Source organism: Cucurbita pepo, chromosome LG02 (genome assembly GCF_002806865.2).
Source record: "Cucurbita pepo subsp. pepo cultivar mu-cu-16 chromosome LG02, ASM280686v2, whole genome shotgun sequence".
NCBI lineage: Eukaryota > Viridiplantae > Streptophyta > Magnoliopsida > Cucurbitales > Cucurbitaceae > Cucurbita > Cucurbita pepo.
The window spans coordinates 9,724,132-9,779,357 of NC_036639.1; the positions used below are offsets into that span (position 1 = coordinate 9,724,132).

At 36.5% G+C, this 55,226-nt stretch overlaps 10 protein-coding genes and 1 non-coding gene across 13 annotated transcripts; 6 read left to right on the forward strand and 5 right to left on the reverse strand.

Moving 5' to 3' along the window:
• Positions 1-425: 425 nt before the first annotated feature.
• LOC111788394 lies at positions 426-4,093 on the forward strand. 3 transcript variants are annotated; one of them, XM_023668726.1, is made up of 9 exons: positions 426-583; positions 1,161-1,211; positions 1,384-1,679; positions 2,289-2,360; positions 2,879-2,946; positions 3,034-3,190; positions 3,284-3,364; positions 3,447-3,536; positions 3,666-4,093. In XM_023668726.1, the coding sequence occupies exons 3-9, from the start codon at positions 1,407-1,409 to the stop codon at positions 3,786-3,788; spliced, it is 864 nt and encodes a 287-aa protein (XP_023524494.1). In that variant the 5' UTR covers positions 426-583; positions 1,161-1,211; positions 1,384-1,406; the 3' UTR covers positions 3,789-4,093. The 3 variants fall into 3 exon arrangements, with proteins under 3 accessions (XP_023524494.1, XP_023524496.1, XP_023524495.1); XM_023668728.1 differs by having other exon boundaries at positions 433-583; positions 1,165-1,211; XM_023668727.1 differs by having other exon boundaries at positions 433-559.
• Positions 4,094-5,989: 1,896 nt separating this feature from the next.
• LOC111788393 (probable arabinosyltransferase ARAD1) lies at positions 5,990-9,176 on the reverse strand. The gene is made up of 3 exons (XM_023668725.1): positions 8,982-9,176; positions 7,635-8,826; positions 5,990-6,709 (listed from the first exon to the last, which is right to left on the reverse strand). Exons 2-3 carry the CDS (start codon positions 8,622-8,624, stop codon positions 6,188-6,190), a joined length of 1,512 nt encoding a protein of 503 aa, XP_023524493.1. The 5' UTR covers positions 8,625-8,826; positions 8,982-9,176; the 3' UTR covers positions 5,990-6,187.
• Positions 9,177-14,551: 5,375 nt separating this feature from the next.
• On the forward strand, positions 14,552-15,045 carry LOC111789302 (mini zinc finger protein 1). Its single transcript, XM_023670024.1, has one exon. The coding sequence runs from the start codon at positions 14,721-14,723 to the stop codon at positions 15,015-15,017; it is 297 nt and encodes a 98-aa protein (XP_023525792.1). The 5' UTR covers positions 14,552-14,720; the 3' UTR covers positions 15,018-15,045.
• Positions 15,046-18,549: 3,504 nt separating this feature from the next.
• LOC111787755 (myb-related protein 306-like) lies at positions 18,550-19,791 on the reverse strand. The gene is made up of 3 exons (XM_023667801.1): positions 19,573-19,791; positions 19,329-19,458; positions 18,550-19,251 (listed from the first exon to the last, which is right to left on the reverse strand). Exons 1-3 carry the CDS (start codon positions 19,706-19,708, stop codon positions 18,690-18,692), a joined length of 828 nt encoding a protein of 275 aa, XP_023523569.1. The 5' UTR covers positions 19,709-19,791; the 3' UTR covers positions 18,550-18,689.
• Positions 19,792-26,170: 6,379 nt separating this feature from the next.
• LOC111788968 lies at positions 26,171-29,973 on the reverse strand. Its single transcript, XM_023669570.1, has 4 exons — positions 29,620-29,973; positions 28,976-29,291; positions 28,061-28,220; positions 26,171-26,823 (listed from the first exon to the last, which is right to left on the reverse strand). The coding sequence occupies exons 1-4, from the start codon at positions 29,797-29,799 to the stop codon at positions 26,355-26,357; spliced, it is 1,125 nt and encodes a 374-aa protein (XP_023525338.1). The 5' UTR covers positions 29,800-29,973; the 3' UTR covers positions 26,171-26,354.
• Positions 29,974-30,857: 884 nt separating this feature from the next.
• Positions 30,858-30,938, reverse strand: TRNAL-CAG. The gene has a single exon. It is a non-coding gene; the product is annotated as a tRNA-Leu (tRNA).
• Positions 30,939-34,086: 3,148 nt separating this feature from the next.
• Positions 34,087-35,650, forward strand: LOC111785290 (protein PHYTOCHROME KINASE SUBSTRATE 1-like). Its single transcript, XM_023665700.1, has one exon. It carries the CDS (start codon positions 34,224-34,226, stop codon positions 35,436-35,438), a length of 1,215 nt encoding a protein of 404 aa, XP_023521468.1. The 5' UTR covers positions 34,087-34,223; the 3' UTR covers positions 35,439-35,650.
• A 3,648-nt stretch (positions 35,651-39,298) lies between these two features.
• LOC111789244 (NAP1-related protein 2-like) lies at positions 39,299-43,659 on the forward strand. Its single transcript, XM_023669956.1, has 10 exons — positions 39,299-39,547; positions 40,175-40,297; positions 40,394-40,444; positions 40,619-40,690; positions 40,858-40,971; positions 41,057-41,118; positions 42,442-42,499; positions 42,745-42,801; positions 42,917-42,961; positions 43,221-43,659. Exons 1-10 carry the CDS (start codon positions 39,407-39,409, stop codon positions 43,302-43,304), a joined length of 807 nt encoding a protein of 268 aa, XP_023525724.1. The 5' UTR covers positions 39,299-39,406; the 3' UTR covers positions 43,305-43,659.
• A 990-nt stretch (positions 43,660-44,649) lies between these two features.
• Positions 44,650-46,029, forward strand: LOC111788748 (flavonol synthase/flavanone 3-hydroxylase-like). The gene is made up of 3 exons (XM_023669223.1): positions 44,650-45,050; positions 45,152-45,473; positions 45,561-46,029. Exons 1-3 carry the CDS (start codon positions 44,695-44,697, stop codon positions 45,825-45,827), a joined length of 945 nt encoding a protein of 314 aa, XP_023524991.1. The 5' UTR covers positions 44,650-44,694; the 3' UTR covers positions 45,828-46,029.
• A 2,610-nt stretch (positions 46,030-48,639) lies between these two features.
• On the forward strand, positions 48,640-49,749 carry LOC111787602 (HVA22-like protein a). Its single transcript, XM_023667617.1, has 5 exons — positions 48,640-48,774; positions 48,853-48,879; positions 48,964-49,086; positions 49,173-49,410; positions 49,490-49,749. Exons 1-5 carry the CDS (start codon positions 48,713-48,715, stop codon positions 49,550-49,552), a joined length of 513 nt encoding a protein of 170 aa, XP_023523385.1. The 5' UTR covers positions 48,640-48,712; the 3' UTR covers positions 49,553-49,749.
• Positions 49,750-49,771: 22 nt separating this feature from the next.
• Positions 49,772-52,734, reverse strand: LOC111787601 (microtubule-associated protein RP/EB family member 1B-like). The gene is made up of 8 exons (XM_023667616.1): positions 52,261-52,734; positions 51,118-51,186; positions 50,935-51,021; positions 50,733-50,839; positions 50,517-50,650; positions 50,358-50,431; positions 50,160-50,273; positions 49,772-50,083 (listed from the first exon to the last, which is right to left on the reverse strand). The coding sequence occupies exons 1-8, from the start codon at positions 52,366-52,368 to the stop codon at positions 49,958-49,960; spliced, it is 819 nt and encodes a 272-aa protein (XP_023523384.1). The 5' UTR covers positions 52,369-52,734; the 3' UTR covers positions 49,772-49,957.
• Positions 52,735-55,226: the final 2,492 nt, after the last annotated feature.

Consider the following 55,226-nt stretch of genomic DNA (forward strand, 5'->3'; position numbering starts at 1 on the left):
AATGGGATCATAATTTATCTAAAATATATCTAACTCAATTAATATTCTAAAATAATATTAATTTAAAAAAGAAAAAAAAAAGGAAGATATTTATTATTTTTAGTGGTAATTCACATAACAAAAATTAAGACGTTTATAATGATTGTTTATTATTAATTAATCAAATTTATTTAAGAATTAATATTTTGGGACCATAGGAATGTGGGCCCGGGGTATCTAGAAAAATCTGTACCAATAACGTTGATTCTTTGCCGTCAGTCACTATTAACTGAGGGACTCCCTTTTACCCAACTGATCCAACGTTAACTTTGGACGAACGTTACCGAACCTAGCCTCGGAGTTTAGCTTCGGAGTATTCGAGCCTCGGAGTTTAGCTTCGGGTATTCGAGCCTCGAACTTGAAAATTTTCTTAAATTACAAAAAAGGAGAAGACCGAGTCCGGTCCGAGACTGACAAACGCAAAAGTTCGCTCTTCACAAGCCTAGTAAACAGCCGGGTAGTGTCTCCGAGCACAGGCCTTTGGGTTGGAGATAAGGCGCCGAAATTTTCTACAATCTGTGTAATCTTGAAACGTGTTTTCAAGGCATTTTTTCATTTAGATCTTCTTATTCGACTTCCATTGTTGTTTTATTCATGATTTTGCATTTTAGTTTTGTGGATTTTGATGATCATCGTGTTTTAGGGCTTTCTGTGGAATTGCATGTTGTCGAGTGTGTTTTTCTTCAATAATTTGGTTGATTGGGGGAATTTTTTGTTGGTGGTGTTGTTTTTCTTTTGGGGGTTCGGTGAATTAGAGTTGAAAATTGTAAGTTTGATCTTTTGTGTCTTTTTTTCCCTTTCATTATGATGTTTTTTGTATGGTGGAGTGAGCGAAAGTTCTGGGATCTCTTTCTACTTTTTCTACTCACATTTTAGCTGCGATCATCTTGCAGCAGAAAGGTGCTGATTTGTAGTTGGATTGTTTTTGAAGCAAGGATTTCTACCTTTTGTTTTTGGTTGGGGAATATATTAGTATTTGAAAATCTAGTTCAAAAAGTTGTTGATCAGAAAATGTAATATTTTGTTTGTGGTGGGAGGACTTGATTTTAAGAATGTGGCTTGCCTTTTATGATGCAATTACTTGGAGTTTGAAATTTTCTTGCTGTTCTTCTTTTTTGTAGCCAGGGTTTTGCATAATTGAGGGAAATTGAACACAAGAGAGACGTTTAAAGGTATGTATTCTAGTTCTTTGTATCCAAATTCAATCTATTGTTATGGAGGTTATGGTGAAATTTCCTTTGGTTTATTTGTTTTAGAGAATCATTTCATTTTTCAAACTCCTGTGCTTTGTTTTTTCTATTTGAGACGTGAAATAAGGGCGATCTTTGTGATTTGTCGAAGCAGGAGGCTTTTGTTTTTGCACAAGAATGGGTGATCACATGGTTTTGTGTGTGGACCGTCTCATTACGCCTGAAAGTTTGCAGTCGCTGCAAGGAACTACTGCTCCAGGATCTTCTTTGGAATCTTCATCTTCTCAAAATGCAGAGCCATCTGTCTGTGCTATTGCTGTTGAAGATGTGGATGAACATGAAGGGTCTGAAGAAGACCCCCTTATTCAGACTGTTGAATGTCGAATATGTCAAGAAGAGGATAGTATTAAGAATTTGGAGATTCCTTGTGCTTGCAGTGGCAGCTTGAAGGTACTGTTTATTAACTTCGATTGCAATGGTCCTTGTAGTTCAACGAAAGTGGCTTTCTAGTCTATAGGCACCAAAGAAGAGTATGTTTTGCTAATGTAGCATATGTCGGTGTCTCGTAGATTTATGGCCATACTCATTATGAAGTTATGAATCCTTAGGTGGTTGGCTTTGCTCGTTTGACTTATAGGGGCATGGAGAGAAGTTAATTATGATTGTCTTTATTGGTTCTGAGCACCATTTTGAGTTTTACCTGTCTTGAATTGTGGGAAGAGAGAGCATGATAAAATGAGAACTCATTTTTTATTCATAAATGTTCTCTGTATTTTCGCATTAGTTGGCTTTAGTCAAAATCATGGGATAACGTAAAGCCGTGGCAATGTATTACGAGTTCTCAGTTGGGAGTTGTAATGGAAAGAAACCAGTTTTAATGGTTGCGGTAGTTCTCAACGTTTCGAGCCAGACCTTTGAGTTGCGTTTGTTCTGTCCGTTGTTTGGTCAAGCTCTGTGCCACGACGCCTTGGGAGAAATTTGATTTTTATTATCATTATTACTGATATAACTTGTTCTGTTTTAGATGCTCTTCTGATTCTATTCATTTTCCTATTCCAGTATGCTCACAGGAAATGTGTCCAGCGATGGTGCAATGAAAAGGGCGATATAACTTGTGAAATCTGTCATCAGGTAAATTGTACCATCACCATTAGAAAATCTCGAAGAATACCTATTGTTGTCATCAATTTGAAGGGGGATTCTTCTGGCTGATTAGTTTCAACCAGTCACATCAAAAAGTTGATTTAAAGAAATGGTCTTTTTATTGGATGAGCGACGAATGGCTCTATCTTTGAATTTGGTGTGGGGTTGGTATTAACTAGTGAACATGACAGGCTCATGAAAAACGATGCAGACGGTGGTTGGGTTGTTGTTTCTTAATACATTAGGAGATATTATTATGATTTTGTAATCTCTGACATTTTTTCACAATAAAAACTTGTCGTAGAATGCTTCGGGAGACATTAATGATGGTTAAGCTATAACTCGTTTGAATAGAAAAAAACTTCACCCTCATTTACTCAAGGGAAGCGTGTTTACTGTTAAGACTAAATCACTTTTGATTCTCAAGTTTTTCTCTTAGTACTGTAAATTTTTTTCTTTGAAGGTCAAATCAATATGTTGATATTTTATAATTCACATGCTTTCAGAATTATCAGCCTGGTTATACCTTGCCCACACCACCGCCTCGCATGGAAGATGCCACCATTGATATCAGGTAAGTTTTGGTTCACCTAGTTTAACACATAGTTTTTGCTTCTTGAATTTAAACTCTGATTTTCTGTACCTCAAATGTGTTTTGCAGTGAAGGTTGGGCAGTTTCTGAAACTGCTTTAGATTTGCATGATCCACGGCTTTTGGCAATGGCAGCAGCAGAACGCCACTTTCTTGAGGCAGAATATGATGAATATGCAGATGCGAGCGCAAATGGAACAGCATTTTGCCGTTCGGCTGCTCTGATTGTGAGACTGATGACTCTTACCCTTGAACAAATTCCCCATATTAAACACTGTTTTCACACCATAATGTTGATTATCACTGTTGCTACTTTACAGTTATTGGCTCTTTTACTGTTGAGGCACGCTCTATACCTTACAAATGGTGATGGTGAAGATGATGCTTATACTTTCTTCTCGGTAAGTAAGACATTCATTTTTTTTCCCTTCAAGATTATTATGTTATGTACTTGTCACTGTTAACTTTCATGTACATTGACAGCTTTTATTACTCCGAGCTGCTGGGTTTCTTCTTCCTTGCTACATTATGGCATGGGCCATCAGCATACTACAGCGTCGAAGACAAAGACAGGTATGTCTCGAAAGTATGATTCTATGCTTCCCATTTGCATAAACTTAAGCAATCTTCTGTATTTTCGTGATTGAAACGTTTCTGAAAAATGTGAATTGATTGTCGTATGATGTTTTACTTCTCGTACAGGAAGCTGCAGCACTTGCAGCAACTGAAGTTGCATTTATGCTGCAGGCAGCACAAGGTCAGAGCCTTCAGTTTACTCTCGCACCAGGGCCTGTAGTTACTCCTCATCAAGAGCCACTCCAATAATGATGTTGCTTCATGCAGTGAGTGCAGAGAGGAATTATATATATTAACTTCAAGCTAAATTTGTTCCACTGTATTTCACCTTGGTTTTTTTTCCCTAAAAAATCAGTAAACTGTGTCATTCTTACTATATGCCGCTTAGAGCTCTCTCTAAGCTTCTTCTTCGTTCTCATTTAAACCTGGTGCCTCTTGCATTCTGTCATCTTCAATATCTGAGTTGTGTCTGTATATAATTCTGGATATCAATGAATCAGTGATGGCTACTCCACAGATTTGAGTTGTTTTATTCAAAATGTTCTGCTGTATAACTAATAATGTATGATTACTCTAGTCGGAATGCCCCTTTCATTAGAATCTTTGTGACTTTACAATAGATGGCCAAGTAATCTTTTATTCTATCTTAGTTGTAAGGGTAATCTTGTTGTATGAGAGACCATTTAAATATATTCAATATGATGAAAGAGCAGGCTTTTCCTAGTTATAATGCTATAAAATATGTAGTGGGGTGCACTTTAGCAAACTTGGATGATCTTTAATTAAAGGACCCTATTCTGAGGCAGTTTTAAGCAAGCAAAGTAGAGTGTGGGAGATGAAGGAATACGTAAGCTAAGCTTGTGGAGGGATGGTGGTTCAAAGATGGTCGGTCCTCATAGGTTCTAAAAGGGCAAAACTAAAGGAGTTAGGTCTCAGTCTTGAGGGTTGGGGCAAACAAAAGAGAAGAGACCACTGATAAAAGCATAAAAGAGCTTCATTGAAGCATATAATGAGAACCCAAGACTGATTCTCAAGACCAAATTTTATTGCAGGAAAAATATGCTTGCTTTTTTCTCTCTACTAGAAGCTCTCTGGTTTTTTATTTGCTTTATTGCTCTGTGTTCATCTATTCAGACTGGATCTAACTCTTGCAGTCCAAAAAGAGATATTTTACAAAGGTAAAGGGGCTTAGTGTCCTATTATTCTCACACGATTATATGAATGTTTACTACATAGACTGAACCGTAAAAGCATTTATCATGTGTTAGAATAATGTTCTGAAACTTGATCATTCAGTTTGGCATTTATTGTCTGGTGACATGGAACGACAGCTAACTGAGGCCAGTCTTGGTATGGTAAAAAAGGGCCTTCCCAGAATTGGAACAATAAGAAAGATCCGTATTCCCTTCCTTCTTTACCCTTTTAAATTCAAACCTGTCAAAGTTCTAAAACAGCTTCATATTGCTTCTTTTGCAGGCTTATGATAAGATGAATCTTAAGATTTCCCTACATGTTCTGGGCCCCAATTATGTCTTTTGCTTTTTGGTCATCCTATCCCATAAAAGGATGGAACTCTTGGCTTCTTACAACAATGAGCCATCATAAACTTTGGCTCTGCATATATCACAGACACATCCTTCTCCTCCTCCTCATCCCTTCCCTTCCTCACTGAATACATATACTTTCATCCCTCCTCTGGCTTCAACTATAAATGGGGGTTTTGATTCATAGGGTGGCCAAGCTACTTCTATGTATTGGGATTTTGGCTCTTCAGTCACAAGGAACCAATGGGCTGACAAACATTGTTTTAGCACTCAGATGGGACAAACTAAACATACCTATTTTCAACAGCTTCAAGCTTGTGAAGGATGATTGGCGGGGAACACTGGCTTTCGCACCTGCACCTTCGATGGGTTTCGATCCTACACGATTGAATAAAAGAAGGATTCGAAGAGGATCTGATCCCATTCACAATAAATGTTGAGATGAGAAGAAATGAAGAAGATACAAAAACGTTTCATGTTCGTTTGTTTTCCAAGAAAAATAGAGTGGTGGGAAGCCCTGTTGATGAAAAGATGGAAGTCCCAGACAGTTCATCAAAGATTGTTCGTAGGTTCCTTATAGATAGGAAGATTGCATCTATTTTGGGTACAAACTCAAGCTCTAACAAAACAAACAGCTTTATTTGGATGTAAAACAAAGAAAGAAAAAGGGCTTCTACTGTCATACATACATTAGGTGGCGCCCCATGCAACAGGTATCTATTCAGCAACAGTTTGGTTGTATTTATCTTTTCTGTTGACGATTTCATATGATTTAACAACTATTAGTCAAGTTCTATGCATGAATATTGGTTTCATTTCTTCAGCTTTAACAATTTGGTAACTTCTTCTGGTGTTTTTAAAAGAAAAACCTCTGCTAATGCATGCTGTCAAAAACTGAGAACAAGGTTGAAGATGATACGGTCCAAGGCTGCAATGAACTATAAAGGTGAACGAATAGACGAGTAAAGATTTCTAGACAGCCTAAAATCTCAAAACTACTCTGTTTTGAGTTAAGAGTTTCATTATCATTAACACAGCAACATGGAGAATGAATGATAGATCTCAGTGACTACAAAACTTCCTATTTATATATTGAATTCAATATCAATTGCTCTTTAGGAAAAGTTGAGATCTACGGTACCTGTTCTTCTTATCCCGATTAAATTTTATCTTCGACACCTTACGTGACACCGCTTGCCAAATCATATCGACAGCATCACCAGTCTGAGAAGGATACTGATATTCAAATTCATGCACAATTTCTATTATTCTCATCCACATCTCTGTCCACTTTTCTCGTTTAATTCCACGAAGAAGTTTCAGTAGATAACCCTCCCTTATAGAATCGACTGCTCGAACGAAGACACAAAATTCGGTGTAGTCCAGGACATCCTCATAAGGCAGCTCAATATCATCGCTGATAATAACAGGTACACAATGACTTGCAATAGAATCAAAAAGTCGATTGGATGATGGGGTATCTCCTGCAATGTTGAGGCAGAACTTCGATGAGGCCATTCCTTGGCCTGCCTTGTTGATCCCATTCGCCTTAACACTTCCAAAAGTAAAATGAACGTCTTCCTCATCTTTCAGAAGGTAATATAGTTCTTGGCGAACTACTCCTCCCTGAAAATGAATTCAAACATAAAATTAGAATAACTTTAATCAACTTCAAACCTTACCAAATAATTCTAAGAACACATGGTCACTAAAAGCAGAGAAAATGCAATTTGATGTTTATTGGTACATGAACTATGAAACAATGAAGTTCTTTACATAATTTTCTCTAACAAAGGATATAACAGGAGTGATCATTCCATTATATCAGCCAACTAGGCCTTATCAAGAACGATTTTCATCCATGTCTCTTGCAAAGAAGAATTCGACAAGATTTTTCCAGAACCCCAGTTCAGACTACCCGACTGATATAATCTAGAATCTACTCTCCACCTGTACTTACTTAGTAGTAGGCGAATAGTGACCCTATTTGTATGCGTACACAGGGCACGTTCCAAGATCTCTCACACTGAGAACCTAAGACATGGTTGATTGATAGTAAGTTGAAAGAATAAATGGATCGATCATAGGTTGGTTGAATGAATACACAGGGCGAATGGATCATAGACAGGTTTCGTCCCCTTTCGGGAACACCTTCTTACTAGTACGGTAAAACCCTAATGCAAATAGACCGAAAAAAGAACCGTTCTTTATATATCAACAGTTGGCAACATGTTACTGTGCAATGCTTGGAAGCAACTCTAGTTCATGGCCTTGCTCAAACCATTTTATACATATCAAGTTCATACATCGACCAAAAAGGAAGTTCTACAACATGCCTTCTCCATCAGTTCGAACTCTTTGTAATAGCAAAATGAGATTATTTACGAGTCGATCATATACAAATTGTATCCTATGCATTTCCCATCAACCAACAAAGGGATTTAGGCAGTGACATGAAACAGCAACACATCATAATTTAGGCATAAGGTAGCTTGAACGCCAAAAAAATAAGACACATCAGTAAGTTTTTGGATGTGACAGAAAGACTTACATCCTTCCTGTATATAGCTCCTTGAAAATACACCAAAGTTGGACGCTCATCAAATGTGGGAGAATTGTTAGGTGGAACCGTCTTCACCACATGTCTGTAAGGGGCAATGATATCCTTTTCAATATTTGCAACTGCAGCTGGGTACCTTCCAAAATCTGCAAGCACAAACATGGCCGAGTGGAGTTTCTTTCTCGAATCCAACATGCTATTCGGATGGTGAGCAATTATGAGATGATCCTTTCCACCCACTCGCCTCCACTCCTTCCGCCCAAACAAAAAATGCATCAACTTATGCTGTAATATCTTGTTCACATTAATCTTATCCCTCCCATGCAGCTTAGAATGTTGATTGTAACTCAAGGATGAGAAAAAGGGCACAAAAATCACATCTGCTTGACTTGGACGCTTCACCCTAACTGCTGTGCAAGTATGTTTAATATTTGGGACATTCGAAGATAAAAGATCAAGTGTAAGCCAGTATTCCATACTGTGCTGAAGATTCAGCCCACCAGGGTATGATGGGATTTGAGTTCTATTAGAGACATCAGGCCAAATTTGACCCTTCTCTCCCTTCCATCCCAACAATCCAAAGTGAAATAAAGGTGGAAGATCATACATGTATACTCTCAAACGAGCCTTTGCAGGATCACAGGCTAAATCTGTGTGAGTTTCTACAGAATCTTCATCCTTGCTGTTGCTAGGAAGCGGCCAATCAACACCCCTAGCTCTAATGGCTTCTTCGGGTTCCTCTGGTGGGGGTGGTACAGCTCGTGGAGGACGTTCCATTGGTACAATTGGTTCAATCTCTACATTGGGTTTTATGTGATTTGAAGTATGATTATTAACAACAATGAGCTTGAGCACTGAAGTGGGGAAGAAGGAATTGTAGTTGGATTGAAGGGTGAACACAGAAGAAAGGATTAGAAGAAACACAGAAACTGTTATCAAGTACAAAAATAACCTAGTCGCTAGCATGCGTTTCTCCGACATTGCTGAAGACAAGTCCGTAGAATTCAGAGAATCATAAAAAACACAAATCCGCCATTGCAATTCTCAAAACAAGCTATAAATTGAATACCGGAACATCGAAACAGAGGAGGTTTGATTCAGAAGCTTTGAATCAAGTCTCGAGGATTACGAAGATTGACGGAACCCCAGTTTCGCATCTAATCCAGAATTTCTCAGGAACCCACTAAAACAAATCCAATACCCAAAACTCAAGAACGAAACGGGCCAGCATTCCTCATTTTGCAATAGACATTGAAATGGGTATAATAAAGTGAGAAGAACCCAGAAGATTCAAGTTCCGGAGTTGGGAAGGAAGAAATAGATGAATGGAAAGCTTACAAATCGGAGTATGTTGGATTGAAGGCGATTGATTCTCCTCCATGAAAAAGCATCTGGGTTGTGAGGCATTAATGATGAAGGATGAATTGGAAGAAGGAGGGTGATGAATTTCTACGGCGAATTATAGAACAAACAGGTTTGAAATAAAAGAATCCCACTTTATACGGTTTGACCAGTTATTTTTCAATATTTTCTGGTTGCTTTTAAGTGGAAAACAAATCGCCTCTCTATTTATTGTGTGGTTGTTAATTAATCCCTAATTAATACCTAATTAATGCTCATGCCACCTTAACTAAGAACAATTTTCATACTCTCAATAAATAATCAATTAATTAATTAAAATTATGTAATTAAATATTAAACTTATAAATAAATAAATAAATAAATATGGTAAGGGAGTAGTTGGATAAAGCTTTTGTTGTGGCCTTTTTATTTTATTATCAATTTTAAAAAATAAATAAATAAATATGTCACGACAAAAACTCTCCCAACCTTCTCCTCTCTAGTGTTGATTTCATGCGCATAAACATGAAATGCATGACTTGCTTTGCTCTTATTAAGCATCTTAATTTTTTTTAATGATTCTTTTTTTTTTTTAAATAAAAAGCACCTTTTCATTTATCGATTTTGATCCATATTGATCTTAAAATCTATTGAATATAGGTTTAATTTGAAAAAATTGAAAAGAAATAACCAATTTAGGGATATTTTTTCGCGAGAAATGAGCTAAATAACATAAGTTCGTCACAAACTAAAGGTTCTAAACAAGTTGTAACTCGTTATATATGCCAAACATGTCAATCATGTGATTAGAAACGTGGTTACATTGATTGAGCGTTAGTAGCTTGTCTTAGTTATGGATGAATATGTTCGTAGGAGTAGAACACAAGCAGGATTCATAATTACTATGTAATATGTATTGAAAGTACCTTGTTCGTGATGACACGATGTAGGAACCATTAGTCCAACAAACGAACTCTAACAATGATCAAACCTCACATACAATTGTAGTTGGATTGCCAATAGGTTGGGAGGGCATGTCGCCATTAGTCTACTAAACTCCATGGAACCCCTGATCAATGCACTGAGTGTTAAGTTATAGACACGAGTATTCATGATCGTTAGACTAACCTATTTCAAACCGCTAGTATTAAAAGAAATCAGATTTACATCTAAAAAGTATCAAAGAGACTGAAAAATGAAGTAAGGTATCTTTTTGCATGTTGTAAAGGCGTTAAATATATATTCTGATTCCAAAATGAATTTATTTTATAATAATTTATTGGTAAAGAAAAAGTGGAAATGCCACGTGGGAAAATATAAGTTGAATAAAAAAGGAATATTGTTAATTAAATGGTCCTTTTTGTAGGTTACAAAATGCCTCGATTTTTACACTTTTTTTTNTTTTTTTTTTTTTTTTTTTTTTTTTTTTTTTTTTTTTTTTTTTTTAAATATATTAATCAATTTTTTGCATTTTTATAAAACTTATAATTGAGTAACTTAAATAGGACTTAAACTAGGTAAGCCAGCTGGGCCAATTTGGGCCTAAAGTCTTGTTTTTAAGAAAGCCCATTAGGCCCAAGTGAGAATATAGACAGGATAATTGCGGTTGGTTCAATAATTTTGTCTGTTTTAGACAATAATGCCACATTTTCCTTCTCAAATCATGCTTTACGCACGCTTTCTTTCACTAATTGGTACAACAAACCTTTGTTCAGCCTCAAAAAAAACATGTTTCAAAAGATGCATCCACAAAAACCACTCGAGAAAAGTTGTGCTAACACCATATAACTAATATCATTAGAAGTTAGTGCCCGTAAAGACATCTTACATCTAAATTGGTAAGAGTCGTAGGTATGTACGACGGCTCGAGTACTACGGGCATTAAATGGAACTGATGGGGTTCCCAAATTGAGCATACAATACTAGATGGGCTACCCTTAACACATATTGAAGTAAAGAAAGAGAGAGAAGAAGAGAAAGGGTAAAGAATGTTGTGTGTAATTTTGTCGTGTTTGATGGATGGGGGTGAGCAATTGAGGGGCCTAAAAGGAAAGAGAATAAGGCAGTGAGTGGGGGCAGTCCAATGAGTATGATTAGTGGGTGGTTGCTTTGTCCTCTCAAATGTCCACCCATTTTCAGCCCACAAATATGAGCCCATCATTATTCTCTTTTACCAAACCCGACCAAACCAAGCCATTACTTCGGGATTCAAACCATAGATTCTCCTTCGATTCATGTCATTTTATGCCCAAACTCGGGCCTCCTCCATCTATTTAATAGGGACCCCTTTGCAACCTCTCCCAATCAAGACAAGGAATACTAGTGGAATAAATTGAGAGAAAAGAGATATGTCCATTTAATCCACCGGCTGGGACATAAGAGGATTCACCGGGACAAGGTGAACAATCCCTATTTAAACGAAAAATGTGTTAGGATCGCACAACAACGCACACACTCCATATAAATGAACCCAAAGAATCGAATAGAGAAAATACAAGGAGAATATTGGCTAAAAGATTTGTATTGATGACTTCAAGTACGTACAGAATACACATAATACTAGAAAATACTAGCTTCCAAAGATTTAAACCTACGACATATGATCTAACAAATATATATTTATTAAATCTTTACGATATATATCTCTATCCGATCTTTATGAAATATCTTCCAAATACATCTTCCGACAGATCTAGGCATGAGGCTCCATATCCCATATCCCAACAATCTCCCACTTGAGACTAATCCAGTCAATCACAACAAAATGAAAAGGGGAGTGTAGAGAGATTTCTCCATACTAGTTAAATGGGGATGAAGATCAGATTCTCCATCCCCTTCCGGTTAGGAAATCCAATCCTCAGGAATCTTTACTTGGATTCTCAACAAATAAATGAAGAAATTCATGAAAATAGAGATTGAAATAGGAGGTGGGGTGGAAACCAAGAAGGCTTCTCGTCTCCGCTCCACCGAGTGGACATCTCTAGCCTTACCTACTAAGGTATGACATAAAAAGAATAGTGGTTGAAAGTTGAAAGAATGAGGTGGATCACTATATAGATTGGAATATCCATTTAATTGAACAAAGTTGGAGGGTTTTATTAAAGGAATGTTGTTATGTTACCACAAACTGGGGGCCGTGTTTTATGTGAAAGAATGAAATGGCAGTGTTGGAGAAAAACTTCCCTTTTTGCTGCAAATCAAGTGTTCTTCTTTTTCTTTCTAAAAGGCAAATGAATGAATAAAAGGGCAACAAAGCAAAGCAAGCCACGGACATTGCAGCCTGCACCCACACTCCAAATTAGAAACACTCCAAATTAGAAACTTGTGAATGTTTCACAATTGATCGTAATCGCCGTGACCAGATCACAGGAGATGTAGAAAAGCGTCGAATTCGTGTACAAAAAATATAACGCCTTAATGATGCAAATTAGATTAATTAGAATTTTGCGTTGAGAAAGGGTTTGATTGAGAAGCATGTGAAATTGTCCCACTTCACTTTAAAAAAGGGTATCAAATAAGCACATATTGCCGCCCATTGAAAAAAAAAACAAAGCCTGACTTTGGATACATACGGCTCCATGGTGGAGAGTGGGGGGATTAAAGAGACGTATTCATAGTTGATTTGAACAAACCCACTTCTTTCACTATCAAATCCATATATTTACACCTTCATTTTCCCACACACAAACCCACAAATAAAATAAACTTAACAATTTTCAATTATCTACGCTTGTACGTCCAAACCTACCATGAACACCCAATCATTCTTATCATTTCATACACTCTTTTAAGGTTTAGCTTTGAATACATATATGAAGAACACACCAACCAAACCCACAATTTTCTTTTTTTTTTTTTTGTTGCTATTTTAAGCTCATAAATGATTGTAGCGAATTGGCCACACTTTGTTTGATCGAATGAGTGTAAGTGTTTGATTTGATGCAAAATTCAGGGCCAGGGTAGAAAGTTGGGGGAATCATTTTGAGCTGCCAAGAACTGTTGGAAATGGGCCATACACACACACACACCAAAAAATGGCTACTTTCCAAGAATGAATCAAACCCAAGTCTTGATTTGCACGTGGCTACGAACCACGGTGTTGGGGGTTCAAATCCCGCCTCGCCCACAACCGGCCAAAAAGGGAAGGACTTTTCCTTCTGGGGGTAGGAAAATCATAATCGGGATAGCGGACCCAAAGCTATAGAACTTGGGTGTGGATCTTTTGTCGAATGGAATGACCTTATCTTTTTATTTTTTCTTTTTCGTTAATGGGTTCGAAGAATAATGTTCTGATACCATGTCAAGAATGAGAAACAAAGGAGAGATTGGAAGTCCAATCTTGTCGTTCACAACATTTAAATAGAATACAAACTAGGACCATAAAATAATGTAATGGGTGTACTTCACACACGAGGAATTGCAATTATTTTGTTGAAATGTCTTCCACAAAACGGAATATATGAATATATATATATATATAATGATTTTTTAAATATTTATAATATCCAAAGACAGAGACCCCAAAAACAGGTAGCAGCATGGAGTAGGAGTAGTTTATAACAAAATAAAAATGGGGGCTTTGTTGATATACTTTTTTAAAAAGAATTATTAATTTGAAAGCAGGATAATGTGGAAGTTGTTCTCTGTGTTTTTGGTGGGTATTGGTGGACAAGATGAATTTGAGTGTCAATCTTTGTCTTCCAACATTTCTTCTTAGATTCTTTTCTTTTCCGCATGCAAATATACTCTCACGTTCTTTAAAACGGGATAAGATCATGCGTATATAGGTAAATGATAAAACTTTACCACAAATACGTATTTTTAATCGTTAACGGAACGATATTATCATACTATTGTAAAGGTAAAACAAAGAAGAAAAGAACCGAACAATTGTTCTCTTCTCCGTTCATCTTACCAACGCATAAGAATTTTAAGACTAACTCTTTTAAAATTATTGATGGTAAGAAACTTGGGGAGAGAAACATATTAATATCACGATCACTTCACACATTGAAAGAGTAAAAGTTGCTCTTGTGAAATCTCATATCGGTGGGAGATGGGAACGAAACATTTCTTACAAGGGTGTGGAAACCTCTCCCTAGCAGACGCATCTTAAAACCGTGAGGCTAACGGTGATACGTCATGGGTCAAAGCAGACATTACATTTGACTGTTACAAGTGGTATCAGAGCCAGACAACGAACAGTGTACAAGCGAGGACGCTGGGGTTCCAAGGAGAGAGGATTGTGAGATCCCACGTCGATTGGAGAGAGGAACAAAACATTCCTTGTAAGAGTATGGAAACCTCTCCTTAGTAGACGCGTTTTAAAACTGTGAGGCTGATGACGATACGCAACAAGTCAAAGTAGACAATATTTATTAGCAGTGACTGTTTGTACGTGCTTCTCTCCCGATCATGATATCGGGATGCATATAGGAACTATTAAGCATCCATTATTTGTAGGTTAGAAACATATTCTCTCCTATTGGTTTGGCACTACTATTTAGCAAAGCCCTATAAATAAGAGCTCTCTAGCATGGCTAGGGTTTAGGATTAGTACTCATAGGGCACCAAAAATGGAGAGATAAAGGGCATAATTGTAGTGAGTCAAAAGGAATCTGGATTCTTCCTCTCCCACTTTCTTTTATAGATTTGAATGAGTGAAACCCATTTCATCTCTTCATCTCACAAGCCTAGGGTTCCTTGTATTGTTGTTCTTCAAAACCCCTCATCACCATGATGAAGAAACGCCAAGTGATTGTGAAAAGAACAGATGGATCATCAAATAGGAACAGCAGCAGCAGCACATCATCATCAGCTGTGAGAAGCTTGGTTAGATATGGAGAGTGCCAAAAGAATCATGCTGCCAATATTGGTGGATATGCTGTTGATGGGTGCACAGAATTTCTTGCAAATGGTGAAGAAGGCTCTAATGGAGCTCTTACTTGTGCTGCTTGTGGCTGCCACAGGAACTTCCATAGAAGAGAAGTTGAAACTGAAGTGGTTTGTGAATACTTTCCTCCAAATGCTTGAAAACTTCCAAAATTATATAATATAACAACACCCTTTTCATTATTCATATTCATATATATTGATGTCACTAAGAATGATTGTTGTTTGAAACATAAGAGATTTGTAATTAAATTGTGTATTGATTTGCTTTTCTTCTTCTTCTTCTCCATTTTCTTGTTTTTCTATCGTATCCCACGTTGGTTGGGGAGAAGAACGAAACACCCTTTTTATAGACACGAGGCGTTGTGCCAGTAAGGACGCTAGGCCTCGAAGGGGGTAGATTTGGTAGGGTCCCACGTAAGAATGAGTGCGAATGAGGATGCTGGGCCCTAAAAATGAGTGGATTATAATATCCCACATTGATTGGGGAGGAGAACGAAACACCCCTTGTAATGGTGTGGAAACTTAAAAAGACAATATCGGGTAGCGGTGGACTTAGGCCGTTACATTTTCCTTTTCGTGTCTGTAAAGTCTCTTCCTCGAATAGAAGTGACTATTGGTGATTCAAAAGAACAGACAAAAGGAAAAGTAAAACACTGCAGCTGAGTGGTGTATTGTCAAGAACAAATTTCTTGACCCTTTCCCCTTGTTATTTTGATTCTGTTTGTTCATTGGGAAAATGGGTATCATATTTAGAGGATTTTCAGAGATGAGTATCAATAATTTCAAATGAGTATCAATAATTTCAAACTTGATTCATCTTGGTTAACTACTTAATCAACACAAAACCCCATTTAGTGATGTGTAAATTAGCTAAAAATTGATAGCCGGGGCCAGCATAGATCAAACCATGACCTCATATAAATAGAAGTTACCTTATCTTTGAAGCAATCATTAGTGAAAAGAAATATTATTATATCACTCCCACAAGGAGGCCCCACAGATATCCAATCACATCACACAGCTTTGAAATACAATAGCCATGAATTCTTTAGTAGAAGCTGACCTAATTTTGAAGAACCCTATTTAGATCTCTCCCTATAGCTGTGGTGCTGTGGGTTAGTTTGTTGTTTATGATAATGTTGGCATTTTTTTAATACCATACATGTGGAGCTTTTGCTTTCTTTCTTGGCTGCCAATGGTGAATAATTGGTTAACAACATTCATCCTTTGATTTGAAGGCCTTGGAGTACAATTCATTTTTTAATGTTTTTTTTTTTTTTTGGATGATTTGGATGATTAGATATTGAAGTGAGTGATTTAATCGACAAAAACAAGCCTAGATTAGCCATATATTCTTATTTCATTTAACTAAATCATATGATTAATCAATTCTGTCAATTCATAAGAACAAATTTTGAAACCAAAGATTCAAACGTTTGCATGTGCATTGCTTGCTGTATTCAACCATTTTTAGATTTTACTCAAACCCTCAAATTCATTGAACTTTGGTATCCACATATCAACTTCATTGTGATTTGATATCCAAACCCTTTACTGTTGTTTGTCATTACCAATGATATGAAATGAATTTGATAAGAATGTGTCGAGTTTCTCTGATTCTTCTTCGAATTAGTAATTAGTATCAAAGTTGTTATAAATTGAAGGAACGAATCTATAAGTGTGTATAAAACTATATGAACGTGTATATAACTGAGTTAGCTAAGAACGAAAATGGATTTGTAGCGTAGTTTTTGTTTGTTTGGAGGGTTAGAAAAGAAAAGGAATGGGTAGCAAAGTTATAATGAGTATAAGCTAAAAATGACAAAGTTGAGCTGGGTGTTGTGGTGGGGTTTGGGACAGACAGACAGTGACTTGAAAAGGCTATTCCTCTCAATTTTTAACATTGTACACATCCATCTCTGTCTGTCTTTGTCCTTTTTTTTTTTCTTTCTTTTTTTTCATGTCTTCATCCATTCATTTCCATACATGCTTCAACTTCACATACGTTTGGTTAATGAAAACTACAAAATCCATAAATCTTATCTTCCATTGGATAAACGTCCGATGATGATGAACGTTTAGGACAAATTTCTATTATGTCTCTAAACTTTTAAAAATTTTGTCGTTTTAAAGTGTAGATTTCTATTATCCAATGAATGTTTGGTTCTAAATGTGTTGGACAAGGGATAACTTTCAATTATGCCCTTAAATTTTAGGGTAGGTTTCGTTTCAAAATAACAACTTTATTAGGTTATTTGTTAATTGAAGGTAAAAATATGATGCAACAAATAACGGTAGAAATAGTTCTCTTTCTTATTCTTAAGCAAGTTTTCGGGAGGGCTTGACTTAATTGATCTATGATTTATGTTTCGTCTTTTGTTTCGAGAATATATTGATCAATTTCGATTCTTTATTTTTACATCGTTTGTTTTCCGATCGAGACATATGGATCCATGGGTTTATATGTCTATATAGATCCTGTTCATGGATTAACGAAAATGTGCAAAAGCTCTATTTGCCTCGACTATCCTATGAGTCTCTTTCTTTTTACTGCATTGTCACTCCCTTTGGCAGCATCCACTAATTCGAAAGGCATATTTCAACTCTAACGTTTTCGGGGATGCTCCTAATAACCAACAAATGGCAAGTGCCTTTCCTTGTGTTGATCCTATTTTAATGGGAATTTGATGAGTTGATATGCTTACACGTCTTGCTTTTATTGCTATATCGAGAGTTATGTGGTATATCAAGTAGAATAATATTGAAAATCTCACAAATATTAAATATATAATTAAAAATATAAAGGTAGATAATAAATAAAATAATTAATTAGAAAATAGGTAAGAGTGGAGAGTGTGGGCCAAGTGAGACTAATTGTTGGCAATGTGAAGCCCAATTCAATGTGCTTAATGGGCCGAATATAGTCCAATATTACAAAGTATATAATTAAATTAAATGGATGGTTAATTGACCAAAATACCCTTGAAAATATTTACAAAATCCTAACCCAAAGCTTACTTAGTTTTGTTACTTAATTACTTCTAAATAATAATCCAAAGGAGTGATTTTAGATTTTGTAATATTTTTAATGATAGTTTTTGCTAATATAATAATGGTTAAGGTGAAATCTTCGTTTTCCAACCATATATACTTAAATCAGTTGAACTAGACTAAGATCGATGAATTGAGCTAATGGAACGGTGTGGTGTAAAGACAATGGTCCCAATTTCCCACCCGTTCAAACTATCGAGTTGTGTTCATATGGTCCACAAGAACAAACTAGACAAACATTAAAAGTTTTAATTTGTAAGACTTTTCATTTTAAAAAAGGTCGGTAAAAGGTGGATAAACTTATAATCATACGAAGAAAAAAAAAAAAAGTTAAGCTAATCTAAATTCGCTGTTACACTGGTCAGTATGCCAACGAGAACGTTGGGCCCTCAACGAGGGTAGATTATGAGATCTCACATTAGGGAGGAAAACGAAACATTTATTATAAGAGTGTAAAAATTTCTCCTTAATAGAAGTGTTTTAAAATTATGAGGCTGAAAGTGATACGTAACGGACTAAAGCAGACAATCTATGTTAACAATATTATGCCGACGTAATTAAAGTGAATCCCGATCTTACTTTAACATACAAAACTTATGGTGATGTATGAGATCAGGGAGAAATTATAACATATGATTTTTATTTCCATATATATATATATAGATGCATAGATATAGTATAGAGCATGTAATTTCATGTTAATTTACACTTTTGTTCTTACCTCCCACAAGGATATTTATTGTAAAAAGTGTTTGTTCATCATGTTTCAGCTTCTAATGACACACTAATTATATGATCAGCATGAACATGAGCCAAAGCTCCATCATCAAACAGCCACTTCTCCAGGAAACTTAGAGGAGGAACTTGATTTGTTGTAGAGGTTGAAGGAGAATTGCTATTGTCATTGAAATTAAACAAGGAATCATCCAAATTCACCTCCGGTGAGTTGTTGTAATTCATTCCACTTTGTGATCCTTCACTTTGTGTGGAAGATTTTGGTGATTTCTTCATCCAATTCTCAAGCAATTTGGCTATATTTTCAGCACTTGATGCATAAGTTGCAGTTGATTGTTGGGGTTTTGATGCTTCCATGGTTTCATATGAGCTTGGTTTGTGTAAGGAAAGTGCTTCACAAAGGGCTCTTTTGGCTGTGTGTATGTCTGTTTGAAGCCTTCTTTCCCACTGCCCTTTTGAGATTCTAGTTTGGGCACCATCTGACCCTGAGTGCATCTTTTTCAGCTTCTTTTTCAAGTGCGTGTTCCAATAATTTTTTATGTCGTTGTCTGTTCTTTGCGGAAGGTACGACGCTATGGCTGCCCATCTACACAACACCGACAAAATCGTCGTGATTTTAATTTCAATGACGGAGGGAAGATTCGAAACGTTTATAGTGATTACCTGTTACCCAAAAGAGCTTGGAGATGAACAATCATTTTCTCTTCGTGATCAGTGAAGTTTCCTCGCTTGATTCCGGGTCGGAGGTAATTGGTCCATCTTAGCCTACAGCTCTTACTGCATCTTAGCAAACCTGAGAACATAATTGCAATAAGGAAATGGGTAGGTGAGAAAATTAACACCGGGAATTAAATGCAAAAACCCAACTCAAAAAATCAAAACTTTAGGCTAAAAAGAAGGGATTGACCAGTATTTGTTGGAACCCATCGCCAATTGCTAGGCCCATGTTCTTGAATGTAAGAAACCAAGATGATATCTTCCTCAGGCGTCCATGGCCCTTTTTTCACGCCCACTTTGTCACAACATGGATGCCTTCCCATCATTGATGAACTTGATCTTCGTGTTCGTGTTCGTGTTCGTGTTCGTGTTCTTGGGCTCTAGCTCATAATAGAAATGGAATGCAAGGGAAGGTTTACAAAGCAAATTCAGGGTTGTGTATATGTAGAGGTTTATATATATTGAAAAAGAGAGAGAAATAGAGGCAAAAAGAGTCAAACGTACAGCAATCAGCATTTAATCTTTGATACAAAAAGTCAACTCTCTCACACTTACAAGGCTGGATTGCATTGAATGTGGGTATTGTAATGTAGATTTGTGTCACTTCTCAACAAAGAAAATCGAGTTTGTCTCAACCACATTAGGTAGAACGTACCAATTTTGATTTTTGATTTTCATTTTTTTTGGTGTAACGTTCATGAGTATCGTCCATGCTCCTCGAGTCTTCCCTCCTTTGGCAAATGTTGAGGCAATTTCATACAAGGTTAATAGGGCTTGGAGATCTAAGGGGTTGGTCCCTAACTCGAACTCCTTGCTCATGGAAGTTTTGGTCGAAGTCATCTTCATCTAGGGTTTGATTCTTCAATGCTTTGAATTCCTCGAGTTGGTTCTCCCATGGTTGGAAAACTCACCATTACTTGNTCGAAGCTGAGGTGAATTCTTCTTAATGGCAAACTCACCATTACTTGAGAAGTATTCTCCCTTAGACACAATTTATNTTGGAAAACTCACCATTACTTGAGAAGTATTCTCCCTTAGACACAATTTATTTTGCTTGAGATTGTTTGGGTTGTAACACCGCTCATCGACAAAGCGATTCACAGGAGTTACTATTGACGTCAATAATAAATTCCGACAACCAATCATAAATTTCAAAATATTTCCATAAACACCAAGTAAAACATTTAAAACCATTATCATTTAAAACTTAAACAACCAACGTAAGTTTTAAACAGCGAAAACATAAATACACAAAACAGATCTAGATATGGATTCCCTGTAGTCTCTAACCTGCCCGTTTTGCCATCGGTTTATCTACATCATCTAAATCTAGAAAGAAAAGTTAAAATAATTGAGGACAAATTCCGATCTGGGCTTCTCTCAAAANCTGCTCATCGACAAAGCGATTCACAGGAGTTACTATTGACGTCAATAATAAATTCCGATAACCAATCATAAATTTCAAAATATTTCCATAAACACCAAGTAAAACATTTAAAACCATTCTCATTTAAAACTTAAACAACCAACGTAAGTTTTAAACGGCGAAAACATAAATACACAAAATGGATCTAGATATGGATTCTCTGTAGTCTCTAACCTGCCGGTTTTGCCCTCGGTTTATGTGCATCATCTAAATCTAGAAAGAAAAGTAAAAATAATTGAGGACAAATTCCGATCTGGGCTTCTCTCAAAATTCATTAAATTGTAGGTGTGCCAAGACTACGCCCTCACGAACTCGACCTAGACCTAAGACTAGGCAAGCTTTCAAGTCTTTTGACCGATCGAGTAGCCTATTTACTAAAAGAAAAAAAATGATTAAAGATGGAAAAGTCCAAAAAGAAAGATTGTTTNGGCTAGGCAAGCTTTCAAGTCTTTTGATGGATCGAGTAGCCTATTTACTAAAAGAAACAAAATGATTAAAGATGGAAAAGTCCAAAAAGAAAGATTGTTTAGTTCCAACATCTTTAGATCGTTATGAAACGTGGGGACGGGAGAGTAATACTGATTTGGACTTCATTCGTTACAACGTGTAGCTGCCTTAAGCCACTCCTCCTCATACAACAAATCCAAATCAATGGAAATCGATATATCTCCATAACAAAAATGGTTCCAACATTCAAGATTTTGATCCACCTTTTAAAACTTCAATCCAATTTCCTAAAGTTTTAATTTAATAATTTTACTTCAGCGTAAGATCTGTCCCAATCAATTGGGTGAAGTATTTAAGTTTGAAAGTAAATGACGTTACCTGAGATAATTGAATTGACGTCTTTCTTTATAGCTTAATAAATACTAAAACGAGAGATAGACGTTTCAACTTCATAAACATAATAATTATACTGAGATATTCAACCTTTTTTTTTATTATTATTTTACAAGTTCAATAACATATAGTATAATAGATTTATCAATGACATATATCTTAACTAGTTGAATTGTTGTCAGATTAATATATCAAAAATAGGCTTGAAATATAAGCTACCGATACGTGTTCTTTTGTCGTGGTTTGTATTAGGTTTAATTAACTATTAAATAACATCATATTCTCGTAATGTTATGTACTAATGAAGTGATTGATTAGAGATCCATCAATTTATATGATTTATATAATATTTATTGGCATTTAAAAATGGTTAGAGATCTTTTCAAATATTTTTCTATATTTGCCCGGACATACATTAAAATTTTGGAGAGGGATTTGATTTTTGATTATGAAAGAATTTGGAAGTGTTGGTGGTGAACAAAAATTATAAAAGTTGGGTTGAATTACATTTTTTATTCCGGTTAGGTTGAAATTTTAGAAAATGGAAAACTCCAATCTGTTTGCTGGATGTCATTTTTTTTGTTGGGTCATGGCCGCCTCAGTTTTATCGAACAAAAAAAAATCTTGAAAAAAAAAACTTTTGTGTTTTCCTGATACCTTTTTGGTGTTATTCTTTTTCAAATCTTGCTTTAGGTTTGATGTTTAAACAGATTCATTGAATTAGTTTTGATCAAGCTAATTCTGGAGTGAATTGTCTTGCTATGTAACAGTGACCATCATAGATTCCAAATTCGATCTAAGAGTCATTCATCTTCTAACCAGCTCTTAGTTGGAATCAATCCGTTAAGTTAGCTTTCTTTGTGAACGTTTTGCAAGGATTCTAAAAGGACCTCTAGCTTTACAAATTCCAACATTGTAGGCGCTTATCAGTAGGTTACATTAAAAATAATTCAATTCAATTCGTATAGATCATGATATAATCTCTTATTCTTAAGGTCAACTATCTTATAAGGTTTAATCATACGTTAATTTTTAAATTTATATCTATTTGATCTCTAATTTTTAAAAAAAAAAAAACATTCAATAAATTATTTAATAGTAATAGATTTTTGAATTTTAAATTTAGGTAGTTAAGAAAATATTATATATATGTGGAGAAATAAAAGTGTAAAATAATGAAATATAAAATGCAATATGAATATGGTTGCATTTAAGTGGACAAAATTTGTGATTTCCTCCATTTGTTTGACTATTAGCACACCTTTCTTTTTCCATCCAAACGGCTCCGTTTCGTTTTCATTTCTTAATATCTTATCACTTTATTTTTCTATTTTATTATTATAACCTTCATTTATTCTATAATTCCATCTATATTCTTTTTAATTCTAAATTTTACTAAACCCAATATTAAATTAATAAACATGAATTTCTTGGATTCTATTTTTTTTTTAATTATTATTTAGAAGTGTGAAGTTTAATTTAGATATTGTTTTTTAAAAGAATATACCATTTTAAAGAAAATATATAATAAAAAAAATTAAAAAAACATCTTTAAAAATTAAATAATTATTGAATAGTCAAAGTTGAAATGTATATATATAATCCAAAAATTCAATTATGGATGAAAATTGTGAGTACGTTGCGTCAAAAATAGTCCTAAATTTTCAAAATTATTTTTTTTTTAAATAAAATGCAATTTGTATTTATGATATGAGATAAATAATGAGTTAATTAATTTGCATTTAAACAAGGCCCGATGTTGTGGGATTTTACTCTCCACGGGAGAACCCTCGACACTGGTGCCACGTGTAGTAATGAGCTGGAATATAATTTCATATCAGATGTACTGAATCCTGAACAGTGATGGGTTTTCTCAAGCAAAGTCATAAGGAAGGTGCCACGTGGGATAAAAAATTTATTTAGATAATCACGCACTTAAATACTTGGAGTTTGCACACCCACCTTTATGAGGCCACTTAAATGGCGACACGTACACGAATTAATTATGGTGATATGCGCCCATTTGTCAACACTCTACAGCTAGGAAATTCCACGCCATCTCGACCCATCGCAGAAGGTACACGTGTATGGCTGGTAACACTCTGGCTTGGACTTTCGTATTTAAAAAATGGAATAAGAAACTCCAGTTGGCAAATACAAATTTCTTCTTCATATAAATATAAGGACCAAAATTAACATTTTCGAAAATTGTCTTAAAATAAAAAGTATATTATTATTTAATTTTCTCATATTTAATTAAAAGTTTAACTATTTCTACCCCTAAGATATTAATTTATTTCTCTCAATTAATTAAATTATAAACAACATTTGAGGAATGTTTTCTATAGAAAAAACGTGAATTTTGAATTGAAAATTAAAAAATTAATTAATTAATTTTTTTATTTTTTTTTTTCAAAATTCATGAGAGATGGGGGAAAAGATATATAGAGGTTACGTAGGAAAATTGAATAGGTAATTCTAATATATATAATAAAAAAAATGGAAAAATGGCCGAAAATGTGTAAGGAAGAAAGATTGGGCCTGTTAGGTGAAGTTGGAGCCCACAAAACAAGAGAAAACGGTGGGCCCAGATGAGGCCCATAACTAAGACAGGATGAGGTGTCACAATCTTGATGTAATAGGAGTTAGGGTTCTGAATTGTGATTGGTTGATATATATATATTAATTATATGGGCCCTACATTATCTCAATAAAATGATAATAAAATTTCCAAAAATATTTTAGTATTAGAGAATATCATTCTTTTTTTTTTTTTTTATTCACATAATAATTTCATCTTTATAAATATTTTTTAAATGCGGGTGGACTCCACGTCTTTATTAAAACTATATTAACATGACAGAAAAACGAAGGAAGCATTCANTATTTATTAAAACTATATGACAGAAAAACGAAGGAAGCATTCATATTCTTATAGTACTGAAAAATTTCTCAATCAAATGAATTAGTCAATATTTTAGACATGTAGAATNCGGGTGGACTCCACGTCTTTATTAAAACTATATTAACATGACAGAAAAACGAAGGAAGCATTCATATTCTTATAGTACTGAAAAATTTCTCAATCAAATGAATTAGTCAATATTTTAGACATGTAGAATTTCGGTATCGGTAGGGCCCTTAGTTGTCGTCACTCGATTGAATATGGTTCGATGTTTGGAAGAGGTGTAAGTTATGGATCACATGGTCATGCTTTGTCATTATTTGCATTCATATTCTTAGAAATTTCTTTATTTAAGTATTGGTATAAAAGTATGTGTCGGCTGCCGTCAGCAACGCTATCTGAGTATGAGCAGGTTCTGGTGCTTGAAAGGGGCGGTGTTCCGACCGAATTTCGCAAAAAAGAGAAAGAAAGAAATATAGGGTCAACTCAAAGAATTGAATTGCGCCTCTAACCTCCATAGAGCGAAGGCTCACCCTTATTATTAAGACTCACTTCAGGCGGAGAAGCTAGAAGCCTTCCCGGTGTATGAGGGGAGACTTGCTCGAGTTCCAAGCCAACAATCCCTATACCTCAATCGTCTCACCTATTTATTCTCGAATTGTAAACTCTTGATCTGTTAGATGAACACAACTCTCCACAATAGTATCATATCGTCCACTTTGAGCATAAGCTCTCATGACTTTGCTTTTGGCTTCCCGAAAGGCCTCATACCAATGGAGAGAGTGTCCTGGAGAGAGTATTCTTTGATTATAAACCCATGATCATTNCGAAAGGCCTCGTACCAATGGAGAGAGTGTCCTGGAGAGAGTATTCTTTGATTATAAACCCATGATCATTCCCTAAATTAGCAGATGTGAGACTTTCATCATCCAACACCTCCCCTCGAACAAAGTACGCCTCCCCTTAATCGAGGCTCGAGGCTCGACTCCTTTTTCTTTTGGAGTCTTAGTCATTTTTTTACTATACTCCTTTTTCGTTTTGAGTCCTTTGTTTGACATTTGAGGAAGGCTCGACTCATTTTTCTTTTTGAGTCCTTTGTTCGACATTTGAGAATTTACCAATCTATTGGCACGACTAAGTTTAGGGCATGACTCTGATACCATGTTAGATGAACATGACTCTCTACAATGGTATGACATTGTCTACTTTGAGCATAAACTCGCTTTGCTTTGGGCTCCCCAAAAGGCCTCGTACCAATGGAGATAGTATTCTTTGATTATAAACGCATGATCATTCCCTAAATTAACCGATGTGGTAGCTGATGTGGGACTTTCATCATACAACCGTATGAACTCATGAGCTCTTGTCTTTGCATCATATTAAATAACTATTATACTCCAAAGTATAATGAATGGGTTACTATATGATTGAGGAAATAATATTCCATGAATATTTGAAGTAGGGGAAAAAAAGGCAATGAGTTAAAGTGATAATCTTCAATTAAATGTCATTAATTACCTAAAGATTAGCTGGTTAAATTAGGTAAAAAGTTAAAAAGATACTTAAAATAATTAAGTACCTAAATCTAATTATTTTATAGAGTGGGAGATTTAAATCTTTCCAATAAATAGGAAGTGACATGACATTATGATCATTTAATGATATGTTTAAATGATATGCAAAATAATCAAACCACTCTTAGCTAAACAGCAGAAGAGAAGAGCTTGAGTCTATGGAAATGAGATTCTTTAGCGATACCGACACTATTAGACAAAATTAAGGAACAACTTACACATACATTTCAATCTGTAACCTCAAAATTCTCCTTCAAGAACTGATGGAGTTCTTCTGCAACTACTGTCGGATACTCTTCTTGAGGCAGAAGGGCTCCTGGCAACTCCACAAACTTGCTCACCCCTTTGGCTCCTCGTAGAGCTTCCATTTCTGCCTTGGACCTCTTTGGTGATTTTTCTGTTGATACAACTAAAACTGGCATCTTTTCGTCCAACCCTGAGAACAGTTCGACAAACTCTTCTCGGGATTTGACGGGATCAAGAAGACCCGTCAAGAAAGCAGCAGGCACGTAACGGGCACCGTCTCTTTTAGTCAATGCATATCTACTTTCAATGATTTCTGGAGTAACATTGTCAGGGTTGGCATAGACGTGAGATTTGTACTGTGATTCAATTGCCTTTTCATTGCTGACGAGTATGTTATACATCATCCAACCTACAGCAGGTGCCCTTAATGTGCCTCTAAGAAATCCATACCTGGTGATCAGGAAGTGATGAGCATAACCAATAGCAAGTCTTCATAAGGACATACGTCTCCTCAACCAAATAAACGGTGTTTTCGTTATTTAGATATTAATTAAACCACAAGCAAGCACAAGAAGCTAAGTAAAAAAAAAAAAAACAAAAGAAAAACAAAATAATCCTGAGAAGTTTCCACACCCTTAGAAAGAATGCTTTGTTTCCCTCTCCAACCGATGTGAGATCTCACAATCCACTCCCCTTAAGGGCTCAGCGTCCTCGCTGGCACACCGCCCAGTGTCCCTTCGAGGCTCAGCGTCCTCGCTGACACACTACCCGATGTCCACCCCCTTTAGGGCTCAGCGACCTCGCTAGCACACTGCATGATGTCTGGCTCTTATACTATTTGTAAGAGTCCAAGCTCACCGCTAACAGATATTGTCCTCTTTGAGATGTTTTTCTGTTGTGTGGTGGTGATTGACGAGAGATAGAGAATGGGTGAGATAGTGTGTAGCAAGTTGAAGTGGTTCAGTGACCATGAGAGGTATGGTTTCGTTTCTCTTAACCAAGTAAGGGAGGTATGGTTCTGAATTCATGGTTGGAAAGGACGTAGTGTTTGAGATCAAGGTAGAATTTCCAAGGCTGTTGACATCACTGGCCCAGCCTAGTCAGGAGCAGGGGTGGGGTTTCGGTGGTGGATACAGAGGAAAAAGAGAAAAAGGAGATGGTAGAATTATAGAAGAGGAAGGCACGGTGAGGGTGGAAAATGTGGGTTTAATATGGTGATAGTAGTAGCCGAGGTGGTTAAGGTGGTGGCGGCACTTAGCTTTAAGTGTGGTAAGACAAAGGGCATATTCCCAGAGATTGCAACTAGAATGGTTCTCAAACTGATGGAAATAGGTATGGTGGCAGTGGAGGGAAAAAGCCAAGCAAGATTGACTTCAAGAGCGAGCTCTTGTTCTAGCCTCTACATAATCGTGGCAGCGGAATCGTAATAGTTACGGTGAATCTAACACTTTTAAATGTTCAAACAATGGCCGCTAATCTTGTAATTTGGTGAATGTCATTTACTTTTACTGCTTTCAGAGGGCACGTTGTTCGGTTTCATTCTACACCTTTTGACAAAGTTTTGAACTACTGGGTCTGTAAGGTGCAGGAGAACCAATCGTGTTGTCACCTCAATTCCCAGTTCTAAAGAGCATTCAAGATACAGCATCATAAATTCAATTAATAGAACAAATAATAGGTCCAGTACCTCGACTCCATGCTGGAATCCCGACCGAATACTATAGGAAGTGGCCCAGCCCATGTGGGTGCAACAGCGGCAATGCCCCTTGGTTTCACTAAACCTCTATTTGCTGCACGAATTGTTAGTGCAGCTGCATGGCCACCTCCAAATACCACCAAATCATCTTCTGCTTTGGTAGTACAAAGATTATTAGCAACAACATAAGTAATAAATATAGTTGTAATTGAAAATCATGTTGGAAGTGAAGTTTTGGAAAGACAGAGAATGGAAGAACATAATCGTTTTGCAATGCAATCAGCATCAAAACAACCTGAAGAAAAGCTATTGTAAGAGGCCAGACACAGGCATATTATAGAAGATGGGATGCAGATAACATGCAGATAAGATGATGGAAATCTAGTTCTACAATCTTGAGCTAAATTAAGCTTTTTATAGCATGAACACTAAATAATTCTGTGTTCATAGCAGCTAGAACACCTAAGCGTTTCAACGCAACATTACTCAACAGTCATTCAAATGAGCTGCATATGTCCTTTAAATATCTTTCGAGTGTCTCTCGGCCAGTTAGCCAACAATAAAGCCTGGGAAATTCTAAACAGTTCGGAACAAGTACATTTGAAGGCTATTAAAATATTAGTATACGTTCTTACTAATATTTGAAGGTACCATAAACTGTATCCTGTGCAGTCAAGCATTAGCTTAATTTGTATTCTATTTCCATAAATTTAGAACCACTACATAGCTTAGACTTTGGACAAAGCTAGACACAGGAAAGTGAGATGGTAAGAACTAAGAAATATAAGCATTCACTTAAAAACCGAAATATTTGTAAACACAAGCAAGCTGAGTGGTTAAAGCATCTATTCCTTCTCTCAATTTATAATCATAGAAGCTCATCAAGATAAGGGCTGCAATACTAACTTGAGCTGCTTACTGGACCATCAGGAGCATTGATCAAGTCCACTAAGAACTTCTCCATCACATCAGCATTGTAATCCATCTTTGGCCTATCAGAGAAACCTAGACCAGGCCAATCAACGATCGTGGCACGCCAATTGACTTTACTATCCTTTTGTACAAGTTCTCTTGCCACTATTCTCCATTCCTCCACAGTGCTAACATCAGAAATCGTGGGTATCATGAGAATATCTTTAGGTGGATCAGCACTCTGGCTTTCATGTTCCTCATAATAGATGTTTATAAGATTGTCTTTGAATTTCCACTGCCAGTTACTAGCCTGAGCTAGAATGAAGTGTTGTATGAGATTCAGACCAACACACATACTAAATTCACAGTTTATAACTAATGATAAGAAGAGAAAATGGAAACAAACAAATCAAGTCCCATAAGCAACAAGGTCCTATAGAATTGGTCACCAATTACCACGCAACGGAATGAATCAATACTCATTTTAACAAATCCAGCAACAAGAGGTCCATAATCATTGGAAATTCTACTCTAACGGTACTCCCAAAAAGATTGGATGAAAAAAGAAAAAGGAAAGCATTTCGAAACACAATCAATTCAATATTAGAATACATGGTCAGCCGAGTGTGATCATGTACCTTTAATGGGGTCGAGCGTGTCGCCTCTGAGGAGGATTTGGAGTAATCCAGAGTGGTCGAAGCTCTAATTGTAAGGGGTTTTAGAAAGAGAGCATTATTTGGAGAAAGGGGTCGGCGGGATTTGGAGGAAAAAATGAGGGATGGCGATGAGAAGGGGTGCAATTTTGCAGAGAAAGCCATGGCAATAGTTAAAGAGGTGAAGAGCAGGTGGAATTGGAAGTGGGTTTTGCGCGGTTTAGAATGAAAATGGCGATTTGAGATTTGCAGGCTTGGTTGATACAAGGAGGCCGCCAAGCGCTAAGGTCAATAAGGGCGACGGTGGCACTGCCACGATTACCTACCTCCTCCTGTTCCTAAAATATCAAGTCCATGTCCATTACAACACTCAAATAATTTATTTTCTTTTCTTTTCTTTTTTGGATTATTATATTTAATTCACCAAAATATCACCCCCTCTAATTTTATTTTATTTTTTTCATTTTACGCATTTGAAAATAAGTTCAAAAAAAAGTTTTTAATTTGTCAATTCCGTTGTTGCCAGTCTCATGATTTTAAACACTTATACTCGAGAGAGTTTCCACTTTCCACACATTGATAAGAAATGTTCCCTTTACAATCGATGGGAGATTTCACAATCCACCTATTTAAGGGCTAGCGCATTGCTAGCACATCCAACTTCGTGTCCGTTCACAAATGGAGTGTACTCTCCTAATAGACTTTTCAAGCCTTCTTCTTCGACAACTTTCAGCTTCTTTCTCATTTTTTTAATGCCTTTCTCTTTTATTGTCCCAAATGCCACAATAAAAAAAAATGTTATGATACTTAATTATTGTGCTGAAATACCATAAACCTAGCGCTCTAATACCACTTGTTGTACCAAAATGCCACAATCTTTAGTGTTTTGATACTCAATTGTTGTAGCGAAATGACATAATCAAATATGTTTATGAATCCAACCGTTGTAGCGGAATGCCACAACTAAAAATATTATAAATTCATAAAGTAAAGATGATTCACAAATGGGTTTTTTTCCATGGAAGAGTACAGGAACTTGGAAAACTGTAAACATAAAATAGAAAAAGAAATGTCAAGAATGGGATTCGAACCCANCATTGTAGCGGAATGCCACAACTAAAAATATTATAAATTTATAAAGTAAAGATGATTCACAAATGGGTTTTTTTCCATGGACGAGTACAGGAACTTGGAAAACTGTAAAAATAAAATAGAAAAAGAAATGTCAAGAATGGGATTCGAACCCATGCCCTTTCGGACCAGTACCTGAAACTGGCGCCTTAGACCAACTCGGCTATCTTGACTTTGTTGTTACATGTTCAACATATGCAAAATTTATTTACTCATATATTTAATTTAACATTTCAAAAGCTGAAGTGATATACGAGATGTAAACAAGTTGATTCTTGTGAAGGTGAAATCATAATTTATTCAATGAAGAAAAAGAGCGAAAGAAATAGGGAGAATTTCATGGCCTTGGATGTTTCCAATACAATGCGTGGTGGGTTTTTGGTGCCCAACAGTTTCACATTTTCTAGTGTTCTAACTGCGTGTGCTGCACTTGAAGATCTTGAGTTTGGGAAAGAGTGATTGACTGTGGCGGCGACTGGAGAGGATGTTCTTGTAGAGACACCCCTTATTGATTTGTACGCCAAGTGTGGAGATATGGATGGATGCCCATTCGCAATCTACTCTCCTGGGCTGCCATCATATCTGGTTTTGTGCACAACAATGATCATTTAGTTATTTATAGAAATGTTGTTTCAAATATGCACCTGATCATATGACTTTGAACTGCAGTCCTGTTCTGTTCTCTTCATTCCATTCAAAATAGGCAGAGAAATTCATGGGTTTTTTAGCTACTCGATATATGGCAACCTGGAATTGGATAGGAGGTTGTTTGAAAGATTGCCCCATAAAGATCATATTGCATGCCCTTCATTGGTTTCAGCATTGAGAAGCATTTTTGCTGTTTCGTGATCTGCCNTTCATTTTATTCAAAATAGGCAGAGAAATTCATGGGTTTTTTAGCTACTCGATATATAGCAACCTGGAATTGGGTAGGAGGGTGTTTGAAAAATTGCCCCATAAAGATCAAGATCATATTGCATGCCCTTCATTGTGTTTCAGCATTGAGAAGCATTTTTGCTGTTTCGTGATCTGCCCACCCATATGGTTTCAGAACTTTTGCACTTTTATTGGTGTAATTGTTCATCTCCTTTTAAAGATTGTAGTATATCTTCTTTAGCTCATTATTGGAGATCCGTTCTTGTAATCCTCNGCACATTTGCACTTTTATTGGTGTAATTGTTCATCTCCTTTTAAAGATTATAGTCTCTCTTCTTTAGCTCATTATTGGAGATCCGTTCTTGTAATCCTCCTTGGGTGGTTTTGGGTTTTCCCCCCTGAATTAGTGCAGGAAAGCTTGGCTTGCATCACTGGCAGCTGCAGCAGGACTGTTATGATTGTTGTTCAGCTGCAGGACTGTTATCATATGGCAAACGACGAAGTGGAGATGGCCGAGTTGGTCTAAGGCGCCAGATTAAGGTNTCATATGGCAAACGACGAAGTGGAGATGACCGAGTTGGTCTAAGGCGCCAGATTAAGGTTCAAATCCCACTCTCCGCAAGTTCTTTTTGAGGTTTGAATGTTGGGTGAGGCAGCAGCCAAATATCTGTCCTTAGCTCCATATCAATGGGTTGGAAAGTTATTTACGTGTGTTGCAATGGCAACTCCGGGACAGTGGGCAAAGTGGGTTCCATGGGCTGAATTCAATTACAACACCTGGTATCATATTCAACAAAGTTGGCACCTTTTTGAGGTGGTTTATGGCCGACCCCACCCAAAGTTCTGCCATATAACCATGATTCATCTGTGGGGACAGCAGTGGATACTCAGCTCCCAGGATAGAGATTTAATGTTGGCGGAGGAGCTTAAGATGTTTTTACAACGCGCACAACAGTATAAGTTAGATATTAATGATTGGATTTATATTAAACTCTGTCCATAACGCCAAATATCTTTGTCGAAGCGTTGTCATCCCAAGCTCGCCACATGGTTTATTGGTCCCTATCAGGCTGTGCAAAGTGTGGGGCCATAGCTTACAAATTGGCACTTCCAGCTGCTGTCCAAGTTCATCCAGTATTTCATGTTTCTCAACTTCAAAAGGTAGCTATTAGTAATTTCCCTCAATATTCAGTTCCTCCTAATTTGGGCCTTGACTTGACGGTCCAGCTACTACCTTTGGGAGTATTAGGAGTGCGTCACTCGTCTTCAAATGCTTCGGTTTTGGAGGTGTTAATCCATTGGGAAGGACATACAACATCTGATGCTACGTTGGAGTTGAGTTCCATGATTGAGGAAAAATTTCCCTGACTTCCACGGCGAGGACAAGGTGGCTTCTTGGGGCGGGCAGTGATAGACCCCGACCCCAAATCACCGACGTCTATACACGAAAGAGATGGGAGAAAGAAGGAGCTAATGATGTAATTTTATGACTCTCAAGTAGAGGAGAGGTACATGAATGAACTGAGCTCAGATCTAAATAAGAGAGATCTCGAGGATAAAATGATTAAAAAAACATTTCTTCCTATATCAACAAGGCGCACCTTCCTTTTCGGTAACTCAATCATAGAAACTCCATGGTTAAGTGTGTATTACTTAGATCAATTCTATGTTAGGTGATCTCTTAGAAATTTTTCCAGATATACGTGAGTGATGANTACTTAGATCAATTCTATGTTAGGTGATCTCTTAGAAATTTTTCCAGATATACGTGAGTGATGATAAAATATGCTGGAAGGACTCTTGCTGGTTTGTAGGGCTAATCTTCATTCTTAAGAAGCAAGTAGATAACGTGATCATGTCATAGGAAAATGTCGGAGCCATCAGGTGCCAAATTCAGATTTTGAATCTTGATCCAAATTATGGACATGGATCGTTACAAACCCGATAATTATATTTTTGTGAGAGTTTGTTTGCAGGGTTACTTAAGGCGTTTGTAGAGAGGAGAGTATCATTTTACTCCCTTGTCATTGCCAAATTGGTAAACACATAATTCGAGCACTGTCAACATGCACAATAGTGGTTCTGTTCATCAAAACTCATCTGAAACAGTTGAAGAAATCTTTTAGTTTACAGAACCATATCTACTCTCTAACTAATGATTAATCTGTGTTGATAAATGTCAAATCAAGGTGCTAATCTTAACTCATCCAAGTAGGACCCTTCAGTTTTTTTGAAGCCTACTTAAGATGGAACTGGTTTACAACTAGCCACGCTATTTGCAACTTTCTTTGCCTTTATCAGTTTCTTTCTTTCTTAGCTAGTTTTTGCTTTGAAATTTTCCAATAACTCCTCTACATCATCTACGCTGGTCTTTGTCCATTCTGTACTTGTTTCTTGTTCGTTTCTTCTTCATTCTCTGCTCTCTCTTGGCCACAGACNGCTGGTCTTTGTCCATTCTGTACTTGTTTCTTGTTCGTTTCTTGTTCATTCTCTGCTCTCTCTTGGCCACAGATTGTGTTTTTTCAACTCCTTGACCCATTAAATCCTTCAAGTCTCTATATTTTTCTGTTTTTCTGTGAACTATGGAAGGTGAGTGCAAAACCCATCTTGCCAATGTTTTGATCTCTTCATATCTTGCACCAAATGAAGACAAATTTGTAGAGAAGAATCCTCCTGTGAAGTTTGAACAGCCGCAGCTTCCATCTGCTGTCTGTTCAAATCAGAAGGCTCTATGTGTTAAAAAGACAGCCAGTGCAGAAGCGGAGATTGGAGTATTCAGAGCTGAAAGGTACTATGGCATGAAACCGGAAGATGACAAAGCAAGAGCTGTTGAGAATTGTGGTGGCAACCAGGCAAAGAAGAAAGAACAACGAGCTGATGTGCAGTATAGGAGACAAAAGAGTAGATCAGGAACTCCAAGTGTGAGTTCTGAATCAAGTTGGAACAGTCAAGCTGCTTTATTTCCAAGTTTCTTGAGGAATTCATCTCAGAACATCCAAAATAAGACCAAAGGAAGAAGTCTGTTGGTCAACCTTAGCTGCAACAGGTCTTGTGCTGATAAAAAATCTATCCTTGTTCAGAGGAATTTGTATGAGCAAAAAGGTTCGCAAGCTTCAAGAAATGAACAAATTCATGTCATCATGGATGGAAGAAAGAAGTTTCAAGCAGCTACTTTGGTGAAACACAGACCAAAAAGTTCAATTTCTGGTGGCTCAACCAAAGAAGAAGAGATGGAGTTTCCAATTTCAAGCTCTCAGTTACAAACTTTTGCAAAAATGAAAGATGAAGATCCAAGAAAATCCATTGAAGTATTTGGCTCAAACAAGTTGGATAAGAAAGAGTTAATGGCTAAGAATCGAGAGAGGAAGCTGTCTGTTCTAAAATGGGATGCCATCCCAAAAGCTAAGGCCACTCAAACTGCTCCAAGAACTGATCAAATGACTGAAGATACCGGAAGCGATGCAAGTTCCGATCTGTTCGAGATCGAAAACATATCTGGAACCCATGGAAGGTCATTCACAAGGCAAACTTCAGATCTTATATCAAGCTCCATGACAGCTTATGAGCCAAGTGAAGCTAGCATTGAATGGAGTGCAGTCACTGCCAGTGCAGCTGATTTCTCATCTGTTGCAGACTATGATGGAAAGGAAGCCACAGCTAATAAGCCTAAAACCACAATAGTCAAGGATTTGCAAAAAGGTCACCCTGGTGGACTGTTAGGATGTAAAAGTGACAAGTCTGTCAGTATAGCTCAAACTACATACAGAAACATCGAGAAGCTTAAAGCAACAGGTTGAGCTGAGATTAATATGAAAGCTTATGATTTCCCTATCAAAGTTATGTTAAATAGCATTATTATGTCTCTAAATGTGCATCAAATAATGAAGTTTCCATTAAACACCTGTACTGATAAGCACATTTTGTTCTTCCATGTTTGGTTTTTTAGTTCTAAACTGAGAGATGCTTTTCAAATACAACCATAGCCTTTTAAGGTGGCCATATAGCTTCATTATTTGTCCATAAAAGAAAGAGAAAAGTGAAGGCCCTACAAGTAATGCGTGCCTAACAAAGCGCACATCGTTGAAATTATGTCCCTAACTGCTGCCTATGGCTGCAAGATATGTGTCACCAAGCTTTATATAGACATCCGACAGGACTGAATTGTTATGTCTGTATGATTTGGCTATTAAAATATATTTGCACCAGTAAATCTGGTTCAGACTTTATGTCCAAGTGGATCAGAACTGTTGAGTTGTTGATTAATCTTAAAACTCTCGCATGTTCTTGAATAAATGAAGAATCCCAATTAGGAAAAGTATTAAGATCTTGTGTAAGTGGACAAGTATAGTGTTTAGGGACAAGATCCTCGTGTCTTGTAACATCAAAATTTAAGGAAAAACAAGTTTATACTTGCGTTTGGAGGGTAAGAAAGTTTGAATGAGTAGTGGAAACTTTCAGCTGATTAAGTGATGGAACAGGGAAAAAAAATATAGGGTGGAACAAGTTGGGTCGGCAGCATTAAATTCTGCAACCATCTCACTGCTATGGTGGATCCCATAGGTCTTTTCCTTCCCTTTCATTGCACAGAAACTGGGTTGGAAATGTAGTAAACTCTGCATCCACCAGATTCTGGCAAATCCGTAAACAACACCGCTGGTAGATATTGTTTTCTTTGGGATTTTTCTTTCTAGCTTTCTCTCAAAACCGCTAGTAGATATTGTTCTCTTTGGGATTTTCCTTTCTAGCTTTCTCTCAAAGTTTTTAAAACACGTCTGTTCAGGGAAGTTTCCACACCTTTATAAAGAATGTTTCGTTCTATTTCCCAACCAGTATGGAATCTTACAATTCACCCCATTCAAGATCCAGTGTCCTTGTTGACACTTGTTCCTCTCTCCGATCAATGTGGGACCCCTCAATCCACCCCCTTTGGGGTCCAGCGTCCTTGCTGACACACCGCCTCGTGTCCACCCCATTTAGGGCTCAGCCTATTCACTGGCACACTGTCTCGCGTCTNGCTCAGCCTATTCACTGGCACACTGCCTCGCGTCTACTCCCTACAAGGGCTCAGCCTTCTCACTGGTACACCGCCTCGTGTCCATCCCCCTTCAGGGCTCAGCCTCCTCACTGACACACCGCCTCGTGTCCACTCCCTACAAGGGCTCAGCCTTCTCACTGGTACACCGCCTCGTGTCCACCTCCTTTCGGGGCTCAGCCTCCTCGTTGGCACATCGCCCGATGTTTGCCTCTGATACCATTTGTAACAACCGAAGCCCACTGTTAACAGATAGTGTCTTCTTTGGACTTTCCCTTTTGGACCTCCCCTACACCCATTCTCCAATTTACATTTACGTGAAATTCAATCAATGAGGAAGGGTATCCACCCAACTTTGATGAGGAAAAAGCAGTGATTGTGACATAAGGGAGGTGAAAGTAAAAAAGAAGAGGCGTTTTGAGAAGAGGGTTGTGATGAAAAGGAGGATTAGTGGGGAAAGCTATTGCAGAAGTATATTGTTTATGGATGAATGACAGCACTTACTGAAACAAAACTAGGAACTTGGGATTGGTGGAAAGAGAATATGTAATGTTTGCCACTAAAGGAGCAAGTTACTGTGAAATTTACCTGATTGGATGCTAACACACTTGCCAACCAAGCAGAACTCACATAACTTCTAAGTTCATCTGCATAGCCATTACAGGGAAATGAGAGTTTATAAGGCCATGTGCATGATGTGACAAAGAAGAAATACAAAGAAGTAGGTAAAATAAGTTATAAATGCACATGAAAGAGAGAGAGAGAGCATTAAATTAATTTGAATTGAAAAGAAAAAGAGAACATTTGAGCCTCTTGTGGCTCAATAATAAACTTGAGGGCATGGTCCAATATGGAAGGAATGTTATTGAGGGGACCAAATTGGAGGGTGGATTGATATCAAACCAGTAAGCTAAAAGGCATGTAGATAGTGAATACTAGCTTCATTTGAACCACTTAGAATGAAAGATTGATAAAGCCTCTACCTCCCTTTCCCCTTCCATTTCTAAAATTATATCCCAATCAATACAATTATTTGTGTAGTTGGAAGGAAAAGGAATAAAGAGCTATCTTTGAGTACGTCTCAATCAATCAATGCTGCTCAAGTTTCAAATAGGCATTCAAATAGGCATTTCCGTCATTCCAAATGATTGTAGTTCTTCAGAAGCTGATCTTAACAACCTTATTGAATAATAAGACCTTTAGATCTAAATATATCAAAGAATAATCTCAAAACGATAAGAAATCACTTCAAATGAAAGTAAAATTTGGATTACCTTGTTCATCGAATATTAAAGTAAGAATACTTGTTTGAGATTCAAATCATTCTTCAAGGAAGATTCATCGAGTTAAAGCTTGAACGATTCTAAGCCTGCAACATAAATTACATAGAATTGCAAAGAAACTTAGTCATTTATGAAAAGAAAGTACAAATGCTCTTTTCATGTCTCCTTGTCTACATTTCAATAATAACATACATGACTTTATATAGTCTCAAAATGTGAGTCTTGACCTTTTAAAAAACGATTCAAGAGTTAGTAACATTTATATTTTAGGCTTATAACTAGTCACGGTGTAATGCAATCGAAAATTAAATAAAAAGTCTTCAAATATATCAAGTTCATACTCGATAATTGAGATGCCTTGGTCTATGTCAAGTTGGGTTCTTCAAAAAGTCATGGGCTTAAGAAGAACATAAGACGTGTTCTCCCCTTTCAATCTCAAATTTTATAAAAAATGGAATGTCAAAGAAATTTAGTCACTCTTACCTTCCCTGAGACATTTTTAGAGCGGTAACTTTCCTATTTTACGATTATAATTAGCCATGATGTAAATATAATTTTAAAGTAAATAAAAATCATAAAATATATTAAAGAAACCACGTTTTATTATTCTTTAATGGGACATGTATTCTAATAATTTGAAATTACTTTCTTTTTCTCAGTTTACCTTATTATTTTTCAATTCGTTTTCTAGTTTATTTTAATATATATATATATTATTTATGGATCCTTTTCCCAAATGTTTTACTTATAGTTTTATTTATTTATTTATTATTTATTGTATTTAATAAAAATTAATTTATCCATCAATTTTGGAAATTCTAAAAAGGAGAGATGTTGGGAATAGAGAAGATAAATGTTATTAAAATACTTCTGTTTTATGTTGGGAGGAGTGAGATAAATTAATTATATTTGATTTTTTTAATATAACATATATAATTAATTATTCAATTTGTGTAACACATATTTACCAGTAAAATTTTATATAATTTTATTAAATTAATTGACTTACTAAAAATTATCTAATCAATTAAGGAAAATTATTGAAAGTTTATAATATATTTTTTTAGATAATAACAAAAAATAAATAAATTACTCAAATATAATATTATTATCCGATTAAATTAAACCAAAAATAGTTTTAAAATTCATAATTGTCAATCTCGTTAAAAGAAAAAAAAAAATGAATTAAGAAAAAGACTTGGAGGGAATTGAGGAGCATCGGTCAACAGAAGTTCGTTGATTTAGTGGGTACATATGATTACGTGGCAAGAGATGATTGGGTGAAGTACTAGACCCGAGATTCTGTAATCGGAGCAGATTTAAACTCCCAAAACCCTAACTTGTGTGCTCTGTGTCATTGACAATAATCTCCGAGTCCCCAACGAAAGAGAGCACCAGGACCGGTAGGGTTTTAGATACACCTCTTTCTGGGTTTTAGCAGCTCTTCCCCATGCCGAACAACATGGTTGCTGATAAGGGCAAGAAGGCTAAGCACTCTGACAAGCCCGAAGACGACAATTCCGAGGTTATCGATGAGAAACTCGTCATCTCTATCGAGAAGTTGCAGGAAATTCAAGACGAGCTCGAGAAGGTATTGGTTGATTCAATGCTTATTTGCGCTTTCACTGTATCATTCTTTCTGGTATCGTTTTTTTGGTTCTTGCGTACCCTGTGTTTGGCGTTTACCTGGAGGACAATGATGCGAAGCGATAATCGCTAGTTTCTGATCTATGTTTTGTGTTTTGTTGTGGCAATTGTGGTGGATGGGTTTGGGTTTACATTAACTCTATTGGATGCTTTCGAATTTTCTTTTACGGGGCCATTTCTTCTATTTTATGACAATTGTTGCCCAAAGCTTGAGGCTTTTTTCATGGATTTGTTTGAGAATGTCAATGCTGGCGTTCAATTGCTTTCATCTGCTCTTGGGAAATCTGATTGTTCGTTCTTAAGCCCATTGAGGACGAGTGGCGTTCAATTCGCTCTCATTGATACCCGGATAAAATGAATTACGTTAATGTTCATCTTGATTACACCCTGCGAGTTCATTGTTCCTGCAACCCAACAGCTATGAAGTTTGGGTTGTAACTTATGGTTGGGTGTTTCTGTTATTTCTATACATGTACGTGCCCCTAAATACTGGGGCAAGATGGTATCTTGCTGATAGGGTGACATAAGTTCTATTTTATAATCATGGTGTTTATTTGGTTTGATCTTCAAGATCAATGAGGAGGCCAGTGATAAAGTCTTGGAAGTGGAGCAGAAGTACAATGAGATACGAAAGCCTGTCTATGACAAGCGAAATGAGATCATCAAATCAATTCCCGACTTCTGGCTAACAGCTGTTAGTGATATCCTCTTAAACTTGTCATTTTTGAATTGATTATGAGCTTGTTGTCATTCTGAAGAGTTCCATAACTGTTTCTTCCTCAACATGCAGTTCTTGAGTCATCCCGCTCTTTGTGAACTTTTAACTGAAGAGGACCAGAAGGTATGGTTTCTCTCTTTTTTCCGTTAATTTGTTTTCAAAATTGTAAATGAAATTGCAAGTAAAATTCTCAATTATAATTGTGAAACTAATTTTGAACTCTCACAATTTGGTTATGATATTGTGAGTGTCTAAATGTCCATTAAATGTCGTTCACTGTGTTACATCTTGTGATAGATATTCAAACATCTCACCTCCCTGGAAGTCGAAGATTTTAAAGATGTCAAATCGGGTTACTCAATTACCTTTGTGAGTTCGAATTATTCCTCTATCTTGCACCCTTACAGTCATTTTTCTCCATTTCTCTTTTGTCTTTTATTGTTATTTTTTGTCTTTTTGTTCCTTACATTCTATGCCAATTTTTTCAACCAATGAACACCTTCAGGAGTATTTGTTTTATTTCTTTGATTCTACAGAACTTCAACACCAACCCTTATTTTGAAGATACAAAGCTGACGAAGGCCTTCACCTTTCTTGATGAAGGAACAAGAAAAATTAATGCTACATCAATAAAATGGAAAGAGGGAATGGTGAGAGTTGTTTTCTCGGATTAGTACTTGTATTAATTAGTCTAATATTTTCACTAATTGTTTATTGTACTCTATATATCTGAAGGGCTTACCTAATGGATTTAATCATGAGAAAAAAGGGAACAAACGGCCCCAAGCTGAGGAAAGGTTGGTTGTTAAAACCTGTTTATCAATGATCAACATAAATATATATATATATTGTATATTTTATGGTTATTTGTGAAAGCCGTTACTGTACCATCTAATTTTTGCTGGTTCATTTGTTATACAGCTGTCATCCAAAATCCGGATTAGCTATTTGAGTCAAAACTATTGTAATACTTGATTCCAATGAGGCATTTTATTTCTATATGCTAGAAATCTGTTCTCTATATTCACTAGGCTGAATTGCATTATAGAGAACAGATTCTAGCATTTTATAAACATAATTTAACACTTCAGATAGCATATAAACTTTTGAGAATATGTAGAGCATAGAACTAAATGAAAGAACGGTTAAGATAAAATCCAGCATCAAGAACACAAGAGATGATAGAAGATTTACTGGAAAAAAATGTTCAAAAAAACTTGAGAGGGAATGGAAAGAAAGGAAAAAAAGTTGCTAAGTTTCTTACAGAGGAGATAACTGAAAACTGAAGTCCAAATCTCCGGGAGATGGGGAAAATAACTGATAGAGCATTAAAAGGAAAAGACTGGGTGGAAGAAAGTGTATGTTGTAGTAATAATTTGGGTGGCTTGCTATTTTATCTCATCTTCTCTTCTTTCTTTCCCTTTCCAATTATCTTTTTACCTGATTTCAGTTTCCTCAGAGATCTAGAGATTTGTATTTGAGTTGATAATAAATAGGAATATAGCCACAGAGATATAAGCTAAAAAAATGGGGTGGTTTATTAAGTGTATGCCTCGAGACTTATTCTAGTACCACAGTTCTAAGATTGCCTTAAGGCTAAGGTCTCAAATGCAAATTATTAAGACTAAGAACATGCATTTGATTCTCATTTTTATTCTGCAAGATCTTGATACATTCAGAAACATCCATGATGGGGGGGAAAACCCTTCTGTTGGATGATAATTCATCAGTTTGAATGATTGATTAGTTCTAGATTAGTGTTTAATTTGGACACTGTTATACTTCTCTTCTCTTATTTTCTGAGAACTGAAGTTTAGATTTACTACCACGCATATTGGGTTTGTAGATCTGGAGAATTTGAGATGGAATTACTTTTTTTCTTCTTTTGTTAAAAGGATTTTTTATTTTAAAGTAATTTGTATTGAAAAGTTTCAAAATGGAAGGAAAAGGTCGTGTATTAGTCTGATGTCGTCGTAGACTCAGCTGTAATTTACTATCAAATAATGTATTAGCAAGTGGCGTACTCCTGTGGAAGAATGAGGAATATGCCTGAATGTATATATATTTATTTATTTTCCATGATCTCACTGGTAATACACTTATTCCTGTTTTGGATGCAGCTTTTTTAGCTGGTTTAGTGATACAGAACAGAAAGATATTGACGACTTTCATGATGAGGTAAGATGAGAATATATTGCATAATCTTCAGATCACCCCTACAAAAAGTTGTTTATTTGAATATGATGTTTGCATCACTCGGAGCAGGGCAGCAGCTCATGGCGTTAGATTACATATCTCACCAAGACACACACGCACACACAAATCTTTCCATATTAAAAAATGAGGAGAAGTATAATCTCTACGATTATTGCCCTTTCACTTTAAAATAAAAGCTATGTTTTAAAATTCTCTTTCGGTTGCAGGTTGCAGAAATCATCAAGGAGGACTTATGGCCTAACCCTTTATCCTACTTCAATAATGTATGTTTATTTCTACTTCTAGGTTTCCCTCTTCTCATCACACAAGCTGAAATTGTTTTTGATTGATGTTTGCTGCATGACTATTTTCTTTAACAGTTATTGTACTGTGATACAGGAGGCTGATGAAGACGAATTGGAAGAAGAAGAATCTAATGAAGAGGTGAAGAAAAATTGTTTTTGATTGTTATCGTATATATAGTTCACTCATGGCTGTTCTGTAATCTTTTGTGCGTCTGTTTCTCCATTGCTTCTTTGATGATGACTTTGTTGCTCATTGTTGATATTTCCGTGGAGAGTGGAAATAACATGGTCTTGGGATTGTGGGGTTGAGTTACTTGTTGCTAATTGAGTTCGACTTTCCAAGTGAGCTGATCACCATTTTCTATTTACCTCCTTACCTAATTTGTTCATGTTAGCAGGGAAAGGAAGATGATGACTCTGATGAGGACGATGACGACCAAGACGACGACAATGAGGCAGGTGATGATGAAGATGATGACTAGACAACTAGTGAAGTTTACATCTCTCCAAATGGCTCATTTCTGTAATAGTTGCTCAAGTATGAAGTGGTTGGTTAAAGGAGAATGTTGATCGTTTCTTGTGGTAGCCTTCTTCCGGTGGGTCTGTGAGTTCAGTTGGTCAGGCATTTCAACGCGACTCTACTTTCTCCCTAAGAGCCCTTTCGTTTTCTTCTTCTTCTTCTTCTTGTTGCCTAAATTACTCTCTCTAATATATAGATTGTTGAGAATATTATGGTTTCAATCTTATGTTTTGTTCTAATGCTAACATTGGAGTAATGGTGTGTAAAGTTATTTGGATTCCTTCTTAATGCATATGTATTCATTCTGGTTTTCCTCATCCTCTCAAAACCTCCACTTGGTGACACCTTGGTTCTGTTGTTGCCATGGCTGCTATTCATTCGGTGGAGTTCAACAATATCAGGTCTTGACTCTTCCAACACAAAATTTGATACATTCCATTCCTTCATCCCCAAAATTTGGATTTCTTCGAGATACAATTACACATTTTTATGCAATATGAATGATCAAATTGGTGTTGTTTCATGTTTTCTGTGAAGGGTGGGTCCTGCAGAGCCAGACACGAGTGTCATTCATTCCAAGGTGAAGTTACCATATAAAAGAACAAACCAAAAAAATACTTCATTAGACTAAATGGATGAGGACGAGCTGTAACCGACACTTCTGGGAAATGATGACCACCTTACACTTGTATAGACATCGCTTTTCCTTTCTGAGAGACATGCAAAGCTCTGCAGTACTTTGCACGTTTGATTCAGCTGTGTTTATCTTAGATTACATTTTTTTCCCAATTTTTGTCGCATCATAAACTCAAAAAATGACATGTTAGACAATGATATTATATGTCCCGACCACACTTTTTCACGCTTCGTTTTGCTGAAGTTTCAATTTGCATGTTTTAACATGTTACTAGGCTAAAAGATTGTGTTGTCCACGCTACGAGCGTGATTCAATCATGATTGACATAAATGTATTTGTTTAGATACGTTGTATTTAACCTTTATTTTCTGTTTTTGTTTCTATTTTTCTGCATCAGTTGTCCACTTAAAGAACCTGCCAAAGATGAAAATTTTCAAATAGGAAGGTAGTTCAAAAGCTTAGCTTTTATCCTTTTTTGGGTGAAAAGACTTGAATTTTGTACTTCATAGACTCAAAATTAATGGAAAAAAAAGGTTTTAGGCAAGGGCAAACATAGCAGGATGAAACCAAACACTTACAAAAACCACTTTAAATGACCAAAGCATGCCTACCAACTGTCATTTTCCATCCTTAGCGGCAGCCTTTTGTTGGGTATAAAAATGCATAAAAAGAAAAAGCTTCCACATCACTCTGCAACTTAAGAACTCCTTCGAAAATGGCTAACACAGGCATCCCTACTGTGGACGTTTCTCTGTTCTTAAGTGAAGGTGAAAACGAAGCCAAAAAACAGGCCCTTCAAACCATAACTGATGCTTGTTCAAGCTATGGCTTCTTTCAAATTGTGAACCATGGAATCCCCGTTGAGTTTCTTAAAGAAGCTCTGCAACTGTCAAAAACATTTTTCCACTACCCTGATGAGATAAAGCTTCAATATAGCCCCAAGCCTGGGGCTCCCCTTCTTGCTGGCTTCAACAAGCAGAAGACAAATTGTGTAGACAAGAATGAATATGTCCTCATTTTCCCTCCTGGATCCAAATTCAACATCTACCCACAAGAGCCACCACAATTCAAGTGAGTTTTTTGAGATTTGGGTTCTGTTCTTTTGATCTTGCATGTTATGTTGGATTCAAAATGGTTTGATATGAGTATTATAAACATTTTGGTTGTGGCAGGGAAACGCTGGAAGAGATGTTCCTGAAACTAAACGATGTGTCCTTGGTTATAGAGAGCATATTGAATGAGTGTTTGGGGCTTGCTCCTGGTTTCCTCAAACAATTCAACAATGACAGAAGCTGGGACTTCATGACTAATCTCTACTATTTCCCTGCAGCTGATGTGGGAGAAAATGGCCTCATTCACCATGAAGATGCAAACTGCATCACTTTGGTGATCCAGGATGATGCTGGAGGCCTTCAAGTCCAGAAGGACAGCGAATGGATTCCAGTCACCCCTGTTGAAGGAGCTATTGTTGTGAACGTGGGAGATATGATTCAGGTAAAAAAAAACACTGTTGTTAAACATTGAAGGAGCCATTGGGCTAGTGAGAGATCTGTTTGTTTGAAAGATTTTGTTTTAATGAAGGTGTTGAGCAACAAGAAATTCAAGAGCGCCACACACAGAGTGGTGAGGCAAAAGGGAAAAGAGAGATATTCTTTTGCATTCTTCCGCAGCTTGCATGGAGACAAATGGGTGGAGCCATTGCCAGAGTTCACTAAAGAAATTGGAGAGAAACCCAAATACAGAGGATTTGAGTTCAATGAATACTTAGCGTTGAGATTGAAGAACAAAACCCATCCACCTTCAAGAGTGGAGGATGAGATTAGCATCAAACATTATGAAATCAATTGAAAAATATATGTAAGAACAGAACCAACCACAGAGAAAAATAATGTAAAAGCACTTCCTGCCATCTCTATCTGTTGCTTTTACTGTCATGAAAGCTCGAGAGAGCCCTTTAAACTCGCTTGTTGTATGGTCATTTCATTTCATCATCCTACACTATGTTCAGTCTTTATATTAGAAATGTATGAAGAGAGAAAAAAAAAAAAAACATAGTGTTTAGTGGACATAGTTCATATTTGCTTCCCTTATCTTTTTATTATTGTTCTTGTTTCTTGGAAGCTTAGGTTGATTTTGGATTACTTATGGCAGCAAGCTTCACATCATCCCTGAAAATGCCAAGTTCCAGAAACACACACTGAGAGAGAGATTCAGGTTGAGGTTGGTATCTCAATTTTTGCTCTTTTCTTGATGAAACTTGTTCATTCTTGACCCATTAGATTGGTGTGGAATAGTGTTCAAGCTTTATGTTTGAGAATTCTGATTAGCCTTAGTGATAATTTAGGCCTCTATCATGTCATTTGTTTGAGCATGTTGGACGTTTATATATGTATGATATACTGGTAGGAGCTTGTTATAGGAGCGAAACGATATTCATTATATGCCCTAGAGAGTATGAAAGGATATATGAATGAACATGAGCTGTTGTTTTACGTTTCCTTACGTTTCCTTAGTATCAAGTAGGGATGATTGGGGAGTAACCCTTATTCGTAAACTTTTCTAGAGCGGTTAAGGTCTACTTGGTATGCAAAGTTTAGTTGTCACCCACAAAGGGCCCATGTATGGAGAAACAAGTGGTCGAAGTACTTGTGTGTTTATTAGAGCATGGATTACCTCGTACACACAAGACTTACCCCAAGTTCCATTACAAGGGTAATTTGAATTACGCTCAATTAGTGCAAGGTTGTTGATAGATTTAGGAAAACGAAAACATAGAGCTAAGCATATCGGAAAGATATACACTATGGCCTAGAGGGCTTAGGTATACACCCCTAGGAGTATATAGGGGTCAGGTATACCCTCCTTTATAAGGTTAACATAGGCTACATGTCATGGTAACGGCTAACATTAGGGTTAGCATATTAGTACATAGCTTAAGAAACCGTCCCAAGGTCATAAAGATGAAGTTTATTGAGAGTGTACAAGTAAGTTGCTTACGGAGTAGTTTATACCCATTCTTGTTACCCTTTGTTAACAATTATAAAGTGGGTCGTATATATATGCAGTTTAACCTTAAATTTTTTATATAATGAACAATGTCAAATTATAAATAAAATAATCAAAACTATTATTAAAGTTAGTATCCAAAAATTAAAAATTAAAAAAAAAAAAGAAAGACACGTTAAATAGTGAGTCAGCAATGTCCATAGCATGTCCATGGCCATACATATCCTTATCGAACACGTGTTCGTAGCATATCCATGCATATCCTTCTTCAACACTTGTCTAATATGGACACTCGACTTAAAATGAAGTTTTCGTGTTTTATAGCAAAGATCTGTTGATAATCCCTGGCCTTAACAAGGTCACATCAAATTTGAAAATCGAGTAAGCTCTCTTCTCGATTGTCAGTCCTTGTTGGTTTTATAATTTTCAATATATACGTGAATTTAACACAAAAATTATACTCTTTAATGTCTATGAAACTTTATATAATATAAATAAAGTTTAGGGTTGTCTCGTGTCCCTTCGCAAAATTGCAAACCTAAGACATTCATACTCACTTACAACAACAATCCAGTCATAAAAAATAGAGGGCTGAGTTGAATTGTGCCAACACAAACTTTTGGGTTGGTAAAAATAATTCATCCACCCGACCCAACTACACCTCTAATTCAAATACTAAATTATTACAAGGACTAAACCATTACTTGTACCAAAATTGCAAAATCAACGCACAAAAAAAATATAAAAAATATGAGTTAATATTGTTAACTATTTGATTTTTAAAAAATTAAACTTATAAATACAGAAGCTTAAGTATACGTTGTTCAGCTCTAGGCGACGCAAATCTATACTCGGTGTCGGGAGTGAATACTGCGATTGTAACAAGTGGAGTCCGGGTACATCATTGAGCCTTAGTTATATCTCAATACTCACATCTGTTAAGACTTACCTCCTTGTTTTGACCTGAAGCTTGAGCCCCACCATTGTGTTTACAAATTGCATCATAAAAAGCCTCATCGAGTGGCTGACTTCTCCAGCAGGCTGAGCCTGCTGGCATTGCTGCTACCCGGACTGCCACCATACCTGCTAACTTCAACTCTCTCAATACTTCCTTAACAACATCTACGGTTACTATCATTGTATGTCCGTTCGCTAAAATCATATCTCCATCCGTCATACCTAAAATGTCTCAAAATATACCTTTGGGGAGGCTTTCCACCACCCTTTGGCCCTATAGCCTAAACGAACTACCCGGTGATATATGTGTGGGTCACAGTGAGAGCGAGCATTGTGAGACAAGTGTCTTGGGCATCTTCCTTTAAAATGGGTTTTTCAAGGACAATATCGGACGACATAAATGTGCCGAAATTGCGTCCCTGTCCATGTGTAGGATGGATTATGCGCCGGTTATCCAGAATAGACTCCAAATGACCAAATGATATGAACAACGAATAACAATATTCTGTTTCTCTTCTTAACACCCTTTGGTTAGAGGTTTGATTATGTTAATTGGACACTTGGTTCGCCTTCCTCCGACTCCAACTTTCGATTGTTTTTCTATTTCTTTCTTCCAATGACACTTGTTACTCTTCTTTGCTTACCACGCACGCACCTCCACCGCTTCCTCACCTTAACATCCAAACCAACAACAACAAAACTTCAAACCCAACCAATTCATTTCTTATTCTCTTCCTGGGTTTTCAACATCTTCATTTCTTCACCCAAACATGGAACCCGGAGCTCCAAATTTCTTTAAAGTTGTTCTTAAAAACTTCGACGTTCTTGCTGGGTATCTCTCTCTGTCTATCTCTCTGTTTCCTTTTTCCAGTGCATGATACTGATACATTGGCATTGATTTGATGTGCAGGCCTGTTCTTGGTCTTGTCTATCCTCTGTAAGTTTCATTTTCACTCTCTGCTGTCGATTTGGACTGAATTTGATCATTTTTCAATACTGGGTTTTGGGCTTGTTCTTGCAGATATGCTTCAATCAGAGCCATCGAGACTAAATCACAAGTCGATGATCAGCAATGGCTTACTTACTGGGTTTTGCACTCTATGCTCACCCTCTTCGAGTTGACCTTCGCCAAGGCTCTTCAATGGTAAGGCGTTGAGGCAACTTCTGGTTACTCAATTGCTTTGAATTTGATTTGATTTGATTTGTTCCATTGAAACTTCCTCGTGACAGGATCCCACTATGGCCATATGCTAAGCTGGTTGTTGTCTGTTGGTTGTCTTGCTTCAATGGAGCTGCATATGTGTATGAGCAGTACTTAAGACCTTTAATGGTGAACCAGCAGAACGTGAACGTGTGGTATGTTCCTAAGGGAAAAGACCCTTTGAACAAGCGCGAGGACATCATCACTGCTGCAGAGAAATACATTCAAGAACATGGAACTGGAGAACTTCAATACGTGCTTGACAATGTCAGGCTTTACCCTTCTCCCCTTAATTCACACACCTTCTAACGCCTAAACTGATGCATTTCTTCTTCTTCCATTACAGGCCGAACTGAACAGGAGAAATGGCAGCAGCTATTATGGTTACGCAGAGGAATATGAATACTGAAAACCAAGACTAAAATAAGAGTTGGGAGCTCAAAACATGGCTGAAAGTTCTCTCCTTTTTTGTTTCTATGTTTTTGGTCTGTAAAAAACTTGTCTCTTTCCATTGTTGTAGCATATGGTTTGTCCTGTTTTTGGTCTTTGTTGTAATATCAAAGCCTACTCAATAAACGTCAAGAGAAGTGTAGTTATTATTACCAATTTTCACTGCAATCAGACAATAGAAAGAACATAACAACAAGCTTATGATGAGCGTTCTGTTATTACAAATCCAATGGTCAGGTCAATGGCCAGTTAACAATCATGATTCTTGAGACAAACACATATAACAACTGTAGAGTTGCTTGGCAATGATTCAGCCTTGTTTTCTCTCAATGTTTAAGCTCAAATTTTGTGGGAAACTTCAAATTCACTCCTCATTTTCATCTTCAACGTTGGTAGTGTTCTTTGATTGGTATATGTACTCTTGAGCCTCAGCTAGTGCTGACTCCTTGGCGTCTGCTGCATACAAAATCAGCTTGATTGCTGCTGCCATCTGCATCAAACGTATAATCATTATACAGTGGAGAGTTATAAAAGTATCGTTTTCCAGTCATTCATGGAGCTCTTACCGGGAGCTCTTCTAATTCAGGCATCTGACAAAAGATTTCTATGTCCCTTAATTTTGCAAAGTAGAAATCTCTTTCTTTTTCCAAGAGATCCACAGACAGTTTCAGTTCTGTAATCTGTTCAAAAGAAGAATTGCAACAAAAAGAGCATCAACTAAGAGCAAAGTAGAAACACGGCAGTGGCTTTGGTTTGCAGCCTACCTCCTTGGACAACGCTTGAATCTCTCCAGAAGAATGTGCCCTGCTCGTTACGCCGTTCTTCCCCGGCTTCGATCCTGGATTGACAAGGCGGAATAGCTTAAAATATGGTTCATTGCCAACGAAAATAGATAAGTAAACCAAGCTGAGAAGAAGTTTTACTTGGTTCAACTGGGTCACAAGAGCCAGGGCTATGTATATTATGTGTTTGCAGTGATTTAGCGGCCTTCTGGCAGCCCTTCATCATCACTCCACCCTTTACACCCTTACATCGCCGCTCCACGGGGTTATAGTTTCTGTTAAAGACGTTCATTGATGACAAAATGGAAAGAAGACACGACAGTGTTTATAAAGTAGGAGAAAATTAGCATAGCATACTCATTCATTATGCCACCGTTTACTGAATCACAGTAGCGTTTCAGCCATTGCAAGAATTCCAAGTTATCCAGTGTTCTACCTTTTACAAGCCTATTGACTTCAATATGCTGCCACAAATAACAAAGGAAACAACATCTTTCTAGCTATCAATCACAAGACATGTCAAGAGCTGAGATAAAAGACTGCCCATTTCATAACATACCTTTTCAATTTTCAACTTATTGAATACATCCTGCAACACCTTGTAATTCTGGATCATATCGTATTCAGTTTTGGCATCAAAATTGACCTTTTAAACACATCCAAGACAGACAACTCAATACCATACAGTAGCCGATGATTATTCTCACAATCTAGAAAAACATGGATAAGAGATAGAACTAACCTTATGCATTGGGACAGATCCTGGGTAGGTCATATCAATCATCTGACACTGCACAGCCCCGGATGCAGCCTGCACAGAACGACAAACACAGCAAAAAGGATACTGAGATAATCATAATCACTCCAAGATTACTTCCAATAGTAATTTTCCTTGCAAGTTGCAATGAATTCAATATCATAATAATAGCATATGACTTGCTCTGATAGCTTCTCAGAGAATCTCGCATGACTAAATTTTGTTTCACTAGAGTTCATACATAATCCAGTGCCCATAATTGTTAATAACCCTTATAGATTTCAAGTTTTGTAAACTAAGATTTCAAAAAAACAGCTACATTCTGGGTTTCCTATCCTATGCTTCAATCTTACAAGTNTCAAGTTTTGTAAACTAAGATTTCAAAAAAACAGCTACATTCTAGGTTTCCTATCCTATGCTTCAATCTTACAAGGAACTAGTCAGTCCTCAACGAGGAGCATAATGCAAACGGATAATGTGAGATTAACACAAGAACATTATGACCCATTTCTTTCCTTAAGTAAAGGTAACAAAATTACTATCATATGTCATNATAATCCAGTGCCCATAATTGTTAATAACCCTTATAGATTTCAAGTTTTGTAAACTAAGATTTCAAAAAAACAGCTACATTCTAGGTTTCCTATCCTATGCTTCAATCTTACAAGGAACTAGTCAGTCCTCAACGAGGAGCATAATGCAAACGGATAATGTGAGATTAACACAAGAACATTATGACCCATTTCTTTCCTTAAGTAAAGGTAACAAAATTACAATCATATGTCACAGTTAGCCATTGCCCAGAAACCTCCATTTGTTCTTAGAGAAATTCAACCAAATCCAGAAAAATAAAGCAACTGAAGAACATGGTTTGAAAATGTTCGGAGGTTGGAGCAAAAATTGATTCCTCTTTTTCAAGCATTTCTACAAACACAAACGTGTATACCACCATATATCCTAACATCGAACAATGGATATCCAAAAGGAAAGAGATGGGAGAAACGGGGGACCGACCAGAAACTCAAAATGCATAAACAGAGAAAACCCACTTCAGTCATTACAATACAAACATTAAACCCAAGAACAACAATGGCAAAAGGGAAGAACAAAAGAAGCAGAAAGAAAAACCTCTTCAATGCGAGAGAGATTGAGTTGAAGGCAATTGTTGATCCATGTCAAAATCTCATTCCTACCGACAAAATAAGCACTGTCCATCATTCCAATATTGGAAGCCATAGTCCCAAAGCAATTCCCAGAAGACCCAAATCATAAAAATGGGAAAGAAAAAAAATGCAGATGGGAAGAGAGGGGAAAGCACAAAAATGTTTAAAATAAACTGGGAAGGAAGGACGACGGCATTAAGAAGGCGGCTTATGGCCTTACATCATCAAGGGGGAAACGATGCTTTAAACAAATTTCAAAAAGAAAAAAAAAAAACCCATTTGGAAGATCTTAACATTTTCCAAACGGAATATGGAATTTGAACGGTGGAGGGAAATGAGCGTTCCACGCCGATAACAAATTAAACAGAGATTAATAGCTCATATTCGCTTTACTTTTTAGGATGGGATCTAATTTTGAAAAAAGAATAATTAATTATTTCAATGGGATGTTCATATGATTCCATGATCCATCCTGAAATTTTGGTGTAAATGTTGTTATTATTTTGTCTTTAAATGTTGAATTTTGTGAAGTGAGTAGCAAATGTTCTGTGCCCAAATGGAATGGAGAGCCTAAATAAATAGCTNTTTATAAATTAGTATATCATATAATAAATTTGTTTTTTCTTTTTTCTTTTTACTCTATGGATGAATGAGTCTAAAAACTTTTTAAAATTTTTAACAGCATTTAATATACTTTTTAAAATTTTAAACTGTAATAAATTTGATCGTATTTACCATTTTCATAAGAAATTAAAGAATGTTTTATACATTCAAAAGGGTTATAGGTGAAATTATCAATTGGGCTCAATGCCCTCCAAGTGTACAAGTCCAAAGGCCAAGAAGGGTATTCAAATTTAGGAATTTATGTACTAAAAGCCTTCTAATTGAAACATAATTTTGTTAGGTTATAGAGTCCGGCTGTGTTTTGAGAATGTACTTTTCTGCCTTATTTGTATTCTCTTGTATATACTTGAAGTCATCAATATAAACATTGTATTGCATTTTCTTTCTGCTGTTATTTGTGTTCATTTAGATTGACTGTGGTGATGTTGTGCGATCCTAACAACTAGTATCAGAGCTAGGAGTGATTTGTTATAATATGTGATGATGAAAAACTAAAAAAATTGGCATTGAGAAGTTTCATGGATTAGATTTTGGTTTCCAGAAGATACAAATTGAAAATTATCTGTACCAGAAAGATCTTAATGTACCCCTATCTGGGATATTATGATCATGAAAGAGTGGAAGCTTAAAGGATAGGCAAACTCTAGGGTGATCCGATTGACGTTGCTCAGAAACGTGGTATTTAATATCATCAAGAAGAAGATAAAGTCTAGTCTGTTGAAGGCGCTGTCGAATATGTACGAAAAAATCCAATCATATCAAACGTAGCGTGTTGCGATTGTGGAGAAAAAAAGACATTTTTGGATAGATTGTACAAAACCAAAGAGGAAGCAAAATCACAAATGGAGGATGATAATAATTCTATAAATTAAGCAGAACACGTTTGGGATACTTTAATCCTCAGGGTCGACAACCCGGTTGAATCCTAGATTTGGATTTATATGCATCTTTTTGGTTCGTCTCCAAATAAGAAAATGTTTCGAAATTTCAAATCTAAAAAATTTGGAGAGGGCGTCTCTTGCCGACAATAAAGTCTTGGAGATTGAAGGAAAGAGGATGGCTCCATAAAATCTTCTACGTTAAATTAGTGGATGTTAAACGATGTCAAATATATTCTTGATCTTGAAGAGAACCTAATTTTGATGGGTGAGTTGGATAGCATAATAGCAACAAATTTTGGGAAGAGTTCGTGGAAGATTGTGAAAGGTGTTAGGGTGATAGCACGTGACACAAAATCTTAACCTTATACACCAATGCAAGGTATATATACAAGATTGTTATTGCTGAGAGTTCCAGTTCAAGTCTATGATACAATAGACTTGAACATATAAGCGTCAAAAGGAATGAAGATATTGGTTGCGAAAAGAGTTTTAGAACGCCTAAAATATGTTGATATGGGTTTTTGTGAGAGTTGATTTATGGGCAAAAAGAAACGAGTTAGTTTCACAAAGGGTACCAGAGAACCGAAGAAAATGTGATTGAAAATGGTTCATACAAACGTTTGGGGACCATCTCAAGTTCCACCACTTAGTGGATCAAAGTTTTACATCACCTTCATCGATGATTTCAGCAGGTATGTATGGATTTATTTCCTAAAACACAAGTCAGATGTGTTTGGTGTTGCTGAAAAGATGAACAAAACATTGAATGAGCGGACAAAGAGTATGAGTATTCATTATGAATTGCCAAATACATTATGGACGGAAAAATAACTAAGCACATAAGTATTTAATATATTAAATTGTGTGTGGAATAAAATATTATCTTTACATTACTATACCACTGTAAATGTGTCTAGCTTGCATAATGTCACAACCATGTTAAGAAGAGAGTTGATTGTGACTCCCATGTATAGTGAGTCAGAAGACAACATGTAAGTGGTGTTTATTTAACCACGTGAAGACCGATACAAGTACCATGATGAGACCAAAGACGACGATACATCATTCAAGGCACCAAGAAGAGTATGCATGAAAGTCAAGCTAAAGCATAAACAATATTAAAGGCAATAGTGATATCAAGAGTGTCAAAGACATGCTCAAAAAGGGCAGGGTAGAATTTCCCGTCATAACCTCAAAAATTGGGGCTCCAGCATGAGTTTTGACGTGCAGTTCTCAAGTTAAAGCTCTACAACATTCATAGGTCATATGACCTAAGTGAGCTATCCATGTCAAATGCATGTGTCACCGTGTGAGCAACTCTCGTAAGATGAATGTGTTGGGACTCTTCATTTCGAAATGTGCCGATATTACACCTCGTACCTTAGGTTGGTATATGAGGTTGCTCTTCAGTATGATATGCAAAAAT

Bases quoted from the DNA above. Each gene is read 5' to 3' on its own strand.
- LOC111787602 (XM_023667617.1), top strand. From the start codon at position 48,713: ATGGAACCCGGAGCTCCAAATTTCTTTAAAGTTGTTCTTAAAAACTTC. The intron at 48,880-48,963 runs GTAAGTTTCATT...TTGTTCTTGCAG, and splicing joins CTTGGTCTTGTCTATCCTCT to ATATGCTTCAATCAGAGCCA. The intron at 49,411-49,489 runs GTCAGGCTTTAC...CTTCCATTACAG, and splicing joins TTCAATACGTGCTTGACAAT to GCCGAACTGAACAGGAGAAA.
- LOC111788394 (XM_023668726.1), top strand. From the start codon at position 1,407: ATGGGTGATCACATGGTTTTGTGTGTGGACCGTCTCATTACGCCTGAA. The intron at 2,361-2,878 runs GTAAATTGTACC...ACATGCTTTCAG, and splicing joins CTTGTGAAATCTGTCATCAG to AATTATCAGCCTGGTTATAC. The intron at 2,947-3,033 runs GTAAGTTTTGGT...TGTGTTTTGCAG, and splicing joins GATGCCACCATTGATATCAG to TGAAGGTTGGGCAGTTTCTG.
- LOC111785290 (XM_023665700.1), top strand. From the start codon at position 34,224: ATGGAAGGTGAGTGCAAAACCCATCTTGCCAATGTTTTGATCTCTTCA.
- LOC111789244 (XM_023669956.1), top strand. From the start codon at position 39,407: ATGCCGAACAACATGGTTGCTGATAAGGGCAAGAAGGCTAAGCACTCT. The intron at 40,445-40,618 runs GTATGGTTTCTC...ATCTTGTGATAG, and splicing joins TAACTGAAGAGGACCAGAAG to ATATTCAAACATCTCACCTC. The intron at 40,972-41,056 runs GTGAGAGTTGTT...ATATATCTGAAG, and splicing joins TAAAATGGAAAGAGGGAATG to GGCTTACCTAATGGATTTAA.
- LOC111789302 (XM_023670024.1), top strand. From the start codon at position 14,721: ATGATGAAGAAACGCCAAGTGATTGTGAAAAGAACAGATGGATCATCA.
- LOC111788748 (XM_023669223.1), top strand. From the start codon at position 44,695: ATGGCTAACACAGGCATCCCTACTGTGGACGTTTCTCTGTTCTTAAGT. The intron at 45,051-45,151 runs GTGAGTTTTTTG...TGGTTGTGGCAG, and splicing joins CAAGAGCCACCACAATTCAA to GGAAACGCTGGAAGAGATGT. The intron at 45,474-45,560 runs GTAAAAAAAAAC...GTTTTAATGAAG, and splicing joins ACGTGGGAGATATGATTCAG to GTGTTGAGCAACAAGAAATT.
- LOC111788393 (XM_023668725.1), bottom strand. From the start codon at position 8,624: ATGTCGGAGAAACGCATGCTAGCGACTAGGTTATTTTTGTACTTGATA. The intron at 6,710-7,634 runs GTAAGTCTTTCT...ATTCATTTTCAG, and splicing joins GAGCTATATACAGGAAGGAT to GGAGGAGTAGTTCGCCAAGA.
- LOC111788968 (XM_023669570.1), bottom strand. From the start codon at position 29,799: ATGGCTTTCTCTGCAAAATTGCACCCCTTCTCATCGCCATCCCTCATT. The intron at 29,292-29,619 runs GTACATGATCAC...ATTCTAGCTCAG, and splicing joins CACGCTCGACCCCATTAAAG to GCTAGTAACTGGCAGTGGAA. The intron at 28,221-28,975 runs GTTAGTATTGCA...CTACCAAAGCAG, and splicing joins TGGTCCAGTAAGCAGCTCAA to AAGATGATTTGGTGGTATTT.
- LOC111787755 (XM_023667801.1), bottom strand. From the start codon at position 19,708: ATGATGGGAAGGCATCCATGTTGTGACAAAGTGGGCGTGAAAAAAGGG. The intron at 19,459-19,572 runs GTCAATCCCTTC...TTATGTTCTCAG, and splicing joins ATGGGTTCCAACAAATACTG to GTTTGCTAAGATGCAGTAAG. The intron at 19,252-19,328 runs GTAATCACTATA...GGTGTTGTGTAG, and splicing joins CAAGCTCTTTTGGGTAACAG to ATGGGCAGCCATAGCGTCGT.
- LOC111787601 (XM_023667616.1), bottom strand. From the start codon at position 52,368: ATGGCTTCCAATATTGGAATGATGGACAGTGCTTATTTTGTCGGTAGG. The intron at 51,022-51,117 runs GTTAGTTCTATC...TGTGTTTAAAAG, and splicing joins GATCTGTCCCAATGCATAAG to GTCAATTTTGATGCCAAAAC. The intron at 50,432-50,516 runs GTAAAACTTCTT...TTGTCAATCCAG, and splicing joins TTGTGACCCAGTTGAACCAA to GATCGAAGCCGGGGAAGAAC.